This window comes from Triticum aestivum, chromosome 4B, assembly GCF_018294505.1.
Source record: "Triticum aestivum cultivar Chinese Spring chromosome 4B, IWGSC CS RefSeq v2.1, whole genome shotgun sequence".
Lineage (NCBI taxonomy): Eukaryota > Viridiplantae > Streptophyta > Magnoliopsida > Poales > Poaceae > Triticum > Triticum aestivum.
In genome coordinates, this window is record NC_057804.1 from 184,810,731 (window position 1) to 184,870,572 (window position 59,842).

General features: G+C 47.1%; 1 protein-coding gene across 3 annotated transcripts; it reads right to left on the reverse strand.

Moving 5' to 3' along the window:
- Positions 1-23,576: 23,576 nt before the first annotated feature.
- LOC123091720 (uncharacterized) lies at positions 23,577-30,104 on the reverse strand. 3 transcript variants are annotated; one of them, XM_044513326.1, is made up of 9 exons: positions 29,884-30,104; positions 29,658-29,736; positions 25,527-25,665; positions 25,225-25,426; positions 24,957-25,085; positions 24,817-24,866; positions 24,644-24,741; positions 24,281-24,568; positions 23,577-24,195 (listed from the first exon to the last, which is right to left on the reverse strand). In XM_044513326.1, the coding sequence occupies exons 2-9, from the start codon at positions 29,697-29,699 to the stop codon at positions 23,713-23,715; spliced, it is 1,431 nt and encodes a 476-aa protein (XP_044369261.1). In that variant the 5' UTR covers positions 29,700-29,736; positions 29,884-30,104; the 3' UTR covers positions 23,577-23,712. The 3 variants fall into 3 exon arrangements, with proteins under 3 accessions (XP_044369261.1, XP_044369262.1, XP_044369260.1); XM_044513327.1 differs by having other exon boundaries at positions 29,658-29,744; positions 29,884-30,061; XM_044513325.1 differs by having other exon boundaries at positions 29,658-30,063.
- Positions 30,105-59,842: the final 29,738 nt, after the last annotated feature.

Below are 59,842 nucleotides of genomic sequence, written 5' to 3' on the forward strand. Positions count from 1 at the left end.
ACCGCAGCAAGTAACAAATGAATCGTTGTTGTCCTAATGCAGTAAAAGAGAGCAGGAGCGAGAGAGTAGGATTGTATCGGAATGAACAAGGGGGTTTTGCTTGCCTGGCACTTCTGAAGATAGTATAGCCCTTCATCGGTGTCATCGAACTCATCGTCGGTACGTCGTCTACTGAGAGGGGACAAACACCGGCAATGCAGAAGGAACACAATCAATGCAATGCAACAATATGATGCATGAGTGTGACATGGCAATATGCTGTGGTTTGAGCTAATGCAACTGGCAACCAGATTAAATGAAGTTGGTTTGAATCCAAGATTCAAATTCAAACTCCATATGTGGATATTTAAATGCCATTTATATGATTTGTGCTAAACAGCAGCTATAAGTTGTTCTAACATGCATGAAACCAGTACAGATGGATAGATTGGATTTTTCTGATCATTTTTCATATATAATTTATTTCATTTGGAGTTACGGTTGAATTTCTATGGATTTTAGAAGTTTTGGGCATTTTCTAGAATTTCCTGAATAACTTAAATCCAGAAAATGCTTTATTGCATCAGGGTGACGTCACCGTGATGTCAGCAGTCAACAAGGTTGACTCAGGTCAAACCTGACCAGTGGGACCCACTGGTCAGTGACTAACGGCTGGTTAGGGTCACTGACAGGTGGGCCTGGTCAACGCTGACTAGGCAAAAGTTAGAGCTGACACATGGGGTCCACGGGATTAGCGCTAAACTAGCAGGGAGATTAGGCTAACCTAAGCAGGTACATGGGCCCACTTGGCAGTGGCTCAAGGGGGTGATTAGCGCGGCCATTAGTAGCTAATGACGACGCCACGTTAGATACGCCGGCGATGAGTCGCCGGTGACCACAGTACACGGCGGCAAGCTTCGGAAATCGCCGTTCGGCGATGGTTTGGTGCGCGACTAGGCTCTACGGAGAGCTTGGAGTGCTCCGCCTCCAGCGGTGCGGGTGGTTGAGCGTGCGGTGGCCGGGAACGACGCCGGCGAGCGTTTGGGCGGCGGCCGGCGCTCGGGTGAGTTGCGGGTTTGGTGTTGCAGCGCGCAAACGAACCAACTAACGCGCTAGCCATGCTCTGTGTGCAGCCTCGAGTTCGTTGGACACTGGTGCGCGACCAAATGGTCACCGGAGTGACGCCGGCGTCGAGCTCGTGCGGCGGTGGGTTTCGGCCTTGATGGAATCGGCGGCCAGAGCGAGCAAAAGAGAACGGGGGTAGGGGTGAACGATGGTGGGGCTTACAGGGGGTCGATTGGAGGGCCCAGCGGCTCGAGGGAGACGTGGAGGTGGCGAGCGGGCGCCGGCGATCTCGGGCGGCCGGAGATGGGGAAGACGGCATGGGCGGCGATACAGGGCTCCCGGCATTGCGTAGCTCCATGGAGAGGTCGGGGGCGTCGAGGCGGAGCCTTTGGTCACTCTGGTGGGGTGGAACGACGGTGGTGGCTACGACTGCGACGAGCGGCGGCGACGGCGGTTCTCGGTCGCGTGAGTGAGAGAGCCAGAGAAGAGAGAAGAAGGAACGGGAGAGAGTGAGAGCGGTCCAGGGGGGTGCGTGGCATCCTCAGGGCGACGGGAGACAGGCAGAGAGGCAGGAGGTGGCCTGGGCGTGTGCCCGCGCACTCCGGCCACGCGCCTGCGTCCTACTGTCCGAGGAGGAAGACGACAGGGATGGCTGCGGTGGTGGGCTGGGCTGCTATAGTAGAAGGCCAGGTAAGTGGGCTGCCAGGTGAGCGCTAGGTAGTCCTTCTCTCTCTCTCTCTTTTATTTTTTTCTATTTTTCTGCAGATGTTTGGCTTTATTAAAAATACCAGAACCTATTCAAAAATCATGTAACTGCTTGAGAGCACTGTTTGGAATATTTCCAACAGCCATCATTTCAGTTCATGATTATTTGGACATTTAAAATAATTTATAGCATTTAAATGTCCAAGTACAAATACTGTATGATTTAATTCAGAGCCCAATATGTCCTGCAAAAATATAAACCATTTTTGGTAGATGCTTCCACCTCAAACCAGAAATGTTGAACATTTTTAAAGGGCATTTTGAGTTCAATGAAAAAGATTTTATTTTGACCCTAGTTGGATTCATTTGGTGCTAGGGTTTAAACAATCCCCATTTCAAGTTTCTTTAAATTTAAACATGATGCATGGATGCTTATGCAGACACAAGCAAGGCTTGAACTGGGGACGTGACAGACATCTTTTGTAATTGTGAGCACTCACTAAAATATGACATGTTAAAAAGTTGATGTTGGACAAGAAAGACAATTTGATGGGTTATGTTTTCTTATATCCGAATAGAAGTTATATTGTCATGGATCCTCCAACATGTTGAGCTTGCCTTTTCCTCTCATGCTAGCCAAATTCTTTGCACCAAGTAGAGATACTACTTGTGCTTCCAAACATCCCTTAAACCAGTTTTGCCATAAGAGTCCACCATACCTACCTATGGGTTGAGTAAGATCCTTCAAGTAAGTTGTCATCGGTGCAAACAATAAAAATTGCTCTCTAAATATGTATGATCTATTAGTGTGAAGAAAATAAGCTTTATACGAATTTGTGATATGGAAGAAGTAAAAGTGATGGACTGCATAATAAATGTCTTTATCACAAGCGGCAATATAAAGTACGTTCTTTTGCATTAAGATTTTGTGCATCCAACCATAAAAGCGCATGACAACTCTGCTTCCCTCTGCGAAGGGCCTATCTTTTACTTTTATCTTCTACCCTTATACAAGAGTCATGGTGATCATCACCTTTCCTTTTTACACTTTTTCCTTTGGCAAGCACTATGTGTTGGAAGGATCCGGATATATAATATATTCACTTGGATGTAGGTTTTCAAAAAGTATTATTGTTGACATTACCCTTGAGGTAAGAGGTTGGGAGGCGAAACCATAAGCTCTTATCTTTCTCTGTGTCCGATTGAAACTTTGAACCCATAAATATCACGTGAGTGTTAGCAATTGTGAAAGATTAAATGATAATTGAGTATGTGGAGTTTGCTAAATCAAAGCTCTTACATAGACCCTTCCTGAAAATAAGAAGAATTGCAGTTGTTTGATGACTAAGAACATAGTTTGTTAGTTTTCAAGAAAATTTATGATCTACACTTCAACGTGTGAATAGCTTGTTACTTGATCATGAGAAGTTTTATGAGTTGAGCTACTGTTATGTATAATGATGCTAGAAAAGGTGACTGAAATTATCATTGATCAAACATGTGCACTAGCTACCATTCACACTTCATAATTTCTTTTATCATTTACCTACTCGAGGAAGAGCAGGAATTAAGCTTGGGGATGCTGATACGCCTCTAACGTATCTATAATTTATGAAGTATTCATGCCATGTTTATAATATTTTTACATGATTTTGGTATGATTTGATTAGAACTAACCCAGACTGATGCTATTTTCAGCAGAACTACTGTGGTGTTGTTTTTGTGCAGAAATAAAAGTCCTCGGAATGCGCTGAAATCAACGAAGATTATTTTTGGAAAATATAAAAAAAAATACTGGAACAAAAAGCTACCGGAGGGGAGTCCCAAGCCACCACGAGGGTGGAGGGCGCCCCCCTAGGGTGTGCCCCCTACCTCGTGGACTCCCCATGGGCCCCCTTGACGTGAAACCGATGCCAACCCCTCCTATAAATCCAAAAAACTCCAGAACAGAAGAGAGACCAGAAGTTCCTCCGCCGCAAGCCTCTAGAACCATGAGAAATCAATCTAGGCCCTCTTCGGCACCCTGCCGGAGGGGTCCATCATCACCGGAGGCCATGGGGAACGATCTCGGAGGGTCCATCATCGCCATGAAGGCCAAGGACCAGAGGGAGAACCTCTCCCCATCCAGGGAGGAGGCCATGGAGGAGGAAGCATAAGGGGGAGAACCTCTCCTCCTCTCTCTCGGTGGCGCTGGAGTGCCATCGGGAGGGGAATCATCGCTGCAGTGATCGTCTTCATCAACATCACCATCCTCATCTCTTTACATGGTCCACTCTCCCGCACCCCGCTGTAATCACCTACTTGAACATGGTACTTTATGCCACATATTATGATCCAATGATGTGTTGCCATCCTATGATGTTTTGAGTAGATTTCCTTTGTCTTTGGGTTGATTGATGATCTAGATTGATTTGAGTTGCATGTTTTATTATTGGTGTTGTCCTATGGTGCCCTCCGTGTCGTGCAAGCGTGAGGGATCCCCACTGTAGGGTTTGCAGTATGTTCATGGTTTGCTTATTGTCTGTGTTGCGTGAGTGGCTGAAACACAAACACGGATAAGTGGGTCATGGCATATGGGAATAAAGAGGACTTGATACTTTAATGCTATGGTTAGGTTTTACCTTAATGATCTTTAGTAGTTGCGGATGCTTGCTAGAGTTCCAATCATAAGTGCATACGATCCAAGAAGAGAAAGTGTCGGTGTCAAAACCGGCGGATCTCGGGTAGGGGGTCCCAAACTGTGCGTCTAGGCGGATGGTAACAGGAGACGAGGGACACGATGTTTTTACCCAGGTTCGGGCCCTCTCGATGGAGGTAAAACCCTACTCCTACTTGATTAATATTGATGATATGGGTAGTACAAGAGTATATCTACCACGAGATCAGAGAGGCTAAACCCTAGAAGCTAGCCTATGGTATGATTATTGTTCGTCCTACGGACTAAAACCCTCCGGTTTATATAGACACCAGAGAGGGATAGGGTTACACAGAGTCGGTTACAATGGGAGGAGATCTACATATCCGTATCGCCAAGCTTGCCTTCCGCGCCAAGGAAAGTCCCATCCGGACATGGGACGAAGTCTTCAATCTTGTATCTTCATAGTCCAGGAGTCCGGCCAAAGGCTATAGTCCGGCCATCCGGACACCCCCTAATCCAGGACTCCCTCAGTAGCCCCTGAACTAGGCTTCAATGACGACGAGCCCGGCGCGCAGATTGTCTTCGGCATTGCAAGGCGGGTTCCTCCTCCGAATACTTCATAGAAGATTTTGAGCACAAGGACAGTGTCTAGCTCTGCAAAACAAGTCCCACATACCACCGTAGAGAGAATAATATTTGCACAAATCAAATCTGTTGACGTATTCCGCAGCGTGACATCACGCCACAGCCAAGCCTTTATTCGTTTTTACTGTTCCACCTCAGCGCGTTTAGCGAGGCGGTTTCCTTGGCACATCTTGTCGAAGCAGAGATCATGTCCCCTTATTCCAGGATTCTCATCAATACGGGCGTGGGTAACCCAACCGCACCATCAATTACGGTGCTTGGGAGATAAGCGAGTTTTACCAGGCTGGTGGGGGCACATAGTTTCGTCCGCCCATATAAGGGGATAAGGATCCACCTTTTCCACATACGCCTTCTTCCTCTTTCTCTTGTCCACTTCTGCGTACTTGAGCCCCAGCGCCCAAGTCCGCACACCTCACTTCGACCTTCTCCAGCCATGTCCGGAGCAGGAGGCAGCTAGATGGCCTCCTCCATCATGGAGGGACACATCAAAAAGCTGAGAGAGGCTGGATACTTGTCCAAAGACATCGCGCACCGGCTCCCAGAAGGGGGGCAACTCGTCCCCACCCCCAGGCCCCATGAGAGGGTGGTGTTCCTCACCCATTTCCTCCGCGGACTAGGTTTCCCACTTCACCCATTTGTCCGGGGGATCATGTTCTACTACGGCCTGGATTTCTACGATCTGGCCCCGAACTTCATCCTCAACATCTCGGCATTCATCGTCATGTGTGAGGCCTTCCTCTGCATCCAGCCCCACTTCGGCTTATGGCTGAAGACTTTCAATGTCAAGCCGAAGGTAGTGGGCGGCCGCCAAGCGGAGTGCGGAGGTGCCATGGTGGGAAAGATGCCCATGTCATATGGCTCGAGGGCTCCTTCGTAGAGACCATAAAGGGGTGGCAATCGGGGTGGTTCTACATCACCGAGCCGCGTGACCCTGAATGGGCAGCGACCCCCGAATTCCGATCTGGCATCCCCACACGGCTCGCCTCCTGGAAAGAGAAGGGCCAGCCATGGGGCAAAAAAGGGGAGCTGACCGAACTTCAAACATGCGTCCAACACCTGGTGAGCAAGAAGCTCAAACTCGTCAACGTAGTCTAGGTTATGCTCATCCGCCGGATCCTCCCGTGCCAACAGCGGGCCTTCGGCTTGTGGAAGTTTAATCCTGCACAACACCGAACCCTGAGCAGGCTCTTCGACACTACGTACGAAGATGCCTGGAAGGTGTTGTTCAAGGGCGCCGAGGCCCCCGCATCCACTACCGAGGATCGCGGACTCAACGCACAGCGTCAAGCCAGCGCGGTAAGCTATTTTTACCTCTTACAGGATATTTGTTTTTCATAGTTTGACTCTATGTGGGATCTAAGCCCCCATGCCTTTGACAGGACTGGCAGAGGACGGCCGAACAGGTCAACTGTCCGGCTCCTTTACCCGAAGATCCAGCCGACGCCCACTTGGCGAGGCTGCTGGTTCCGGTACCTTACGTGGTGCCGGAGAAGAAGGCCAAGAAGGAGGCCATGGGAACTCGAAAGAGTTTCCGGCGCCCGGTGGTATTGGATTCATCGTCCGATGGCTCCAAGACGCGCTCCTCTCACGAAGACGAGGAGGAGGAAAGAGAGGTTTCTTCTCCAGCAGGAGAAGAAAAGAAAAGGAAGGCCGGAGGGCCCAAGAAGGTAAGAACCCTTCCCCCAGACTATTCAACCATCATCGCCGACAGCGAGGAGGAGTTGCCGCCCAGGGCCAAGCCCCTGGCGAAGTCGTAAGTGTTCGGACACTAGAGTGATTCATAGTGTTCTTTGGTTGCATAGCTTTCCCTGATGCCGGATATAATCATGTAGTCCGCCCCAAGCCCAGATCGACTTGTCGTCGAGCGGCTCCTTAGGCTCGTCAGATGTGAATAGTACTTCACTTCCGGCCGCCTCCTCCCCTCGCCCCGTGGACGATGCCGAGGTATTGTCCCAAGAGGTTCCAAATCAAGGGGAGGCAGTCCTGGGGGTGCCTCAAAGCGACGTCCTGGACACCAGGCGCAAGGGGGGCAAGACCCCCAGGGGCTCCAAGTCCGGCCTTGGGCCGGACACTGCGCCAGAACCTTCAGCGGTTCCGGACTTCGGCTGGCAACCTCCTTCCAAGAGGAGCGAGCCTATCACGCCGGTGGCCTCCATCCAACCGGAGGCACTGGATAATTTGTTGGAGGTGCTTAACAGCGCCTCCATCGACAAGGAGCACCGTACTGTAATGAGTGTGGTGATCCAGAAGGTTCAGTCCGCCAAAAGCGGACTGACTGAAGCCTGTGCCAGCCTTCTAACAGGCTTTGAGGTATGTGAAAAATATGTGAAAATATTACCGCATAGACAGTAGCCCCTGATGCTATGTTTGGCATTCGGAAAGAAAAGCCGAATAGAGGATCTAATAATGTTCACAGGAGTCTAACATAAGTATGTCAATATGGGAATGCAGGCTGCGCTGCTGACCTCTGCCGCACTGACTGCGAAGGTCGATGCATTGAAGCAGATCCTCGAGCGGTCCGAGAACGAGCTCGGCCTTGCCAAGAAGTAGCTCGGGGACAAGGAAGGTAAGTAATACCTTATATAAGTATATAAAAAATATGTGGTTGCAAAAAATTACAGGACCATCATGAGTATTGCAGGGGCCACAACCGAGGTGGTGACCCTGAAGGAAGCGTTGTCCAAGGCCGAAGACAATGCGGCCGTGGACCGCATCGAGCGAGAAAAGTAGGAGGCGCGGGTGGAGGAGGTGCGGCAAGAGCTCCATGCTCTCGTGAAGAAACACGAGATTTTGGAGCTTGACTCAAAGACCCGAGAGTCCGAGCTCGCCTCGGCCCTTGAGAGCGCCAAATCTGCCAAGGCCGAAGCCCAAAAAGCCCTCCAAGAAATTGAGGCGATGAAGAAGATAGCAGCGGGTAAGGCATTCTTTATGCAAAGCAAGCATGTGAAAGTGAATTACTTGTTACTTACCCGAGTCCGGAGCTCTCCAGGAGCATTCGCAGATCTGCCACACAGTGTGTCCGACGCTGCCGCATTCTACCGAGCCGAGGAAGGGAGCTCGACGGAGAAGGTGTTCTGGTCCCAATATGCTGAGGCCGGGCACCCGGTGCCCTTGAGCGACCAGCTGAAGTAGCTGGTCGAGCTCCATAAGGTAGCTGAACAGGGCCTTATAGTCCGGCTATGGCCTGGGGAGGTCATGCCTGGGAGCTACTTTGGGCTGGTGAGGCAGCTGGCGGATGCCTGTCCACGGCTTGAAGTCATCAAGCGCTCTGTATGCGTCGAAGGCGCCCGTAGGGCCCTTGCCCGTGTTAAAGTACATTGGGGAAAGATGGATGCTGAGAAGCTGGTGACAGACGGGCCGCCGGAGGGCAAGGAGCATCGCAAGCCCGAGATGTATTACGAGGGCGTCCTGAAGGGTGCCCGCCTTGTGGCGGATGAATGTTCCAAGGATGTAATTTTTGAGTAAACTCGCTTGTGTTATCATGTGCGCTGAAGACTTGTTCATATGCGCTAAGCAACGCTGTTTGTATTTAAAATATTACCTTCTGTGCGGCCGTTTGTTAAATCTGAGAGATGGTGAGTCGTCGGCCTCTACCCCCATGCCACGAGTGCTGGGGTGTTCGGGATAAACCTGAGCGCTCTTGTTCCCATTCTTGGGTCCTTCGAGGGAGGCGTTCATCACAACGAACAAGGCAATCGGACTATAATGCTTTATCACTCTCACTTAGCCATAGAATTCTATAATTTTAAATTTCGGCGAAGCCCCTAGTATTCGGAAGACCGAGTTCGGGCGCTATCCATGCCTTGGTCGGACGAAGCCAGCTCCTTGCTCTAAGCGGAATAAGTCTTTAGGGACTCGAAACCTCTTGAACAGTGACTAGCTCTCGCCCTATCATGACGGTCAGTTTTAGCTTTCTCTACTGAGGTGCTTAACCCAGCTCAACCGGGGCACAATCGCAGTAGTTCTCCCAGCGCTACCTTAGCCGATATAGCGGAACGTAAGGTATCAAAACATGGGAGCTGGGCAAACCCAACTATTGACCCAAGACATGATTTGGAGCCGATGCATATAATGCTATAAGTTCGGGGTGCCGCACTCGTGGGAGTGTTCGGACTTCTCGCACCATATTCTGGGGTACTTAAGCCCCTGGTGCATTGGCCGTACCGGAGTGTACGGTTGCATAATGTCATAATTGAACATATTTACGTAAAAAATGAATGCAATAATAGACAAGAGCTATATATTGTTTATAAAAAGGGCTGCTGTGAAAGCAGAACGATACAAATTGTGCAATGAGCAAGAGATGGGATTATTTGACATGTCCCCCTCCAGGGGCAAGCTGCGAGATTTTATGTAAGACAGGTATTTAGCTCGTTATAGAGACCACCTGGGTATTCGACGTATCTTGCTGCCTCCCTGGCTGTTGCATCATGTGTTTGGCGATTGTATTGCCGGTCAGGCCTTCCAGAGAGTGGAGTCCTGAAAGGAAGAGAAAAAGAATTACAAAATCGGGAGCCCCTAGTGCGGTCGAGCCGCATTTTGGGCATGTCGTGGTTGTGCCCCTCCCCTTATGCCCATGGTATTTCCAAAGCGTAATTATGTACGCGTAGTACTGGTTTCGCAAGTTCGCGAGGGCTGGGGTTGGGGCCGCACTGCTATGCTTGCTCGGAACGTGCCAGGCGGTTTTGTTGTAGGTTACTCCAGGCGCGCTTGACGGTGTCTGGACGTTTAATAGCCGGACTGGAGAATTGTCTTGAGAGGCTACCTTGTACTTCCGCTGCAAGGGCTGCCGTATGCTCCTCCGTTCGGAGAGAGCGTTCGGTGTTTCCATTGACCGTAATGACTCCTCGAGGGCCTGGCATCTTGAGCTTGAGGTATGCGTAGTGCGGCACCGCATTGAACTTTGCGAATGCGGTTCATCCGAGCAGCGCGTGATATCCACTGCGGAACGGGACTATGTCGAAGATTAACTCCTCGCTTCGGAAATTATCCGGGGATCCGAAGACCACTTCGAGTGTAACTGAGCCTGTACAGTTGGCCTCTACACCTGGTATGACGCCTTTGAAGGTCGTCTTTGTGGGTTTAATCCTTGAGGATTCTATGCCCATTTTTTGCACTGTGTCCTGATAAAGCAGGTTCAGGCTGCTGCCGCCGTTAATAAGGACTCTAGTGAGGTGAAATCCGTCATTGATTGGGTCTAGAACCAATGCGACGAATCCGCCGTGGCGGATGCTTGTGCGGTGGTCCCTTCGATCAAAAGTGATCGGGCAGGAGGACCACGGGTTGAACTTTGGGGCGACAGGCTCCAACGCATATACGTCCCTGAGTGCATGCTTCCGCTCCCTTTTGGGGATATGTGTTTCATATATCATGTTCACCGTCCGCACTTGTGGGGGAAAGCCCTTCTGTACCCTATTGTTTGGCGGCCGGGGCTCCTCCTCGTCATCGCTATGCAGCCCCTTGTCTCTGTTTTCGGCACTTAACTTGACTGCCTTCTTGAACACCCAACAGTCCCTGTTGGTGTGATTGGCTGGTTTTTCAGGGGTGCCGTGTATCTGGCACGAGCGATCGAGTATTCGGTCCAAACTGGACGGGCCCGGAGTATTTCTTTTGAATGGCTTTTTCCGCTGACCGGGTTTAGAGCCTCTGAATCCGGCATTGACTGTCGTATCCTTAGTATTGTCGCCGTTAATGCAGTGCTTGTGCTTGTTGCGACGCGACCTGCCATTGTTGTCCTTGGTATCCGAATTACCAGGGCTCTTGGTCATGTTATTACTACAAGCTAGCCAGCTGTCTTCTCCCGTGCAAAAGCGGGTCATGAGTGTTGTGAGGGCTGCCATGGATTTCGGTGTTTCCTGTCCTAGGTGCCGGGCAAGCCACTCGTCATGGATGTTATGTTTGAAGGCTGCGAGGGCCTCTGCGTCTGGACAGTCAACTATTTGATTTGTCTTGGTTAGGAATCGTGTCCAGAATTCTCTGGCCGATTCCTCTGGCTGCTGAATTATGTGGCTTAGGTCATCGGCGTCTGGTGATCACACATAGGTGCCCTGGAAATTGTCGAGGAATGCGGCTTCCAGGTCCTCCCAGCAACCAATTGATTCTGCTGGCAAGCTATTAAGCCAATGCCGAGCTGGTCCTTTAAGCTTGAGTGGGAGGTATTTGATGGCGCGTAGATCATCACCGCGTGCCATGTGGATATGAAGGAGATAATCCTCGATCCATACCGCAGGATCTGTTGTGCCATCGTATGATTCGATGTTTACGGGTTTAAAACCCTCGGGTATTTGATGATCCATTACTTCATTTGTGAAGCATAGTGGGTGTGCGGCGCCTCTGTACTGGGCTATGTCACGACGTAGCTCAAATGAGCTTTGTCTACTGTGTTCGGCCCAGCCGGATTTTCCATATCCGGCATGACGGTTATCGTCACGTGTCGTGGGGCGCCCACGTGATCCGTAGATCGATCTTGTTTGCCTTGCCTTGTCCTCCAATATGTCCCGCAGGTCTGGCGCATTTCCCTGTGCCTTGGTATACTTTGAGCGACGCCGGGGTGCGGCTTGAGTGGATGGACGAGAGGCCTCTCTGTCGCGGCCACGAGGTGGCCGGTCGGCCGCGTCGTGCGCTGGTGATGTAGGTTTAGGTGCTTCCTCCTCTAATCGGGGTAGCAGCCTGTGCTTTGGGTAGCTCTTGGAGGGGCGTTCGAGTTCATACTCCTCGGCTACAAGGACCTCAGTCCATCTGTCGGCTAGCAGGTCTTGGTCTGCTCTAAGTTGTTGCTGTTTTTTCTTGAGGCTGCTTGCCGTGGCCATAAGCCTGCGTTTGAAACGCTCTTGTTCGACGGGATCCTCAGGCACGACAAATTCATCATCGTCGAGGCTTGCCTCGTCTTCGGAGGGGGGCATGTAATTATTGTCCTCTTCCTCCCTGTCTGTCATTCTCTTATGAGGGCTGGCTTCTCCATCCTCCTGTGTTGAATCCTGCTGGAGGGGGTTGTCTTCGGCACTGTCCGGGGTGTTATTATCTCCCATGCCGGAATCACCGTTTTTGCTTTGGCGGGATTTAGAGCGGCGCCGCTGACGCCGGCGCTTAGGCTGCTTCTTGGAGGAGTCATCCTCCATTGTTTCATCACCATTCCCCTCTTTTGGGGTATCCACCATGTATATGTCGTACGACGAGGTGGCCTTCCAGTGCCCTATAGGCGTTGGTTCTTGGTCGTCTCCTGCATCGGCGTCCATACCATCGATGTCTTCAGAGTCGAAGTCGAGCATGTCGGTTAAATCATCGACAGTGGCTACGAAGTGGGTGGTGGGTGGGCTTTGAATTTCTTCGTCGTCCGCATCCCAACCTTGTTGACCATAGTCCAGCCAGGGCTCTCCTAATAAAGAGAGAGACTTTAGTGAATTCAGAATGTCACTGAAGGGCGAGTGTTGAAAGATGTCCACGGCGGCGAACTCCATGACCGGCGCCCAATCGGGTTTGGTCGCCAGGGGCACGGAAGGTTCGGAGTCCGGAGAGGAGTCCGGCACCTTGGAGTCACAAGCTTCGCAAAGGACAAGGCTGGTGTTCGGCTCGATCGCCGTGGAGATTGCAGCCCCCAAGGCGGTGTCTAGCCACCCGTCCTCGATTGGCGCAGTCGGCTCTAAGCTAAAGGTCGGAGCGGACACTGGTGCGGCCTCCAGGGCACTGTTCGGCGGCAGAGCTAGATCATGCCCATCATGACAGTGCGACGCGCTTGGCTGTGGCTCGAACCCGTCGAAGATCAAGTCTCCGCGGACATCAGTCGTGTAGTTCAAGCTTCCAAATTTGACCTGATGGCCAGGGGCGTAGCTTTCGATCTTCTCCAGATGGCCAAGCGAATTGGCCTGCAGTGCAAAGCCACCGAATACGAAGATCTGTCCGAGGAGAAAAGTCTCACCCTGGACCGCGTCATTGTTGATGATCGGAGAAGCCATCGGGCCTAAAGGTGACGACACAAAGGAACTCTCAATGAAAGCACCAATGTCGGTGTCAAAACTGGCGGATCTCAGGTAGGGGGTCCCGAACTGTGCGTCTAGGCGGATGGTAACAGGAGACGAGGGACACGATGTTTTTACCCAGGTTCGGGCCCTCTCGATGGAGGTAAAACCCTACTCCTGCTTGATTAATATTGATGATATGGGTAGTACAAGAGTAGATCTACCAGGAGATCAGAGAGGCTAAACCCTAGAAGCTAGCCTATGGTATGATTGTTGTTCGTCCTACGGACTAAAACCCTCTGATTTATATAGACACCGGAGAGGGCGAGGGTTACACAGAGTCGGTTACAATGGGAGGAGATCTACATATCCATATCGCCAAGCTTGCCTTCCACGCCAAGGAAAGTCCCATCCGGACACGGGACGAAGTCTTCAATCTTGTATCTTCATAGTCCAGGAGTCCGGCCAAAGGCTATAGTCCGGCCATCCGGACACCCCCTAATCCAGGACTCCCTCAGAAAGTATGTTATCTTATGCATCTCCCTCATATGGAATCGCAATAGTGATTACCAATCTTGTTAACAATTGCCTAGGACAATTCCGCACATCGACCCATCATTATTCCACACTCGCTATTTATAATACTTAAGTCATATATTCTAACTTTATGATAATAGCACCTACTTTTATATTTTAGCTCTCTGATATCATGCAAAGTTATCCTCTTCATACCCACAACGTAGTTTTATTTCTCGTTTCTAGTTGGAAGCAAACGTTCGGTGTACGTAGAGTCGTATCAGTGGCAGACAAGACTTGAGAGAATATTGATCTTACCTTTAGCTCCTTGTGGGTTCGACACTCCATACTTATCACTTCCACCTTTGGAAATTGCTACGATGATTCCCTGCACTTGGGGATTATCAGATGATGAATCTGAACTACATCTACAAGACTACAACAATGTAGAGGCTGTGAGCATGCTTCGAATGCGACGAGCACCTTTTGCTAGGCTAGTGGAGACGTTTAGGACCAAAGGGTTGCTAGATGATAATATCCACACCTCTATGGAAGAGCAAGTAGCAATGTTCTTTCTTGTTGCAGGTCATAATCAGAGGTTCAAAGTTATTCACAACACATTCAGGAGCACCAACTAGACAAATTTCTAAGATTCGAACATGTCCTAGATGGTATCTGGAAGGACTACTACTGACCTAACCCTAATTACTAAAAAAGTATATCAAAACTACATGACAATATTCTTCTCTGCTTTATTGAGAGCGGTTGTCCCTCTATATAATAGACAAGACTTGTCCAACAAGCGGGTAAATCTATTCAAACTCTAAGACTATCTCTAAACTGACTAGACTCTTTCCTAACAAAAATGCTTAATCAACTAGGATTCTAATTAAGGGATAAGACTCCACGTTTGCTGGCCTGGTCCACATAACATCTCTTCCTTGAAAAACAACTTGTCCGCAAGCTGTAGGTTGTCAATTGCCTCCCAGGGGACCTTGCTCATAGTCATCAACCTCGACGAAGAAGAGTCACACACACCGGTGACCCGAACATAAATCAAATCGCAGTTGAAGCAAAGGCCTTGGCGATGTCGTCCTGCTAACTCTGCTGGAGTGAGGCGCTGAACCTGTCGTGGTGGGGTTGGTTGTAGAGTGGTTGATGGCAGAACAGGTGCTAGTGAAATTGGCGGGGAAGGTATTGTAGCTGTGTCAACGGTAGAAAGATCGGAGTGGCACAAGGGCCATGTAGGACCAGAAGGCTGGTGTGGCGTCGTTGTTGGAGGGAAATGTCACTACTCATAGGCCTTGACGTGTTAACAGGAAGACCATCAGGCAGACGTGTTGTGTACAACAAGCCTTGTTGGGACGATGTTAACGGCTCATTGTTGCGGCACATGGGCACTAGAAACCTGCTGGTGTAGTCGACAACTGAGGAAATGAATGGAAGACATGCCAACTCGCCCAAAGGGTTGGTGCGGAGTGACAACCCAAACTAAACATGGCAAGTTTCCTTGAACCGCTCCCATGTCATCATGCTGAAGTCACGCTCGAGCTGTAAGTACCAGAACTGAGTGTCATTCATGAGGTGGTACACTGCAGTCCAGATCTTGTCAGCGTCGACTGTGCGTTGTCCAAGGAAAAACTGCTCACACCTATGGAGCCAACCAACAGGATCGACCGAACCATCATACGTCAGGAAGTCGAGCTAGTGGAAGCAAAGCACACCTGAACCAAAACCTAAGCCGAGGTGATTTTTAGGCAGGGGCGGAAGGGAAGTGATGGGCGGGGTGGATATATAGACGGATTGTGTAGGGGGGCGCGACCATAGCAGCGTATGAAATCTTTTGGCAGGCGAGATGTGAAGGCAGTAGAGGCGGCTGCAAAATTCTGTTGCTGTTGATGGTAGGGTGGCTACTGTTGATGGTAGGGTTGTTGCTGGTATGTGGGTGGCAAAACTGGGGTAGGGTTTGGGGTGGGATTTGGGCTGTAGGGTGAGAGTGCCAAGTGGCCCGGATTGATATTAGGGGGTCGATGTGGTGAGTAAGGAGATGGCTGGAGGTGGTAAGAGGGTGTTGGCATCTAATGGTGGTTGGCAGCGAAAGTGAGGGGATGGTGGGGGTGGGCAATCTGCTTAGTGGGTTGAGGTCCGTCGGCGGTGGCGATTCCCTCGCTGGAAAAGGGGACACCAGGGGTGCTGTTGGAGAAGGGAAGTACGAGGGGTGAGTCATCGCTGGAGGGGGGAGGGCCTAGCCCATGGAGGTGCCGTCATGGGCGGCTGCTGCAGCCTTGGAATTTGAAGGCGGGGGCAGTGCGGGCAGCCGCTGCTCGAGCGCCATCAAGCGTTGCACCAGCCTGGCGAGGAGCGTCTGGTCCTCCTCTCGTTGGCATGCGAAGGCCTCCAATTGCTTCGTGATGATCTTCATCTGCTCCATAGCCTTGATCTCGATTTCCTTGTCCCCCATCATAGATGGATCTTATACCAAATTGAAGAACTACTACTAACCTAACCCTAATTACTCGAAAGTAGATAAAAGTAAGAGACAATATTCTTCTCTGCTTTATTGGGAGGGGTCGACCCCTTTATAATGGGTTTTTATCATTTATGTCACTAGTTGTGTCCCACTACTCAATTTTGCCATTAGAAGTTACAACTGCTAAAAAATGCCATCGTTTCGTGAGATGCTTGCTAAAAAATGCCATTAGATATCTAAAAAATGGCATCGTTCTATTAGATGTTTGCTCAAAAATGCCATTAGACATCGTTATTGTCAGGTCAAACCCGTTGATCATGTTATATGGCAAAAAATACCCCTAAACCCACATGTCAGCTCTCTCTATCTCACAATGATAAGTGTTGGCCCCACTTGTCAGGAGTAAGCAAGAGAATAATTTTATAGGAAAATTATAACGCTTTTGGGATCAAGTGGGACCCACACTTAATTGTAGTGAGATAGAGGAAGGGTTGTCATGTTGGTCCATAGGTATTTATGTCACTATAAGATGACAGACGAGAGTTGAGCTAACAGTAGTGGTATCCAATGGCATTTTTTAGCATGCGCCTAAAGAAGCGATGACATTTTTTGAGCAGTTAAAATTTCTAGTGGCAAAACTGAGTAGCATCCCACAACTAGTGGCATAAATTGATAAAAACTGACCAGACTTGGCCAACAAGTCGGTAAATATATTCAAACTCTAATACTATCTCTAAACTGACTGGACTCTTTCCTAACAAAAATGCTTAATCAACTAGGACCCTAAATTGTTGGGCTAGTCCCAATAACAGTATCCATATTTTTAAGGTGAGCACTACTCGTAGTTCATGCAATGACATGCTTGTATTGTTGTAAGTGGGCCATTACAGTTTTTCATCCCATCACATGATTGTGTTGGGGTAATAGATGGTACTCATGTGACTTCTAGAGTGCTGAGTCACAAGCTGCAACCTGAAGGGAAAGAAAGCACCACACAAGCCAGAATGTGCTTGTTGTTGTTGATTTCGATCTGAAGTTCACATATGTGTTAGTTGACTGGGAAGGATCAACTCATGATGCTAACATTCTTGCTGAAATCATGGCTTGAACTGATGGGATCAATATCCCCGACGGTAAGTTCTACCTAGGAGATGCTGGATATGCATGTCCTTCTAGGTTCTTTTACCCTTCATGAAAACCAGGTACCATCTCGACTGCAGAGGAATTATTCAATTTCAGAAACTCTGCCTTAGAGTTACGGTTGAGAGAGCATTTGGTGCTTTGAAGAATAGATTTAAGGTCCTTGATCAGAAGGCATTCCACCATTTTTCCATCCAAGTTAGGTTTGTTCTTGCATGTTGCATTCTGCATAACTGAATATTAGAATGGGGTTACGACGAGCTTGTGTCGAAGGAGGAGGATGCGACGGTTGATGATGATCATGACTTCGACCAGGGTGTGGAGGGACATGACAATGAAGCTTAAAAGAGCAGAGGGTTGGAGTGGGCTGAGGCAATGTGGGACAACAAAGGCAACATAGGGATCAGAAAGCATTCCACCCTTTATTCACTTAGCCAGACCCAATAGAGCCACATATGCAAATAGCCCAAAAACGATGCAGGTAACTAAACACGCCCATCAAAATTGGATATAATTCATATAGAAAACTGTTTGGAGCAGAGAAATTTTGAAGGAAGGGTCTTACCACATGTTTCTTTTCTTTGACATCTCCGGTTCTTATATTATTCTTGGAGAAATTTGCAAAATAAACCGCCACGATTGTGCATGAGTTTGCTAAAATCCATTGAAACACTAACAGTCTGCAAAAACCATCAATTTTTTGCAATATTTTTTTGCAAGAAGCACTGCTCAGCTCACCACGTTTTGGTACCGAATATGACTGATGAGACCCATCGCCAGTGTTGATGTGGCACCAAGTCTTCACACAAGTTGATAGGAACGTTAAGTTGAGGAAGGTCCTACCTGTCATTGCACATTCGCATTTGCATTGTGTCAAGCACCTCATGTGGAGACTGCCGGCCGCCGACACCTACACCCCGTGCTTGCCGCTCACATCAGCACTAGCCACTGGGCCCCATCGGCCAGATTCAATGTCAATACACGGTCAGCCGAGCAGTTAGTGCTTCTGAGAAAAAAATACTCAAACATGGTGGTTTTTAGAAACTGTTAGCATTTCAGTGGTTTTCGGAGAACTCACGTGCAATTGTGGTGGTTTTATGCAATTTACTCCTTGTGTGATGTCCAAACAACAGTTTTTGAGTTTTTTTTGCAGTTTTAGTTCCTGTAGGATCCTTGATGCACGACATCTCAGTTCTTGCGTTTCTATTCATATGTTCCAAAGGAAGCGTCCCTAATTTCCTGTCCTGGCAGCAATGGTATGTTACAAACCACGCATATCCAAGAATTCAGTTACTTTTATCGCAAAAAAGATGGAATTCAGTTACTTGGACAAATCTATTGTGCAGATTGCACATGTTGCTGTGTACTGATTATCATAATTTCCTTTTTTCTGACACTTTATGAGCAATTGGGGCTTAAAGAAGGAAGCGCATAATGAGAGAAATCCGGGGCTTTCAGTCCATATTGGTCAGTCAGGAACTAACTAATATGTTAGGGTACATTAAAGATCGTATTTGGGAACACATTCAGGGGTGGATGGAAAAGCTGTTGTCAAAGATTAATAGCATGATTGGCGGATATTTCTGGGCTCAACAAGAAAATGAAAACAAGGTTCATTGGATTAGTTGGGAGAAGCTTACACTGTCAGAGGATACAGGAGGTTTAAGATATAAGGATCTTCATTCATTCAACTTGGCCATGCTAGCTAAACAGGGTTGGCTATTATTGACCACCCCTTTTTCCCTGTGTGCATTGGTGTTGCAGGCACAACCAAAGGAAGGAATCTCGTATACATGCAGAAGGATTTTGAAAGGTGTGGAATTGTTAAAGGAGTGATTAAGAGTAGGAGATGGATCCTCGATACAAATTTGGACATATCCATGGGTCCCTTGTAAGTGGGTCAAGACGACCAACCAATTATACCAAAGGGTCTTTCCATCCCGCGAAAGGTAGATGAATTGCTTGATCCATACACGGGCGTGCCGAGCCAATTCTTTTGTTGGCTTTTAGAATAGGCTGGGATGTCCCCCTACCCATTCTAGAAGCACAATCAAATTTATTTATTTTACAAGCCTGCTAATTAAGACTTGACTAATAGGCTTCTAAAAAATCATTTTTGGTTGGGCTTCTAGAAGCCTGAAATTGCCACCAAAAGAACTAGCCTATGCCATCATGTAGACCGACTTGGACCTGGCATCAGTGGGTCTTTTGTTTTGAGAAATACTAGTACAAATGCCCGTGCGTTGCAACGGGTAAAAAAAAGCAAAGCCTGCACCGTGTGTCATCATGTGCCATTCCTTATAGCAGTTATGATAAACATCGATAATAAGATTACACTCTTATTGTTGTTCGGAACATAAAGTGTAGATGTTAAGAAGCTAGCCTAACTTCCTTTGTCTATGGAATAGTACAGTGGTGCATGAAATAGTTTGTCTATCATTTTTTATGTTTTGTTATTAGAGTTGGAACATGTTTTGAAGCCCAACATTTTATGAACACATGGTTTTTTTAGTGATTTTGTTACAATTATAAATGTTTTCAAAACCAGAATATTTTTTGGAAATTTCAGGATTTCTTAAAAGGTGTGAACATATATAAAATATAAATATATTTTTTGAAACCTAGAGCAATTAGAAACGCTCATTATCTTAAAAAAATACACGCTTGGTGCCGGTAATTAATAAATGATTGTTGGTGTCCGGACCATGGAGTATAAAGTTAAGAAAGTCATAGTGGTCTAATTCGATGACGCCTCCTTGATAATAGCACTATCATAGGATGGAAAAATAGTGGTGTATTTATTTTTAATGGGACATACCTATGATTGAATGTTTCGTACTATTCAATTTAATAACTAATTATAAAGTTGTTTTAGAATTTTGAAAACATTTGAATGTGAATGATTTTTCATTATGTTGGATTTTTTAGAGATAATTGTTCGTTTAGTTTCAAAGAATTTTTTCATAGAAAATATGCACAAATGTCTTGTGTTAAAAAATGTTTGGTCATATCACCCTTGGGCTAAAATTTCTAATGGGCATAAGACACAATAGAGACCTATAAAGAGATCATTCTGAACGTTAGATATGTATAATATCGTACATCTGGAAAACACAGACTTTCAGTTACAAAAATGTAAGTGGCAAAAGTATTTATAATTTAAACCATCACAAATTCAAAATTATTATAAGTTTGACATTACCATCCAGTCCGGCCCCTCCCTGGCCTTCCTCCAGCCAGCCAGCAAGGCCGCACCCCCAAATCCGGCCCAAGGCCTAGCGAACCCCCCTTTAACCCTAGCGATCGGGAGCTCTTCCCATTGACCCGCTGGAAAGCCCCTCCGGACGGTGAACCCTCCTGCCTCCTCCGCAGCCCAAATCATCAAAATATAAACATGCATGAGGGCCCAAAGCCTGATGACTAGGACGTTTCTTAGGTTGGACGATTTAGGGCCCGCGGGAACGGAAGAATTGTACGGACAACTCGGAAACAATTGTCACCAGCAAAAGAAATGGTTTTAGTACCACCTCATGTATATGTTTTAAATTTAAATTGAAAGCATAAAATCATGAGGGAAAACGTATTGTGACGGTAAATCCGGGGACTCAATCTGTGCTTTATTATTAGGCAAAGATAAAGATAAAGAAAAGCTGTTCTTAATATACATTTTTCTGTCTTTAAGCTGACATTTTGTCCCAGGACTTGTAATAAGGTTGCGTATGCCTTAGCGGCGTTCGGTTCGAAGATGGACGTCGAGCCCCAAGCCGTATGGCCAGGTGGCGCTCCTACCTTTGTCCGAGACTTGGTGGCCAGCGACATTGCTGTGCAATTTGGTTAATGGAATAAAGACAATGAATGTCAAAAGAGGTAATATCAGCAGGAGTCACAGAACTTACATCACATGTTTAGTTTGATGCTAGAACTTTGAAAATACTGATTTGTTTTTTTAGAGAAAAGGCGAGAGCCCGACTTTATAAATAAAGCCACCAGGCAGAGTCACAACCAGCACAAGGCACGACATAAGTTTAACAGAAACGACTAAGAAGTATGGGTACAAGGCATCCAGCCTATCATGGCGCGCAGGCCAGCCAAACGAGAAGCCAAACCACTAAGAGACCGTCCTCCTAGAGCGCCTCAGCATAGCAGAAGCCGTAGATTTCATTTTAGATAGCATGTCGTCGAACGCCTCTAGGTCCCCATCCTCAGTTAATGATCTCCACTGTTGCAAAAAGACATTGGTTTTAAATAAGCAACTGACTGGGTTAGCCGGAAAAATATGTTCAATAGTGAACTTGTTCCTAGTAGTCCAAAGCGACCAACAGATCACAATATACGCATACTGATTTGTGGTCACCTAACTTACTCAGCCGTGCAAATACGGTCACAATACACGCATACGGTCACAAGACATTGGTTTTAAATAAGCAACTGACTGGGTTAGCCGGAAAAATATGTTCAATAGTAAACTTGTTTCTAGTAGTCCAAAGCGACCAACAGATCACAATACACGCATACTGATTTGTGGTCACCTAACTTACTCAGCCGTGCAAATACGGTCACAATACACGCATGCGGATGTATTCATGTGTATGGCCTCACTAGCCAGTGAGTGATGGCGCTGGGTGTGATGTATTTTTACGTAAAACATCCCCATATTTTTTATTTGCAGAAAAAGTCAACCACTACAACGCATCTTTACACAAAAACTTCTCATGTTTTTTTATTTATGGAAGAACCTGCCACGTTACTGCACGTATGTGCGAAAATTATAACACCAAAAAGCGATCCGTCAGGACACGAACCCACGAACAACTATTTAACAAGCGATGCTCAAGCCACTACACCACTTCGGATCACAATGTCTAATAAGGATAAGGAGTTTATATGTACTCACTCCGTCCCAAAATTTTTGTCTTAGATTTGTTTAGATATGGATGTATCTAATACTAAAACGTGACTTGATACATCTGTATTTAGATAAATTTAAGACAAGAATTTTGGGACAGAAGGAGTATTAAACGAGGATGCATGTGGACCTTAAAATGGGCTGCAAATACTGCAACACATTTTGCTCGCGCTAATTTTCTAATTTATTTGTAAAACTAAGTAATAAAGTTATAGGTTTCTCAAAAAAAGGTAATAAAGTTGTGTACAAATATTTGTACCGACAATGGTTAGTAAATAAAGACATTCAAATATAAACCTATGTATTATATATAAAATATTCAATAAACCATAAGTAATAATTATGTTCAAATATTTGTGTGTGGTAAAAATATTATACATTTAGACGATGAGTAGTAAATAAAGAGTTAAATATAAACTTGTATTTCTACATATTACATATTTAGTAAAAAATAATATAAATCAGAGTATTATATAAACATGTGTGCTATGTAAATGTGCGTATAACATATTTGGTTTTCAAGTAAACAATTTTAAAATTTATTTAATTATACAGAAATTTCAATAAATATACACAGATTTGTATAGTTCAATGTTTGTCTAATTGTAAATATCAAATTTAAAATTTAAAATGTTAATATGAATATTTAATCATGGCTAATATTTAAATTGTTTAATATTTTTGACAGGTCATGAGTAAAAATTATACACAACTAAATATTCATAAATATTTAGTAACTGTGTGTACTCATCGTTTTGTATAATTTAAATATAAGATGCAAGTGTATATAATTTTTGGATTCATTAAACATTTTTATTTAATAAACATTTCGAATGTCCCTTAACTTAATATTTTTTTGTATAATACACAAGTTTACATTTAAATGTTTCTATTTACTAATAATTGTTTGTATGTATAGTATTTTTAATACACAAATATTTGATACCTTAATTGTTTTCATTACTTATGTTTTACTAAATATTTTATATATGATACACAAATTTATATTTAAATGTTTTCACTTACTAATCATAATAATATTTTTAACACACAAATATTTGAACATAATATATTCCTTACATTTTACAATTATCTTACAAAATTGCGTGCAAAATGGGTTGCAATATCCGCATCCCATTCAAACTACACGTGAGTCCACATTCAGTAGACATAAGTTTGTTATCTGGCATCAGGACGTTATTGGTGTGTTTGCTAGACCGTCTCGTCTAAAGGTCGCAGGTTTGATTCCTGGCGGATCCTTTTTAGGTGTTAGTTTTCGAATATATGTGCAGTGTTATGGCCGGGGATTTATGTAAATAAAAAAATGTTAGTTTTTTTATTCTGAGTCGCAGTGGCGGTCTTTTTCCGCGAATAAACAATTTATGAGGGTCTCACTGACAGATGGGGCCATGCACATGGAACCGCCCACATACGCGTAATGTGACCGTATCTGCACGTTTAAGTCAAGTTAAATGACCACAAACCTGTATTTTTAAAGTTGTAGCACCAAACTAAACATACGACGCAAGTTCTATGATTCCTGATGATATTATCTCATGACAAAAAAAAAGCAGAAGTATATGCATAAAGATCAGCTTCGGCAAGGTTACCAGAAGCAGTTTCAACGTCGACCAACAACAACCTAGTCAATCTATAGTTACACAAATCTGTCAGCACAGCTCCAACGTTTTCCCTATTCGTCTTTCATGGCCGTCTGATGCCTCCTTTTCTGCGCAACCTCGACGAGCAGAGTCAGCAGAGCTTCGCATACCTGCGACGTGTTCGCCTGATCCCCGGGCTCCTCATTCATCGAGGAATACACCATCCACGCATGGTCCAGCTTCCGCTCTGGTCGGACCGCCACCGATCCGGGAACTTCAGCATCCTTCCTCGTCACAAGACCGTCACTCTTCTCACTATACCTCGCCACCAGCAGCTGCGAGCATGCTGCCAAGGCAGCTGAAAGTGGCATTACAACCGGAATCCTCGCAGGATTGCCGTCAGCGGCAACCGGGAGCTCCACATGCGCGACATGAGAGAGGGCTGTCAGCACACTTGGGGTGATGCTTGCCTCCGTGTGGAATGATACAATTGGCACCTCGGGGGGCAATGGGTGCTGCGCCACGAATTCTTTCCTCCTTTCATATGTCAGATCTTCTAGTGCCTGCAGATCACCCTGGAGAAACCCGAATGATTATGAAATTAAATTTGGTGTCGTCCACTGTGTAAGCTGACATGGTAATGATTGCAACAGAAAATACCTTAAGGACTTTTGAAACCAAAATCTCCATAAGCTTGCGTAGCATGACATAGTCACCAAGCTGCCCCTCTCTCAGGATATCAGAAGCAACTGGGCTTCCTCCATATGGGCTTTGAGCTAATACCAAACCTGCAACCTTGTCTTTCAGTTGTGGCCAGTAGAGTGACAGAGCTGCTGCCGCATCTACACCACCCTTGCTGTGACCGAGAAGTAGCACACGTTTCCTTGATCCCCAGTATATTTCTTCAATGTATTCCTTTATCTCCCTTGCGTTTTTACTTACTGAAGACTGAAGGACACCTTTAGTATCACTTGAAGAAAATAATATATCAAGAGAAAACCACAAACCAATATAGGTAAGTACCTCACTGTGAATCTTGGCAATGTGACAAACCAGACCCATTTTGGAGAAGTATGCTTTTGTCTTCACAAAGTAAAGTGGCCCATGGTTACTAAATAAACCTGTAAAAGCAGAAGAACATGTGTAACCACAAAAGTTCCATAAATTGTTTTCAACCGACGTAACATCAGACTAACCTGGAACTAACAAATACACCACCGCATCAGGTAGCTTGTGCTCATTTTTTCTGGAGAGTGAAATAAATACGTAAGATAGTTACGAAAAGCATTCTTTACATATTGTAAAAACTGAGATTCAGTGTTTTATTTTCACTAACCTCACGGAGTCAAGGATCTCCAAAAATCTGGTCGTCCCATCCTCAGCTGCAGGTAAGCCTTGAGTGCGCTGAAGCCATCCGATATCATCTGCTGAACCACGTACAGTTTTCCGAGCACGATCTACGAGACTGCATATAGACATATAAAGAATCCACCATTATATTCTAATTCCAATTAATCTAAAAATAATAAGAAAACACTGCTGGTTTAAATGACAAATAGATATACTTGAAAAGTATAATACACAAATGACAGAGCAATCTCTACCCTTGAAATAGTGAAGCTCCATTCTGAAAAACACGAAAAGGTGCCATCTGCCCTGAGATTTCCGAGGTTTCTTGAGAGGAACTTATTACACTGGGAGACAAGCTAGTGCCATCCAACTCTGCAGAGGAAGTCTGAAGAGCAGGCCTGCCAGAAGTTGAGACCGGTGGAAGTATTGCTAGTTCTTGGCCTTCCTCTGGTATTCCTGTAATAGAGAGTAAAGATAATGAAGGGGTTCAACCAGATTTATGACATGAATAAAAAAATCTTACGGCATAATCGTCAGTCAAAACAAGAAATCTAACCTGTGTAACCAGGCACCGGGAGGCACTGGGTAAAATACGAAGCTATTTGGGCAAGATTAGACGCAGCTTGGTTTAATGCTGGGACAGAGGGGAAGAGTTCTGAATCTTCAGCCCTATCGACTGATTGGCTATCGTCAACCTAGATTTGTGATTTATCAGTAACTATTTTGTTAGCAAAAGGGAGTGATAAAACAAAACAAAAAAAATGACCACAGGGGCCTTTAGGCAGCATACTGCAGGTAACGGATACGTACGTAACAACCCTGTCCTGGCACTAAGGTTAAGTAAGCGAAATCACTTGGCAACTTGGCTTGGTGCATTTTTGTGGATGTTAATAACACGACGTATCAAGCAAGTTGGGTTCAGTATGTTGCAGGAATTGCCATTCAATCATTCGCGTTGCATAAAATGGCTACAAGAGTAGCAGGCCAATTTCCTTGTGAAACGAATGTCAACTCCGGACTTGAAGCGGCCCAATTCAATTCCTTTCACCTAGTGACGGGCTGTTAGGAGCTAGGGTTCTGCCCGGTCTTGGCCGTAGGCAGTAGGGGAAGGAGGGGGCTGGGCGTGGCGATGAGCGGCCGCGCCGGCGGCTGGGCGCCGTCGTGGAAGAGGAAGATGGCGGCGGCAGCGCAGGAGGCAGGGGGCGGCTAGGGTTCCGGCTCCTTGGGAGCCAGGCAATAGAGATAATCTTCTTATTGCTTAATTCCAAACAGAGTCTTACAGCCTATATTTATAACCTAGATAACTTGCATAAGAATTAACCTAAGATAACTTGCATAAGAATTAACCTAAGATAACTTGTGGGCTAAGATTGCCCGGTGGGCCTCTACGGCCGTAACACTTCTCCCCGCCTGCACAAACAGCTCGTCCTCGAGCTGTAAAGTGGGGAAGCGCTTGCGGAACTCCTCGAGGCGATCAACCAGCGTCAAACACCTTCTCGACAGCTGGGGCGGCCAGGTCGGCGGCGACGGCGTTCTCCGGAATGTAGTCTGCAACCTCCAGGTAGAAGAGTCGCTGGCAGGCATGGCCGAGCGTGTAGGGCTCGTCGCAGTTGAAGCAGTTGAAGCACAACCCTTGGCGGCGACGCTCGAGGAGCTCGGCTGAGGTGAGCCGGCGGAACGGGCGTCCCGCGGTCGCGGCGAGGGGTGCCGCAGAAGCCTGCGCGGATCCGGCCCGGGTAGCGACCCAGCGGTCCGGGACGGTGATTCCGGCTGGATGGCCACCGCGCGGCGCTCGAACGTGCGGCGTAGTACATGGCCGACTGGAGATCCTGGGGTCTGCGAAGCTCCACGTCGACGCGAATGTGATCCGGAAGGCCGCCGATGAAGAGCTCAGCCCACTGCAGGGCCGTCAAACCTGGCGCGTGACACGCCAAGGCCTGGAAGCAGTCGGCAAAATCCTGCACCGTGGAGGTGAAAGGTAGGCGGCCTAACTCGGCCAATCGGCTCCCGCGTAATGGCGGTCCGAAGCGAAGAAGGCACAGCTCGCGGAAGCGCTCCCACGGGGGCATGCCGCCCTCGTCCTACTCGAGGGCGTAGTACCATGTCTGGGCGGCCCCGCGGAGATGGTAGGAAGCCAGCCAAGTGCGCTCCGACGTGGGTGTGCGCTGCCCGCGGAAGAACTGGTCACACTGGTTGAGCCAGTTAAGAGGGTCGTCCGAGCCATCATAAGTGGCGAACCGGGGCGGCTGCTGGTTTGGCGCGCCATGGCCCACTGCCTCGGCGGTGCGGAGAGCTGATGACGGTGCTTGGTCCATGGGAAGGCCGGCGTAGTTCTCCGTGGCGCCCGACGCCTCGGGCTGCAACTGGGAACCCGACGGCGGCCGGGCCTCCGTGTAAGCCGGCGGCGGCCCGTGGAGCCAGCCGGGAAGCGGAGACGGTGACGATGGGAAGCGGACCTCCTGGATCGGGAGTCCGCTCGGCGAGGACCGACCCAGGCTAGGGCTGGGCGGAGGCGGTGGTGGCAACTGAACGGTTGCCGCCGGGAGGGACAGCGCGGCGGGTGACGGCGCGGATGGCGCGGCCCAGGTTGGCCACTGCGGGCCCTGGGCGGCGGCTGGCGGCGCAGGTGGCGCCGCGAGTGTCGACATCGGCCACTGTGGCCAAGGCGGCGCCGAAGCCGCTGGTGAGGGAAGCGCCGGATAACCTCCGGTGATGGCCGTAGGTACGGAGTACCACGGAAGTGCCTGCTGGCCCGCGGCCATGGCCGGATGGAGCGGCCGGAACGGCCCGTACGGGCTAGCCAAGTATAGGCGGATGCCCTGGACCGCGACGACCAAGTCATTGAGCACACCGGCCATGGCCGCCGGTGTAAACTGCTGCGGCATGGGGGGAGGTGACGGCGGCTGTTGTTGGACGGGGGGGCGGCGGCTGGCCCTGGCCCGGCGTGGTGCCGGGTGCGGGGGAGATCGGCGCCGACAGCGAAGCCGTGGCACCCGGGGATGAAGCGGAGGCGGTGGAGGAGTTGGTGGCCGCTGCGGTGGTGGAGTTGGCGGGCAGCGGCGGTGGCGGTGGCGGCGGCGGGATTGGTGGCGGCGAAGACATGGTCGAAACCCGGGTACCTGATACCCAACCGCCGATGTCGCAGCCTTTGAGGTCGCTGCCCGTGGGGAAAACAGCATGACTGCCGACCGCGGGGAAAACCGCATGCCCAAGATCCCCGACGTAGCGGACGAGATCGAGGTCCTTTGCGCAGCGAAGGGCAACTTGGAGGAGCGGCAGCTGCAGACCACGCATCTCCCGCACCCGCCGACGCGCTAGGAGGCCGCGTGCAGCAGCCTACAGCCTCACCGCCGCCGACACGTGGTGGGTAGCGATCCAAAACGGAAGCGGTGACGGCGACGACGGGGACTTGATCTGCTGGATGTGGACGCCCTGGGATGGCGGCGGCGCTGATGGGAACGAGGTCGTCGCACTCCCTTCGTAGGGCATCCCATACTGGACGGCGGAGCTGACCGGCGGTGGCTGCTGCAGCTGCTGCGGTGCCGCGCCGGAGGCGGAGGCCGCCAGGAGCAGCGGCTACCACTGCAGCCAGGGCTGGGCGGTGGTGGCGATGGATGCCAGCTGCAGCGGCTGCTGCTGCGGCCTGGCGAGCACGGCGAAGGCCGCCTGGTGCGGCGGCTGCCACGGCAGCCACGGCGGCGCGGGGGCGGCGATGGGCGTCGCAGCCGGGTGCGGCCCGTAGGACCCGGCCAAGAACGGGTGGATCTCCTGGACCGCCTGGGTTAGGTCCCGCGGCACCCCGGACATCTCCTCCCAGGTGAGGACGGCGGGGGCGGGCGCGACGGAGGACCCCGGTGCGGGCAGGAGCGGGGCGACGACCGTGGTGGTCGCCGGAGGCGACAAGGTGACCGGCAGCGGAAGAGACGGGCTTGGCGGCGGTGAAGACATGATTGAACCAAAGCTAGCTGATACCAAATTGTTAGGAGCTAGGGTTCTGCCCGGTCTTGGTCGTAGGCAGTAGGGGAAGGAGGGGGCTGGGCGTGGCGATGAGCGGCCGCGCCGGCGGCTGGGCGCCGTCGCGGGAGAGGAAGATGGCGGCAGCAGCGCAAGAGGCAGGGGGCGGCTAGGGTTCCGGCTCCTCTGGGAGCCAGGCAATAGAGATAATCTTCTTATTGCTTAATTCCAAACAGAGTCTTACAGCCTATATTTATAACCTAGATAACTTGCATAAGAATTAACCTAAGATAACTTGCATAAGAATTAACCTAAGATAACTTGTGGGCTAAGATTGCCCGGTGGGCCTCTACGGCCGTAACACGGGCATGCTTATATTTCTGCAGATTGAATATAATAAAATTAAAAAAAAACATAGAAGTGTTGCTGCAATGTGGTAAAGTTGATGGCACCAAACCCTTCCTTCCCAATTAAACTTGAAAATGTATATGAAGAAGACCAGTAGTACGAGGGAAGGATAAGGATAAGGGGTTGGAAAGTTCAGGTTTATTATGGCACGCAACTAACAAGGCAAACAGACAACTGTGGCGGCTGCCTGCTTCATTGCTACCAAAGAAAAAAAAACTGTACCAGTACTAAATTCCTAAGGGACTCACATCGAAATCTTCAAGGCATAGGAAGGTGGGTAGTAAGAGCAAGAGGAAAACAAGCAGAGATCAACACGCATACGTACCGACGCGTAAGTAGAAGGCCCTCCCTGTGCTGAGGGCTCCATGCTGGACCGATGGATCCGCTAGTCCCAGTTATTAGTCCTAACGCGCTCGAAGAATACGGATTGAGAGGACCACAAACGATAAAAGTTAAGAGGAATGAATGAATTAGGAACGAAACAAAACAATTTCGATTCGATCGGGTGACAGACGGACTGGCCAAAGCAAACGGGAATCGGGACCACGAACCGGTGGATCCAGGAGGCGGCGGCTCGGCTGTCTTCTCCAGCGGGGGTGAGGTGGGGGTGTGGCGGCGGGAGAGGAGAAATTCCGTTTCGTAGGGAGGTAGGAGAGAGGTAAGAGGGGACGGGACGGTAGTCGGTTTCTGCGGCAAGAAGTTGGTGGGAGCCTGGGAGGGAGAAGACGACTCCCCCACGGACACGCGGCGCACCAGCAGCCCCAATTCACCCGTGACTTGCCACCTCGACTACAACACATAAATCCCCCTCCGACTAACTTTACTGTGTAGTAGGGACTAACTGATTTAGGGGGCTGTTTGGATTGGGACTAACATAAGGTTGAAGTTTGATCAATTTAGGTGGGCGTTTGATTCAAGTCACACCTTAGTCAAGCCACCCTATGACCCCATATTACATACACTTAAAAAATGTGACAAGATTCCCTTAGACCCGTCAACTTGTGGCTTTTATTTTGAAGAACTAACCTTAGCCAAGTCGTATGGCAAAGTATGGCATTGTTAGGTCTAGAACCAAACAACCCCTTAGTATAAATTAGCAAAAATGTCCGTGCATTGTAACGGAAAAAAGCATTCACAGTTTCACACTGGCGGAGCCAAAGGGGGGCGAGCAGGGGCGTGCCCCCCCCCCCTAACGATCGAACAAATATTTGTAAGTAGTGGTTAATTAGCGATATGATTTACACGTACAACGTGCTTGGCCCCCCTATCTTTACGTGATTCTGGAGAAAGGAAAAAAGGCCCACGTACAAGCCCATTAGTTAGTTGTTTTCTAAGTCCATACCCAGGCTTCCGCAAGTGTGTGTGCTAGCGCTATGCATGGATTAGCGATGCGCCGTTGCTGTCCTATGACTTCGCCGCTGGCCTGCCTCTTGCCTTCCCTCTTAATAAGATCTTATTCATATGCCACCGCCGCAGGCTGCTTCACTCGCAATTATTTCGGCTGCAGCTCGGACTTGTCAATGCTTCGCCTAGCATTCGTAAACGGTGATGGTCGTTGTAGCGTTCCTGCAAACGACGACTAACCGATCTACTTCAACCAGGTGGTATAGGGGATAAGGAGTGGCTGGATTTAATTCCCTAGGTATGTATTCTAGCTATTTTGATCAATTTTTGCTAACTAAACAATAAAGTTTCCTAGATGTGCTTTAGCAAAACTGAATTTCCTAATACAATCAGTGATGATTTGCCATTCAAGCATATATAAAGGCAAACTAAAAGCCAACTATTTGCTAGTACAAAATTATTCTAGTTCGTATATCTTAAATTTTCATATGACGATGTTTTGTAGCATTGGCATTTTATATCGTATTTCACAATAGCTTGATTATCAACTTCGTCTTCATGGTGTGTATGTGGAATTGTTCAATAATATTAGCCGTGCTCGCGAATGATACTTAAATATAAAACTATCGGGTAGTATGAGAGGCACAAAATATTGTCTGGCTTCATGGTCATCTGCCCCCCTATGCCTAAATCCTGACTCCATCCCTGTGATTGAGGACCTTAATGGGTCCACATGCATCTCATCTATGTTCCCGCTTATCCTCCTTTCCACGTTTGTTGACGATGGCCTCGGTGCTCACACAATCACAACACGTTTGGCCGTGGTCAATTCTAACGTGTCTTTCTTTCTCTTCACATAAGATGAGAAATCTAACTTTTTTTTCACCAGGAGGTTTTGCCGAGGGGTGCATGTGTGATTATAGAGCAAGGTGTTTTCCCAAAAGTAGTGGCGGACGGGCAAAAGCACTAATAAATTTATTAGTAGGTATAGATTTGTATTACAATATGGATGGAAAGGCATAATAAAGGACAACTCAAATGCCGTAGTCAAATCACCCGTAAACATCTGGACCCCACAATTTCAACATTTTGAGTCATCCAACGTTATCCATCAAATATTTGTGGACGCGTGTCTGAATTTTCACAAATTGGAAAATAAATATGGAGCAGCTTTGGGGTGTTCGAACCTCCGGCATGTACGTGCTTCACAACTCGGACCCACAAGAAACCATTTTTTCCATGCTCCAACCACCACTTTGTGCTCCGCACCGTATTCATGTCGGTCAAGAGCGAACGTGACCAGTCACTGACGCATGCCGGCCAAAGGGCGCGGCATTCACACCGGTGCAGGGGTTGAGGCACCTGCTCCGGCCCGCTACTCGCGTCGTGTTAATGCCAGCTCAGAGCAAATGCAGCGGAACGGGCCAGTGGACAGATTAATTCCTATTACATTGAAGTCAGGTGCTCGTTCGTCCGCCTGCCTGGCATTGAACAGGCGTGGCGACAGAGATACCCAATCCGGGTGTCCACATTCAAACCGGAGCCTAGTCTGGCTGGAGCCCGATATATGAAGCACGGTAGCGCACGACACAAACCTCTCCACATCCGCTTCCCTTTACTCCATCGTTCACGACTGCCAGTGCACCTTAGAATCAATTCGTCTACCGCTCACAACCGATGATGCAATGATCGAAGTGTGGTGGAAGCGGCTCTCGCAACGCCGTTGACATGAGACCGCGGGCATCGTCCATGACTCATAGGCCTAGCGCGTGAAACTCATAGAGGCGGGACTGCCTCGTAGCTCACTGAGGAGAGCTCCGAGGACAAGGTTCGTACGCTGGAGGAGGCGTTTGACAACGAGCCGAAGCAGGTGCCCACCCCCATGCCGATTGTGGGCTCCACCATGGCGTAGGAGCAAGCACACTTAGACATAGTCATGGCGGAGGACGAGCAACCGGAGCAGGCAATGCTGCCAGTCTTTGTGTTTCGGATGATGTAGGAGGAGCATCGATACAATCTAGAGCTCCTCAAGCAGCACTAGCTCACGGAGCCTAGATCTTCGGTGAACGAGTCGTCCCTGACATGGCCATGGACGATCAGAGCTTCGTCAACGAGTAGTGGGCGCTCTATGAGTTCATGCGCAATGCCTACACCATCCGCTGTGTGCATTGGCAGCTCCACGTCATGGAGGCGGGGTGCGACCCCCCCTCTTTGAGAAGATTGAGGTAGAGGCGGCGCAAACGATCGCGGATGGTGACGCTGCCTGATGGCCTTCAAGTGCATAGGATTTAGTTGTAGCATTTTTTACGTAAGAGTATCGATCCCACAGGGAGCAGCGGAATCGTAATTTTGCCTGTTGTAGTGAATTATGTACTTTTATGCTTGTAAATAATTGTAGACTCAAAGCAAAGCGAGGGCGGAAATAAACTGTAATTGAGTAATGAAACAAACTTTGAAGTAAATAGCATAAAAGTAAATAGAGAACAATGACTGGAATAACTGATGGAACAACAAACGAGCAAGGCGTTTTCAAGGAGTCTAGAATCCCCATTGGTATGTTTCTAGCGCACATATGCTTGGGCATAGTATGTTATGGATTCTTGAGCCACTCTTGACGATTATGCTGGGTGGAGCCGGGTACAGAACACAATCTACTCGAAGTAGACTTCGTGCCACACGCGCCACCATCATAGTCTCCCCCATAGGGTTACAACTCATGATAATTAAGAATTTACCATGGACGCGACCTCTCTAAGGGTTCTCCATAGTTGCCCCATCATTTGCAAAGGTTAGGAGTAAAGGCTTTGACTGTCACCTTGAATTACCTTCACACCCTAGCCCTTTACAATGACAATAATATGATTCATGGTCATAAGGCACAAATGATGAGTGGGGCCCTTTCACCACATTCGCAAAGTTATCTCTACTCCTAATGGAGCAGTTGGTAGTCTCGCTTCCAGGTTTTTTTTCGTCCCACCACTTTCGTCCGGTTTTTTTTCGTAGGTTAACCGTCGTAGATTTTTTTCGATGTTTGTTTCTTATTCACCGGTTTATTTACCCCTCAGCTCTTTCCTTGCAAATCAGCACTTTCCAAACGTGCACGCAATCACGGATCTAAATTTACTAACTTATCCAAATCAACCGATACCTTCCATTATTGCAAATTTCTTTAGGAAACAAATAATAGATTTTAAGGAAACAAATAAAAGATTTTAAAGACGCATCATACTTTACTAACAATCACTAAAAATCAAATCTAAATCAATTAACCTTACCTTAAATCACTCAATCACTTTAATTAGAAAACATTTTCTTTCCTAACTGCACCCCGCTTAGTGTGCACATAACAATCCGAAGTAATTAGAGTCACATGATTGAATCCATCTCTACTCCTAATGGAGCAGTTGGTAGTCTCGCTTCCAGGTTTTTTTCGTCCCACCTCACCCGGTTTTTTTGGTACTTCTTTGGTACTTCCTCCCACCTCCCACCCGTTTCATTTCGCTGGTTTTTGCGTCCCTCCCCTACCCCACCGGTTTAGTTTCGCGTCACCCTCTCACACAACGAAAAAAATCTTAACGGATCATAACTTTCCATGCGTCACCCTCCCATCAATGCAATTTGATTTAGGAAACATATAATAAATTTTAAGGAAACAAATAACAGACTTTAAAGAAAAATCCAATTTTAAGGAAACAAATCAATCGATTCATCTCATCAATGCAATTTGCTTTAGGAAACATATAATGGATGTGAAGGAAACAAATAATAGACTATCTAAATCAATCGATCCATCCCATCAATGCAATTTGATTTAGGAAACATATAATAAATTTTAAGGAAACAAATAACAGACTTTAAAAAAAATCCAATTTTAAGGAAACAAATCAATCGATCCATCCAAATCAAACGATCCATCTCATCAATGCAATTTGCTTTAGGAAACATATAATGGATGTGAAGGAAACAAATAATAGACTATCCAAATCAATCGATCCATCCCATCAATGCAATTTGATTTAGGAAACATATAATAAATTTTAAGAAAACAAATAAGAGACTTCAAAGAAAAATCCAATTAACTAATCTCTACTCTTAAAGGCCCCTCGATTGATTTTTGTCCCTCGCTTCCTTTCCCAGCACTTATACAATGGAAGGAATTATAATCCACCTATTTGTTCTCCTATATATCCGTGCAGGCAACACAACATAAACCGGTGAAAAAAACACTCACCTCGCACGTCCCCCTGCCTGCAATCCCGAAACGCCGCCATCGCTCCAGGCTCCAGCCTCCGCCGTCCTACATCTTGCCCCTCTCCAACCTCAGAGACCTCCGCCACCGCCGCCATCTCGGAACCCCAGTTCAGGGCAGGACTCAGAGAGGGTGTGGCTGTGGACGACGCTGCCGCCGTCGCAGAACCCTAGGGCAGGGCGTGGTCGCGTTGCGGGCAGCGCGAGCGGCCGTGCGTCTCCCCCGTCAGGCTGTCCTCGGCAGGAACTCGGGACCTCCTCCTGACAGAGCTAAGGCCCTCCGAGGTCCAAGTCGCTGTGCGGCGTGCACAGTAATCTCCCCGGCCTACTCTGTCTTCACGTCAATGCTCATGTGCTCCGACCCTCCCCGACCCCTCCCAGCAAGCAGCAGAGTCTCTCGGGTTCGAGCTCCACCGGGCCGCCGGCGGCGGCGTCCATGTTCGTTGGGCGGAGCACAACGCTAGGTTTGAAATTCACCATGATGCTACTGATGAGGCTCTCCTTCTCCTTTGTTTCGTCTGGGTTTTTTCGTCCCCCCTCCCACCACCCCATCTCGTCTGGGTTTGAAATCAATAAGAGCAGCACAAAGTCTAGGTCCCTGTCTCGGTGGCAGACGGAAGGAGAAGAAGGATTGATATGTATGAGAATATTAATATTGAACTCTTAAAGTTAATGTGGCCCGGTTGCAACGCACGGGCGTTCTTCTAGTTAAACTAAGCATTCAACAGAGGATCTCATATCTAAAATAACGGTTCAGATCCTACACATGCCAAGGTTCATCATATCCCCGAGAACTAGGGGTCTACTCACACATGGAGACAACAAACATCATGACAAGGGTGATGGCATACATGGATGGATGATTCGAATAACGCGGAGGGAGATAGCCCCGTTCTCCTTGTTAATCCCTCCTCCAGATGATCTCCGGAGGCTAGGGTTCTGCCTGCTGGACAAGTTTCTAGTCTCTCTGAGCGTCTGACCCTCGATTCAATTTCATAGGTGGAATTAGTCGATCTGGCGGCGGTATTGGCACTCCATACGACCGCCCATGCGAGAAGGCGCGGTCGCATGGGACACCATCTTTTGCTCTGGAAGCGCGGTGACGATTCATTCTTTGGCCTTCTTGCTTGATTCTTTTATGGTAGGTGATTATCACTTTAAATAGATGATTCCACTACCATTTCTGTAGATTTCTTCCATATTATGCTAAATGGTCCAAAATGCGTTACCTAAGAGAATATTAACAAAAAGAGGTGCGCAAACGCGGTAAAATTCCATAAAGCCTGCCATGTAGGCGCAAAATACTTAGTAAAATTATCACATTTGGACTTGTCACTGCCAACATTGGCAACTACGTGTCATTCACGTGCACCGCAACGACCATGAGGCCGAACCATCCACGTCGATCATCGACCTCACCTCCACCAGCGACATTAGCGACCAGGCGGCGGACTCTGACAAGAAAGAGTAGCACGTGTGACATGGAAGTGCCCACGTCCAACAAAGAGCGGGAGGTGGAGACTGACATGCCCACGACAAGGGAAGAGTAGACCAGGGTCAGCGACTTTTGCTATGTAAAAAATATCCTACTATTAAATGATGTGTCCACTTTTATTTGATGCACCAGGTTGGATGCCGAGCTTGGCTAGCGCTACCCATGGATAATTTGCATGTTTGTTTTGATGGATGGCATCGAATATGCCCTTATCAGAATCAAAACAAATAACACTCTGTGCATGGTTCCAGATACTCGATTTTTTAGTAACAAAGTATGCGTTATATACCAACAATTTCTTTTGCACGGGATATACAAACAAATTTGTATGTTTAGAAAGTTTATTCATATACGGATTCGATACTATGCCTTTGATGATATATTCAACACATTTGACCCACGCTGACCCATAAATATCCATAATTTCATGGAAAATCCACATGGTTCTTTCCTCCTCTTGAACAAAAGACCCCAAGCAATCAGGTTTCCTCTTCCTCCCATTGGTGCCCCGCCTTTGATGGCCTTTGGGTCGTGGAGGTGCGGCGGATCTCGGCCCCTATCGGCAGGAGGGAGCCCGCTCTCGTTCTTGTTAGGTTTAGCATCTTGGTTAGGGTTGTGAGGTGGTGACGATTTTCTTTACTAGGAATAATGTCTCCCACTTTCATCCTTGTACCGATGATGCATCTATCATTGTCGGAGGGCGAGTGGAGGTGTGTCTCCATTGGATCTCGCGGGGAATCGATCGATACTGGTCTTCGCTGGATCTGTTTGGATCCCCTCTTTGTTTGGCTGTTTACAAGTTTGATCCTTGCAGTCTACGACTCTCTTCATCGGTGGTGGTTAATGTTCAGGTGCAATGGGCCTGTTGGGTATTATCATGGCGACTTCCTGTGATGTTCTACTTCGAGGGGAAATGATCAATCGAGGATTTGGGTATATTGGAAGGAAAATATGAGAGGTAGATGAAGGGGGTGAGTAGAGAGACAGATGGGGAATTTCAATTTAATTCATTAAGAATGAGCGTTAGAGGGACAACACTTCGCTTCTCTTCCTTCTTACGGCTGGGATCTACGGTCCATACACCCATTCTTGCCACTCTCTTCTTCTTGACGCTTACTTCATCTTTATCTCACTCTGGATAGGGGCGATGTCTTCTTCAGATGTGTCATCGTTCGAGTCCACCAGATCGAGGTCCTTGTGGTCCGCCTCTACCACTCTCAAGGTCGCATTAACCTGTGGCACAGGTGTGATAGTCACCACGCCTTGAGAAGGAGCTTCATCCCAAATGGGTGCCCTGGGATAGCAATTCTTGAGTGTATAGTAATCCATCCATGTTGCACAATCCACGGGAAGGGGAGACCACTGCACTAGGATTTGAGGTGTAGCATGGTTGCCTTTTCTTGATGAGGCGACTTTGAAGGAACACCTTAAATGTATTCTAATGCCTAAAAGTGTTTGGACTCGTTACAAGGAAAACAAAAAAATTATATGCACACGCAATGATCTATCCATGGAGATGCATAGCAACGAGGGGGAGAGTGTGTCTACGTACCCTCATAGACCGTATGCGGAAGCGTTTATCAACGCGGTTGATGTAGTTGTACACCTTCACGATCCGTCCTGATCAAGTACCAAATGAACGATACCTCCGCGTTCAGCACATGTTCAGCTCGATGACGTCCTTGCCTTCTTGATCCAGTAAGAGGGGCGAAGTAGTAGATGAATTTCGGCAGCACGACGGCGTGGTGACAATTGGTGATGAAGAGCAATCTCCGCAGGGCTTCGCCAAGCACTAGAGAAACTAGACAGAGGATAAACTAGAGGGGACGGGGTTGCACACGGTTTGGTGAATCTTGATGTGTCTTGGGTGCTAGCCCTGCCCCTCTATTTATATGTTGAGCCTTGGGGTCAAAACTTGCAGTAAAAGCCTCCTCAAAGTCGGTTTTGCCCGCAAGGAAGAGTCCCTCTCGGACTTCCAGGACCAGACACCATAGTCCTTGGCATCTGGCCCGGATGTCATGGGCCTCGGTGTCTGGCCTAGGGCCAGACGCCAGGATCTCCGACGTTTGGCCCCCTAGCCTCCGCAAAACTCCTTTTGCACCGACTTAAAGCCCCGTGGGCCTTACCCCTTGGCCTAACCATATCATCCTATATATCACTCTTTACCTCCTGACCATTCCGGAGCTCCTCATCATGTTCGTGATCTCAGCCGGGACTCCGAACAACATTCGGTCACCAACATACATAACTCATATAATACTATATCGTCAATGAACGTTAAGCGTGCGGACCCTATGGGTTCGAGAACTATGTAGACATGACCGAGACACCTCTCTGGTCAATAACCAATAGGGGAACCTGGATGCCCATATTGGCTCCTACATATTTTATGAAGATCTTTATCGGTCGAACCTTTACGTAATTCCCTTTGTCTATCGGTATGTTACTTGCCCGAGATTCGATCGTCGGTATCTTCATACCTAGTTCAATCTCATTACCGGCAAGTCTCTTTACTCGTTCTGTAATACATCACCTCGTGACTAACTGCTTAGTCGTTTGCTTGTAAGCTTATGATGTGTATTACCGAGAGGGCCCAGAGATACCTCTTCGACACTCGGAATGAAAAATCCTAATCTCAATCTATGCCAACCCAACAAACACCTTTGGAGATACCTGTAGAGAATATTTATAATCACCCAGTTATGTTGTGCCATTTGATAGCACATAAGGCATTCCTCCTGTATCCGGGAGTTGCATAATCTCATAGTCAAAGGAATATGTATTTGACATGAAGAAAGCAATAGCAACAAAACTGAATGATCATTATGCCAAGCTAACGGGTGGGTCTTGTCCATCACATCATTCTCGTAATGATGTGATCCCGTTATCAAATGACAACTCATGTCAATGGTTAGGAAACCTTAACCATCGTTGATCAACGAGCTAGTCTAGTAGAGGCTCACTAGGGACATGGTGTTTGTTTATGTATTCCGGTACGTCTCCATCGTATCTACTTTTCCAAACCCTTTTGCCCTTGTTTTGGACTCTAATTTGCATGATTTGAATGGAACTAACCCGGACTGATGTTGTTTTCATCAGAATTGCCTTGGTGTTATTTTTGTGCAGAAATAAAAGTTCTCGGAATGACCTGAAACTTCACGGAGAATATTTTTGGAATAAATAAAAAATATTGGCGAAAGAATCAACAGAGGGGGACCCACCTGCTGTCCACAAGGGTGGAGGGTGCGCCCCCTGCCTTGTGGGTCCCCTGGACCTCCACCGACCACAACTCCAACTCCATATATTCACGTTCGGGGAGAAAAAAATCATAGAGAAGGATTCATCACGTTTTAGGATACGGAGCAGCCGCCACCTCTTGTTCTTCCTCGGGAGGGCAGACCTGGAGTCCGTTTTGGGCTCCAGAGAGGGAAAATCGTCGCCATCGTCATTATCAACCATCCTCCATCACCAATTTCATGATGCTCCCCGCCGTGCGTAATTCCATCGTAGGCTTGCTGGACGGTGATGGGTTCGCTACAAAAAAAAAAGACACATCCATGACATTTTGGGCCGATCGAAATGTTTTATGGCATGCTTATGACACTTCTATGACGATAATTGTGACAAAACCTGGTATCATCATAGATGTGGTGGGGTCCTACTTCTATGGCAAAAAATCATGACAGAAAATGGGCTTTTCATCCTGGGCGGGCCGGAGACGCCGCTGCATGACATTCTTTGGGTCGTCCATGACGGGAAAAACTGTGGTAGAAGCGAGGGCGAGGCAAATATCAGGGAGTTCCCGGTTACGGTGGGTGGTCGGGGCCGAGTGATGTGCGTTTCTCTCGTACACGTAACGCGCGTGGGTGCGAGGCGTTGGGCTCTAACTGAACCCGAGCAATGCGTTCGCCTACTGAACCCGAGCGATTGCACTACAGGCTGCGCGTTACTGAATCCGAGTGATTGCACTACAGGCTGCGCGTTACTGAACCCGAGTGATTGATCAATCTGGCTGTTAACTGAACCCGATCGAGCGATTCCTTCACTACTGCTACTAACTGAAGCCGATCGAACCTGCTACCTCTTGATGAATAGTGAGCGTTGTTGGGGGTTGGATGAACAATTCCTGGTGGGGGTTGGATGAACAGTACCCCGTGGTAGTAGAGGCCATTGCCGCTGGATGAACATGACCCCGATCAAGCCGATTGAGGGTGGATGAATAGGACCCCGTGAAGGGCTGGATGAACAGGACCCATTGGAGGGTTGGATGAACAGTAGCCCGTGGAGGGGTGATTGAACAGGACCCTATGGAGAGGGCTGGTTGAACATTAACCGGTGGAGGAGCGATGGAGGCTGGATGAATAGGAGCCCATGGATGAACAGTAGCTGGTGGAGGCAGGAGGGAGATGCCGTGGATGAACAGTCATAGGTGGAGGCTAGAGGAGGTCGATGGTGCATGAACAGTAGCCCGTGGAGGCTGGAGCGAGGCAGTAGACGGTGGATGAATAGTAGCCCGTGGAGTCCCATTTTGCGGTACGCCACACCCCTCCCGATGAACAGGACCCCCGTTTCGACCGTAGGAGGTCGAAGAGAAGTTCGTTTCCTCCGTTTTGCGGTATGCCACACCCTTCCCGATCAACAAGACCCCGTTTTGACCGTAGGCACTCGAACACAAGTTTGTTTCTCCATTTTGCGGTATGCCAGACCCCTCCCGGTGAACAGGATCCTATTTCGACCGTAGGCGGTCGAACACAAGGCCGTTTCCTCTATTCCGCGGTACGCCAGGCCTTGTTTCGGCTATTCCGACCAAGCCGGTTGGCTCCTGATGAACATGACGTATTCAATTGCCTCCCGGTGAACACGACGACGTAGATTCTCCGTTCCGACCCAGCCATGTACACGAGCCCTGGCCATACGTATGCGCGAGTAGGGTTCAAGACCCCGCCCGTATGTATGTACATGACTGTATTTACTTTCTTGCACCCTGGTTGTACGTACGTGTACACGATATTGACGGGACTGCGTGAAATGCTACGTGCACGCCTCTACTACAATACATGCCCTTCCTTACTCGGCCACGGTCCATCGCTGCAGCCTGTAGACAGACCGATCATATGTACGTACATGTTCGCGACCAGAATGACAATGCTACATACGCTTCGACCAGGTGGGTCCCGACTGTCAGGAAGGATAAGGAGGCACTTCCTTCCTTGCGAAGATGTAGCTGGTGGGTCCCAGCATTTAGGAAGGAAACGTTTTTTTCACGCAATACGGTGGTCTGTTCGGTGGGTCCCTGCTGTCAGGTGGAGGAATCCTTATTTTACGCGTAATAAGGTTGCACTTCCTTGCCGCGACCATGGACCCAGTTGTCAGCCTCTCCACGTACAGTATTCTTCCAGTGGAAGTCGTTCCTTGACCACATTGACCACACCACCCCGGAAGCACCAAGGCGGTGGACGATGGCGATGCCTAGGAAGGGGAAGACGCGGAGCCGGGGAAGACGAGACAGTGAATGCCCACGCCAAGAGGAGTACGAGGGTTCACTGGTTCAGCTGCGTGTGAGGCTTCCATCGCCGCAGAATAATAGGGGGTGTGGGTGAGTGGAGGGATGGCCTGGCTAGCGATGGGAGTAGTAGGGGGCGGTGAGGCCTCCGCGGCAGCACAGCCGGCCACGGGAGGCAGGAGCAGGCGGCATGACCGGCGCTGGTTTGGGCGGCTGGAGCAAGAAGACCAGAGGTTGAAGAAGCACTAGAGGCGTTGGATGGAAATCGTACGGTCACTGGAGCTAGAATCGTTCATACTGACTAAGTTGACAAAGCCCTCTGTCCGCGTCAACTTACTAGGCCCACAAGTCCTCCTCCCACTATGGTGGGTCCCAGCTAGCAGGGGGAGTATCCATTTTTTTGTGCGTAATAAGGAGGCACTTCTTTGCGTGCGAAGATATTGCTGGTGGGTCCGAGCTGTCAGCGGGGGGAAGGTTTTTTTGTCCGTAATAAGGATGCACTTCCTTGCGCGCGAAGATGTATCTAATGGGTCCCAGCTGTCAGGGGGAGAAAAATTTATTTTTCAGGGTAAAAAGGATGCAGTTGCATGCATGCGTCCATGGGCGTGGTGCATCCCCACTGTCAGCCTCTCACGTACAATCATCTTCCGATGACTCTCGTTTGTTGACCACGTTGACCACACCATGCCAAGTGCACCAAGGCCAGTGGACGATGGTGAGGCCCCAGACTGGAATGACCCAGAGATGGGGAAGACGCGGCAATGAAGTCGCAGATAGAGAGGAGTGGGAAACTTGACTGGTTTGGGTGCGCGGCAGCACTACCGCCCATGGGAGACAGGAGCAAGAACAGAGGTTGAAGAAGTAGCACGGCTGTTGGATTAACATCCAACGGTCTAGCTGCTAGAATCATTTGTTGATTAAGTTGACAAAGCCCTGCGTACACGTCGGCTTAGTAGGCCCACAAGTCAGCAACCAAATCAGCCGGGTCCCAACTGTCATTGGGAGAAATAGTTTTTTTCGCATAACAAGGAGGCACTTCCTTCTGTGCGAAGATACAGCCGGTGGGTCCCAGCTGTTAGGGGGAGGAAACATTTTTTAGCTTAATAAGGAGGAGATTTCCTTGCGTGCGACCATGGACCTCGTGGGTCCCAGCCGTCAGGCTCTCCATGTACAGTCCTCTTCCGATGACTCTCATTTGTTGACCACACCGCGCCGAGCGCATCGAGGCGATGGACGACCGCGAGGCCCCGGACGGGAACGACCCAAAGATGGGAAGACGCGACACTGAAGTCATAGATTGAGAGGAGTACAAGAGTTATAATTGGTTCTAGTGCGGCATGGGGCTATAGTCGATGGAGAATAACAGGAGGTGTGAAGGGGTGGAGGGATAGCCTGGCCGGCGGTGGGGTAGCGCTTCGCAGTGATGCGTGCTAAGCAAAGCCGCTAGCCGCCGGAGGCCGGAGCAGGCGGTCCCGGCAATGCTGGAGGAAGAAGACGAGAGATTGAAGGTGCATGTCGGCCGTTGGATATAAATCCAATGGTTGTGGATGTCATAATCATTTGTTGACCAAGTTGACAATGCCTTGCGTAGGCTTCGACCTATTGGCCCGCATGTCAGCCTGCAAAAATGTGACATATATTTAACCCTTGTTTTCTAGAATTTTGCAGTCCATTTGCCGGGCTGGGTGAATAAATAATTTCATGTCAATGCAGCCCATCTAATATTTTCTAAGAAATCCCAGCCCATTTGCACTTTTCTTGAAATACATGAATTAGCTGGGCTTGTTCTATATATAATGTTAGGTTAGAAGGAGCAATTAATATCAAAAAATAAACCAGAGCGACACATTTTTTTAATATAAAATTAAAAAATTAGCAAGTTATTGCTCAAAACAAAAATGAGCACATTATTATTACATTGGTCCTTAAAATCTTCGCAAGCTTTTGTACACAATCAATAGGATTTTCCTTACCTGTGAGTCAAAAACAATCAGGATTTTCCTTGCCAACTTCGGTTAAATTTTACTTATATAAGTTAATAAGACGTGTGATGTTTTTATAATGTATATATAAGTCTATTAAATATACGATAATAGTATATATATATATATATATATATATATATATATATATATATATATATATATATATATATATATATATATATATGGTCGCGCTATTCGTCACCCTGGGTGATGAATAGTTATTCTCCCCCGCTCTATTTTAACATCAATTAACCGTAATTTCACGTTCCGTAAATTTTGTCTTATTTCAAACGTGAAAAGAGAATGTAAGAAAATACATAATCACAGTAAAATATATTTTATGTTACATAAATTACAAAAATAAAAATATAGTGTAAAATATACACAAAATGTAATTTTTCTGGTCTTCTGACCTTGTTTTATGCCAAATTTTACACAGTGAATCAATATGACTGTAACTATTTGTATTTGAAACATAATTTATTTATGAAATGATCGTAAGATTACCTCGGGTGTAAGAATAACATATTCTGCACCCCGGGTAATGAATAGTAATATTATATATATATATATATATATATATATATATATATATATATATATATATATATATAGGTAAAATAGATCGGGCATCTATGTGCCTGGGCACCTTGTTAGTTTTGGAAATTGTGATACATTTAATTTGTTTTCTAATTATTCTTCATGCAAGACTTTCCATGCCTACGTTTCATTTTTGGGTCTAACTATTAAGCATGCAGCATTTGTCATACAATAAAATGTATTAATGTTGATTTTGTTCGAATTGTTGCAAGTATATAATAACATATTTTTGTTTTCTAACTATTTAATACAGGTATCTAATACCTACCAACGAAATTATATACATATGCATGTACGTATGTATATATTTAGTAATTTATTTTTTAAACTATTACATTTTGTATTTCCTAATTATCTAAAATGGGTATCATACTTACTAACGAAAGTATGTATGTACACGGGTATGTATAAACAATATTGTACATAACCAGTCGACGTGTGTTCCTAAAGTAAAATATGACTATGTATATGCCTGACTACGTGACGTATGGGTATCTAATACATACCCAACATATTTCGAATACAAAAGCATACCTAAGATATTTTGAGTTATCTATGTATATACCTAGTAATCTATTCAAGTTATTAGATACTCAGTAAAAAACAAAGGAGCGCACATAAAAAAATACGACCTCCATTATACACAAAAAATACCTAGCTACATGACGTAGGAGACATGCATGGGCTTAATTTGGGTGGGTATTAAGTGTCCATATCAAGCAATAATTAGCAATAATTCTTTCCTAATAAAAACCTAATGCATTTATGAATTAGTATTAATACTAATTACATGTGCACACATCTTAGTGTGATCCAGCGGTTCCTAGGCAAGGTGCCCAGGCACCTAGGTGTCCCATATGGGCGTCCTATATAATATATATATATATATATATATATATATATATATATATATATATGATTAGAAGGGAAAGCATAAATTGGACACAACACTATTATTTTTATATATAGATAAATAGAATAGAGTTCTGCCTTTTATTAAAAAAATACATTGGGTTGAATCTTTAAGAAAAAAGTAAAACCTACGTTGGGAGGCCCATAGGCCAATATGTACATGATGGACCTCAAAAAATAAGTTGAAATCACTATCTCGGTATGTCGTGGGCTACGCATGTTAAAAAACAAAACATAGGCCTATTTGATACTTGTTCGCCCTCTCGAAAAAAATGATACCAGCTAGATCCCCGATACCCCTTTCCCGCAAAAAAAAAGAAAGACCCTCGATACCCCTGAAAAAAAGCTCCCTGATGACAGTCATCTTTGGAAATTTATTTCGTTTATTGACTAAGATTGACAAACCCGTGGGCCCTAACCTCAGTATACAATTAGGAGGAAGCTTTTTTTTTCCAATGGGGCACTTGCTTGCATACGGCTTGGACCTGATGGGTCCCCACTGTCAGTCTCTCGGCGTATAGTCCTCTCCGAATTCCTCTCGTTTGTTGAGCATGTTGACAAAGGCATACGGCAGCGCCATGGCGAGCACACATGGACGGGAAAGAACCGGAGCCGGGGAAGACGCCTTCATTCTTTCAAACATACCGCACTAGCCCGGTGGCTGCAACCCTCTCACCCAAAAGCTATACTGCCCGGGTTCAATTCCAACTGGTGCAGTTGAAAAATATCTAACACTTGCCAAAAATTCATCCCTAGTTTAACCAATTTTTCGCATACTCAACATTGTCTTGCCATTTTAAAAATAACATATCTTTTTGACTTTGCATCATATGAAAATGTGCTATACATGAATATTGATCAGCATGATGTTAACTTGTTGCTAGTTTCATTTTTTACCATGAATAAAATTTCCAACATTCTGTTATCCATGTTTGAAAAGTGTCTGTTGATTTAAATGCTCTGCCTCTGAAACATGTAGTTTCTTATCTGGAAATCACTTGGACAAGCAGCCATCACCCGTGTTGGATTCGATGTCGCGCCTATTCAATCCCCCGGCAGGTGCGAGGGGGAAATAAACTTCCGTCTTGTGCTGCCGGTTGGGGAATGGAGGGAACTGGATTAAAGAGGGGGGCGGCTGCGCGACTGAAGAAGCACATCAGATGCGATTTTATTTTCAATAGATGGCTCTCGATGGTGTTTTTTTACTTGCCTCTGCACCATACAACTTGTATTTTTAGCCTCCCAGTCCGTGGTGGACCAGCAGCCCATTTGCTGGGCGGGCCAACCTACAGAAAGAAGCACTCAATTTTTCATCAAGCCCCCAAAACAACACAGTACTATGTTTGTTTTGAGGCCGAAAACATTACCGCGGGGGTTGAGCAGGGGAGGGGGGAAGACAGTGCAAAAAGATTAAAAAGAGCTGATGCGTTGTGCTACCCTAACAAGCACAAGTGCAATTATTCTCGGGAAGAAGGTGTGCTGTTGACACCCACACGTCACAGATCCCACAATAGACATACTAACAAGTTCACACACAAGTACAACAGAAAAGGTAAACATTCGTATCAAACTCAGGTTCACAGGACACGTTCATATTCATATCCAACATTCACTATCAACAACTCAAAAGATTCATATATACACAAGTTCAACATGTCTATGCATCCAAATGATTGATAGATCACAAGACAATATTCATAGATAATTCACAAAAAGATTCAGATATACACATGTTCAGTATGTTTATGCATCCAAATGATTGAGATTACAGCCAATATCATCCATGGATAAACTTTAATTACCTAGGGTACAAACTGGTAAATGGTGTTCAGTCGGAGGTACTTGTTGCTAAAATCAATGCGTGTACGAGTAAACTTTCGAGTACATAAGAGGCAACACAGACAATTTGAACTTTGCTTGTAGGTTTATCCTCGATATAGTGGCCTCGATGCCGAGGGAGGTTTGAGCAACTTGGCCACTACTTTTATCCAACTAGTTTACTGGCTCATCTTGGTCCTGTAGCTCGCCAAAATTCTACATTGCAGACAAGAAAGGAGGCAGTTGATAAAATGAACCACCCAAATTTTTTGTGCACTTCAACTGAAATGGAGCATCACTGGCGTGCAGACTGATTAAGTGCCAGATGAATATACACGTCAACCAACTTGTTTGGAATCTTTAGACTCCATGCCATATAGTTCGCTACCATATGTGTCGAACCAAAAGGCACAAGTTGGGGCCAAAGACTGGACTGCATTTTTCTGGGCTATGTGCCAAGCAATATTTTTGGCCTTCACTCTCCTAATATTTGGAGTTTGACAACTGGTTGATGCCGGTTGATACTCGAATGAATACATGCACTTGTTTTTGTCAACATCGATGCTTGTCTGAGTGAACTTTGGGGTACATAGCAGCAACATAAGTATCTGTCCATCTGATCTTTTTTTGTAGTTTTACTGAAATCGCCCAATGTAATGGTTTACTTGCGAGTTCAGGCTCCAAGTTACTCCTTTATGAAATCGAAAAACAGTAGAACAATACCAAATTACCAATACATATGACAAGCATAATAATCAGGATAAAGACCGGTACCAACCTGTGTGAGGTAGCATATCAATTACTATTTCCTTTGACTGGAAGCCGAGATAAGTGAAGTGACTGACGGGAAAGGAAGGAAGCAAGCCGAGATAAGCAACTGACCGGAAAGGAAGGAAGCAGTCGGGGCAATGAAGCACCCAAAGTTTTTGTGTAGTTCCACCAAAATCGAGCATCCCCGTTAGCACATATATTGAGAGAGTGAGATTACTGTAATAGTGGGACTAGTTGATGAAACATACACTGACAAATAGAAGCACCCTCATTATCTTAATGGGTAAAGTTAGCAGCATAGTAGTCTTGCTTAAAGAGAGGTATTAGTTTATTTAATCAGTGCCAATTATCTCAACACCCAAAGCATTGCCATGTATCATAGGTTGCAAAACTTTGACGTGCAAAGATAAAGGATTTTCTCATGACAGTAGCAACACAATAGCATGATACAAATAGAGATGGCAGCAAACTAATATGGATGAAGGCCTTAGGCCGGTACCAACTTGAGCAAAAAGCTTATTCATGTAGTCCCAGAAGAGATGATAAAGCACTCATCGGAATCACTCAATTGTATATATTTTTGCGCACTTCAAATGTATTGTTGAAATCACTCTTGTTTACCACTGGTGAGATTATATCGAAAAATTATCAAGAACTTCCTGCAAAGGTAAAGCACTGGCTGGGATACAGTTCATCGTATTCTCTTGTGCAGTTCCACTAAAATGTACGATTGGCACAACACGATCCCTGTTTGCACAAGTAGGAACAAGGTGAAACCTTCATTAGCTTAGTGAGAAAGGATAGAAAGACATTAGCATATTACTTTAACAATAGCATCAAATTTATGATGGATAATACGCAAAACATTGCCTCATTGAACCAATGGCAATAAATTGATATGCAAAACAATAGCACTATTATGTCATGACACACCTCCACAGACACACATACACACGTACATGGTTCAACATAGGGTGCTACTAAAGATTTGTTTAACTCTGACAGGAAAATTAGGCAGCAATAAATTAGTGCTAATTAAGTACTCCTAATTAGTTAAGTGACCTTGCAAGAGAGACAGCTGAAGTGGAAGGGCTCCCTGGAGGATCATCTCACATGTAAGGTAGACGTTGCCGGAGCCCTTGAATGGCCTCGACTGAGGCCTCGGCTTCAGCAAGATCACCTTGGCACTGTTGATCGTGTAGAGATGGGTCACACATGCATCCAGAATCCAGTTAATTAGTATGATGTGTCGTTAAACCAAGTACTACTCTGCTGCATTTCTCTATCTATCTCTACTCTTATAAAAAACAGAGTTGGTGATGATGGTGTGCCTGCCATCCTGCAATATAGGCCATCCGATTTATATCTGACGGATAGGAAGGAAACTATGGCAATTTTGCAAAAAGGTACTCACACCCCTCTCCACATTTGCAGATAAGGCCTTCCCTCGTTCATCCTTTTCTCTCACAAGATAAACTACTCATACAAATGCATCTTGATGCTACGTGCAACGCACGAGCATCTTGCTAATCTTCTAAGTAAATTAAGACTAGTAGCAACACAGCAATACAATACCACTAGCAAGATGTCAGGATAACATAGGACGGTACCATCGTGTGATCTTCTTCATTTCTTCCTTCTTCTTCTTCTTCTTCTTCTTCTTCTTCTTCTTCTTCTTCTTCTTCCTCTTCATGCTATGTTTCTCTTTCTCCTCACCAGTTGGTGAAACCAAGTACATGTCTGGCCTTCTATTTCAGAATTGCTTTTGTCAGTGAGGGAGTACAAGTGTACTAGTAAACAATAGCATTATTTTCTCATGGCAGTCGCAATATAGAGATGAACACATGCATTATATATCATTCTTACCTAAAGGAAGGTTATGGTGCCAATATGGATGATGAAGATTGGAGCACAGATCTCCCTTTGTGCAGTTCTGCTAAAATTAACCAATGGTTCCATTCTGACATTCCAGTTAAACAACACAAAATTCACTTCTTTTAAGAAGTGTTTTGTGCAGTGCACCAAAAGGTCGCAATAGCAACGAGGTGAAATGGATATCCCTTTTTGCACAAAAGCTACAGAGGAAACAGTCAGAGTCTCAAACGATTACTAGCAAAAACAATTGGCTAAACTTATCATGGCTTATAACAGTGACATGGCTTCATTTTACCAGGGGCATTAGATTAAGAACAACTAAATATTTGGTATAAGGGCATGGGACAGTGGGTGCACCAGTAGTCCAGCACCATGTACCTAAACCGGGGCATAAAGTGGTAATTCAGAGTTTGTTGCCCCGAGAAACAAACATCCAAGAAACATATGTGGGTTGGTCCCATTTTTGTTCACTCTAGCCACCTACTCCTATGTGTTGATAGCAAATCCAGTCCTGGCCATACCACTTTGTACAACGTTTCCCCTATATTTCCCTTTTCGACCAAGAGACCGGTTGGATGACCAGTCTGTACTACCCCCCTTTCCTTCTTGTTTGTACCAAGTCCGATGTACACATTAAATTTCCCCCCTTTATTTCTTGTTTTAACCAAGTACAAGATTCGACTCCATGAAGTAGCTTTGCCTCTAACAATAGAAAAATAAAATAGGTGACGTTGAACATCCGTTTCGAGAGGGGCTGAGAGGTAGAAAATGATGCACATGCAGTGACGTAGCGAGCTGGGGAAGTAGAGCTAGGCCGGTTTCGAAGGAAGATATACCTGGAGGTTGTCGGGATGTGGATAGGTGGGCGGCGGGAGGCCGGATCCGCCCACACTAGGGCAGCGACGAAGGGATTGATGGACCTCCCGGGCCGGCGCTCGTCCAGAGATAACGGTGCGGCGGCAGTGGGTCTCCTCCCTCACTGTCGACGACGGCCTAAATGCTGCCCCTCCTTCCCTTCACCGATGGAGGGGGATACTTCCGGATCTGTAACCAGAGGTGAGGATAGAAAGCAGTGTTACCACCGCTATCTTGTTTAGATCCGGAGAGGATGAGAGTGTGTGAATAGAGAAACCCTAGCAAGCAAGCACGGAGGCTCCGGCCTATATATATACGTATAGTGGGGTAGTTTTCTTTTTTCACTCCATCAAAACAATCGTTTAAAATTGTGTACGTGCCATGTCACTATTGTTTTGAGTTGTTGATTATTTTTTGAGATAGCTACCCGCTTATTCCAAGTGGTGTTACGGTGTGCCAGGTTGCACTTTGTATCATTCAAGTCTGGTACTAGACCCTCCATTAAATGAACAACCACCACCTCATAAAATTTGTGAACAAGCCCACGGCTAAAATTATCGGAAACGTGGGCTGCCCCAACATGCATTATTATTTATATTTTCTGTGTGGGAGTATCCTCAAAACAAAATGTGAGGGTACAATATTTATTGGGCCCCTTTGTAATTTGCGCTAAATTTTGACCAAAGATTTAACTGACAAAATGTTAGTGCATGTTAACAAAAATTATATCCTTTGATTCGTATTTGAACATAGTTTTCAATGATGTAATTTTTTGTGACATGCATAAACATTTGGTTAGTTAAATTTATAGTCATAATTTGGCACAGATTATCATAGGGACCAATAAACTAGGATGGAGCTCCTCGTCTGTCGTCCAAACTACTATTGTACAGTATATGACTAGCCACTCTATCTACATGTGGGACATCAAAGCATCCGGGTGTGGGAGTCCTGGACTAGGGGGGGTCCTCGGGCATCCGGTCTATTAGATATGGGCCGGACTGATGAGCCGTCAAGCTATAAGACAGAAGATCACCTCTCGTGTCCGGTAGGGACTCCCGTATGCGTGGATGGCAAGTATAGGTGTCCGGATATGTTATTTCCTTTCTGTTAAACCGACTTTGTACAACACTAAGCCCCTCCGGTGTCTATATAAACCGGAGGGTTAGATCGGAGGCAGGAACAGAACATTGCTAGGCTAGCTAATCTAGGGTTAGCCAACATGATCTCATGGTAGATCAACTCTTGTAACCCCTATACCCACGAATATAATCAAGCAGGAGTAGGGTTTTACCTCCATTAAGAGGGCCCGAACCTGGGTAAACACTATGTCAGGGATATACCCCGCGGTGTAACCCGGTCGGAAGTATAACCCGGCCGAACTTGGCGACTCACTAATGACCCACCCTGACTGGACGACACACTAAGTGACCCGCCCGATCCTGGCGACTTATGGGTGACCTGGCAAGCGGATCAGAGGAGTGACAAGACCCGGGGGCCCAAGAGGCTCAAGGCCCAGAAGGTCGGCTTACGTTATGGTAGGCCGGCTTAAGAGGAAAGGCGTGAGGAATATCTCCCTCACAAGGAATCAAGACCCGGACTTGTATCTGGCTTGTAGTAGAAGATAGGCTAGTCCTAATCCTATTTGGACTCCACATGTAACCCGCCCCTCTAACTTATATAAGGAGGGACAGGGCTCCCCAAAGAGGAGGGGACAAGAAACAATATCTAGGGCTAGACAGAAAGGGGAGAGCCGGCTTACGGCGACTCCCTCATGAGCATAATGAGACCTAGCCTCAAACAGCATGTAGGGCTATTCTGGATGATGTTTCCCGGGGCCCGAAGCTGTCTAAATCCTCGCCTTGTGTGATGATCGCCTCGCGTCTCTCGATTCCGCCCAACCCCTCTCAAGCTACCACATAGATGCGTTGGCCTCGCGATTAAGTCCACACACTAAGGACACCTGCCGTGACAATTCCACGACAGTTGGCGCCCACCGTGGGGCCTGCGCACGGTGGTGTTGAGTTCTTGGAGGGATCTCTCTTAGGGATCCAGAAATTCACGATTGACAGGGAGAAGAAGAGACAACATTGGAAGGAATTAGCAAGTTCATCATCAAGAAATTAGGGTTGCTATTGAGCCGCCTCCGCCGGTTGTGTAATATGTCAAATTGCAATCAAACCAAAAGCAACACGGACGGCGATTACATGGCAAGTTTGCATCTGATGGAAACCTACTCCCGTTGGAAACCAAGAATCTAAAAAAAAGGGCATCAGGAACCCAATACGGTGAAACTACTAGGTGAGAGCCGCCGGCTGGGTCTCGTGTGTCATCACCATCTTTGAGTCGGAACAAGGGGGCAGCAGTCGTCCTAGAACCGCCTCCTCCACTGAACATTGCTGAGCCGACCCGAAGCCGTTCTTCCACTAGGAGCCGCCCCTCCGCGGGATGCCTTCGCACGACGTCTTTCCAGCCTGCCGCCGGTTCAGCCGTGCCTCACCACTAAGTCGCCGTGGCCTATCCATTGCCTCCGAGCCGATCTGCGCTTCCGTTAAATCGCCACGTTTTGTGATGTTGTTCCCTGCACAGATGCATATAGAAGAAGAGCAGGCAACGATTGAAAGGAATATCTGCTCCATACTCATGGAAAGAATCGCCACGAGAGAAGTTATAAAATCCTGAAGACTATTCAATTGACCATAGTAGTATTAGTACTAGTACTACTTGATAAGCACAGGAGTCAAGGCTGTGTAATTAAAAAAGAAGTACTGTCTTGTTCGGATTAGGATTGCTACTCACGTGAAGCCCTTTGCATCAAACGGGACCGGCTGCTATTTTTCTTTAATGACCGGCCGCGCTCAGATACAGGCAAGAGCTCAGTACGTCAGTCGAATCTACTGGAGACGGAAATAGGAAATATGACAAGAAGACTTTTTCGTCAGAGTCCATCATGTGTGGTGCTTGATAGCCCACCTGACCCGCCGGTCTCCGGCTCGTCTCGTTGCTCACCACCATCACCTCGAACAACTCACGGTTCTAGAGTTCAGGAGGCTATTTGACCCGCCTCCGTCATTGACCCCCCGATACCGTGGCCCTCGTCTCCATCAACGGGCTACCCTGCTGTCTTGTGCCGTCCTCGAGCTGCTGCGGTGCCGCCAGTGAGCCGCTAGCCGAGAGCAGCTATTGAGCCGCCTGCGTTGCCTCCTCGCTGCAGCTCCGCCTCGCCTTCGACGTGTTGAGCCATTTTTGCCGCGGCTCCGCCTCGCCTTCGGCACGCCGAACCGCCCGGCCGTCAGTCGCCTCTGCCGCGGTCGCCGTCACACCAAGTCTTGAGCCGGCCGCACTGCCCTTGAACCGCCGCGCCTCGAGTCACCTTCACTGCATGGCCTCGCCACCGTGGGATGTTGCCACCACTTGTTTCCATGGCAAGTCGCCCGGTTGTCGAACTGGTTTCATTTATGGCTGAACTACTGCTGCTATGGACTCCGCTTCTTCTGCCAAGAGCCGCCCAGAGCGGTCACCTCCGATGTCACGGTCCTTCATCAAGTCGGTCGCACAGTAACTATGGCGCTGGTGTCACCTGGGTCGTGTTGGCGTTGGACATGCGATGGGCTAAAACGATGGCCATGATGAGCTCCCGCAATCTTGAGACTGATGTTGGAAACGAACAAAAGTTCAAAGAAAAATACCATACTATTGTGGTGGTCAAATCAGCCAAAAAAAGTGCTATGCACTGCCATGTCCACTTTCTCACAAGAAGACAGAAGCAAAAGCAACTAGTACTTACAGTACAACCCGCGATCATACCATCATTTGTCGTTCGCAAACATCAGGTGATATTCATCCAAGTTTGTTTTATTGACACATATTGTTTTTGCCAAAAAAACAAGTTTATCTTTGCCTTGGTCTTCAATGTTGTTTATGCAGGGCAATAATTTATCACAAAAAGTGATATTATACCGCAAAGATGAAGGCACGCCAACATCTTTTGGTACAGGTGGTCGTCGTTACTCAACGGACTCCCGCATCGGCTTACAACGCCGTGGCCGTCTCTCGCGACCGCGCCAGCTTACAATGCCGTGGCCGTCTCTCGCGACCACGCCGACTTACTACAAGGAGGACAACTTGCCCGTCCGCACCGGCTTACAACGCCACGGCCGGTTCATCTGTCTGTGCCACCTCAGTTGTGGTCGTCTTTACCGTCTGTCTCTCGCGGCCTGGTCTACATCAACACATCGAGCCGCACTTGTCTGCATGAGTTGTTTATTCAGTATGAGCAAGTCACTACTTGGGAAGCCCAGTTTTCTTCCAACAAAATTGGAGGCAAATTATCATGTATTATCAGCCGCCGTCTGCACTGGATGGCTCAATGGACAGGCGCACAAGTCGCCGCCACTACGGTTTGGTTAACTTCAAACAGGGAGTTGGAAGGAACCAATGGCCGAGTTGCTGACACGGTTCATACGGGATCATTTATAACCCGCCCCAGTCACCTCAACCTTTTGTGGATTCACATCGCGTTATCAACGCCAATGATATACACCTTCTGCTATGATCAAATATGGAGAATCTCAAGCCAACTCTTCGAGTCATCTTGAGACTCGGGGGCTACAATGGTATGGCTCGGCAAAATTAGTCGGTTTCAATGAATTCAAGAACTCCGGGTCATTGAAGGGAAGATAACCCGGCCCTGGAGGCTACTGCTTTATTGGCAAATATTTATAAGCTGTCAGAAAAATTTCCGGTTCAAAATGAAGATTCCGGTTTAAAATACAGCTCAAGAGACATCTCTCTCCCGCAAAGCTTTGAAGCTCTCAAAACCAGTTCAACATTCGGATCAAGGTAAATTTGTCCCTTACAAAGCTTTGAGGATCTCAATATCCGTTTTAAGAATTTCTGATTCAAAAAGAATTAATCTCTTGCAAAGTTCGAGATTTCAGACAAATTAATGGTTACCAAAGAGAACTTGTTGCCATGATGCACGGTTCAAAACATGAGTATCCTGCCTTACGGCTTATCTTATTATGGTCACTTGGGGGCTTCTTGCTCATTGGGCATAGCTATCAGTACCCTCTTGATCGGCGCAATGCCAAAACTTATATGGTCACTTGGGGGCTTCCTGTTCAAACATAGGTCATATTCGAACCAAAGAGAACATAGCTGTCGATGCCCTTTTGATTAGCAAACTGCTGAACCTACTTGGGGGCTTCTTGATCGTATCCGAATCATAGCTCAACCCCTTTGGGAATCGACGTGGATCGTATTCGAATCAGCATCGTTAAAAAACTTTAAGGTTATTTGGGGGCTTCCTGTTCAAACATGGGTCGTATTCGAACCAAAGAGAACATAGTTGTCGATACCCACTTTGATCGGCAACACCAACGCCACTGGGGGCTATATGATCGTATTCGAATCTTAGCTTAACCCCTTTGGAACGGTTTACTGATCGTATTCGAATCAGAAGCCTCAAAGATTTTTTTTTTATACAATCGCAAGTATTTGAGTTGTCACAAATATCATATGTGTCGGCTCTTACAGAGTTGAGTTATTAACTTTACTGTCCGGGTCACATAAACCGGCGGTATCATTCAAAGGATCATAGGGATCTTGTGATCTACTTGTGTGCAGGATAAGACTATATTTGGGTGGTTACCCGCCCTGGATTTTGACGTTAAGTCGCGAGGGCGTATGTTGTTTAAACTCTGTGCAGGATTTGCAGAACTATGACTTATATAAATGCTTCAGTCCAAGCTCATCACTGAAATTGGTGTCTCAAAAGGGTTATCAATTATTGATTTTCTCAAGGGCTATAGGCCTCCGGGTTACAAAAATTCCGGCTTACAATGAATGCGCATTAAGTCGTCATCGGCCAAGAGCCGCCAGGTATTTAAACTCCGGATTTACTTGTCAACCGATGAGGTATTCAAATCTTTAATAGCCAAAACTAGCTGGATGTTCATGATGATATTGAATGATTGAGGTTTTCATACCGGATTATATTATTCAAATCTTGAATAGCCAACATGGCTGGATTTCTATTGTGATTATCAATAACCAGTGTTATGATTGAGGTTTTCAAAGTCGCTTTAGCGCAACGGCTATTATTTTTATCAATGGGCATGATTTATTTTACAATGGAGGAAATAGTCCCGAGTCGCTGCAGGCTTACGACCCAGCACTTGGGGGATACATTGTTCAAATTGAGATTACATCAAATATACAAGTCTCATATCGCTACAAGCATGCACCATGACACTTGGGGGTTAATGCAAAGTCATTTTTATTAGTCTTATTGAAGACCCGACTCATCACATTATAATGAGCCGGCCCTTGGGGGCTACCAATTGCTCCTGTCAACAATTCAAGGTACACAATTTTTCATCTATTATTGAAGGATCCACTGCTCAGTTGGTAAAGCACAAAGCTCTCAACCTTGTGGACGTGGGTTCACGCCCCATGATGGGGTTTACATTATATGATGTTCTTTGCAAGGAAGTATATATAAAGTACCAGCTCAATATTATCTTACTGAGCCGGCCCTTGGGGGCTACACGTTGCTGTTCAAATCTACATGATCATATTTATAAAGTCCCTGCTCATTATTGCATAATGACCCGGCCCTTGGAGGCTACACTGGTTGAAGTTTTTATGAGCATAAGGCAATTACAAGTCCCAGGTTGCTTCAAGCATGTCAACCCGGCACTTGGGGGCTACCTATGTGGAATATTCAGTTTATGACTAATGATTGAGATGAACAAACCGGATTTCTTCAAAGGTTGCAACACTTATATTGGAGCAAGTCTTAAGCTATCACTATGTTCTCCTCTTAAGACTTGGGGGCTAGAGGTATTATGCATATATAAGGAGGAACATCTTCAAATTATCAGTTTTGAGCAAATCAGGAAGATCAATTGCATGACCCGATGTCAACAACAATTATGACCCGGCATCGTCTGTTATATAACTCGGCAATTTTGGTAATATTAAACCGGCAAGTTTTACATCTTCAAACCGGCTGAATATCAGATGAGTATTTCAAGACCAATATTTCTTAAGCCGGCACTTTGGAAGCCGGCTCAAGTGGATTATTCTTCACAATATTTCTCGGTGTGAAACCAATGTCAGCAAATTGAGTATGAAACTGGCTTATTAACCTGGATTTTCTAGAAGAAGGAAATGACAAAGACTTAAGGATGTTCAGGTGCCGGTTTACAAGAATTCTTAACCCGGAGCACAACCTGTCAAATTTGTTCTTGTGTTTATTTTGCAGCATAAGTTTACCATGGACAAATCCAAGCTAAACTTGGGGGCTAATGTCAGGGATATACCCCGCGGTGTAACCCGGCCGGAAGTATAACCCGGCCAGACTTGGCGACTCACTAATGACCCGCCTTGACTGGACGACACACTAAGTGACCCGCCCGATCCTGGCGACTTATGGGTGACCTGGCAAGTGGATCAGAGGAGCGACAAGACCCGAGGGCCCAGGAGGCTCAAGGCCCAGAAGGCCGGCTTACGTTATGGTAGGCCGGCTTAAGAGGAAAGGCGTGAGGAATATCTCCCTCACAAGGAATCAAGACCCGGACTTGTATCTGGCTTGTAGTAGAAGATAGGCTAGTCCTAATCCTATTTGGACTCCACATGTAACCCGCCCCTCTAACTTATATAAGGAGGGGCAGGGCTCCCCAAAGAGGAGGGGACAAGAAACAATATCTAGGGCTAGACAGAAAGGGGAGAGCCAGCTTACGACGACTCCCTCATGAGCATAATGAGACCTAGACTCAAACAACATGTAGGGCTATTCTGGATGATGTTTCCCGGGGCCCGAAGCTGTCTAAATCATCGCCTTGTGTGATGATCGCCTCGCGTCTCTCTATTCTGCCCAACCCCTCTCAAGCTACCACATAGATGCGTTGGCCTCGCGATTAAGTCCACACACTAAGGACATCTGCCGTGACAATTCCACGACACACTGCGTCCTTTGTCCATAGTTACCATCGGCCCTCAGACATACAGGTTGGGCCCCCTACCTGAGATCTGCCAGTTTTGACACCGACACCGGGCCTACGTGCCATCCACCAAATCACAACAAGGTGCTACAGTCGAGACTCACTGGTCACCCCGGTGTGGCCGTCATGACCCGTCATATCACAAAACCCACACCTTTACCAGTAGTGGTAAAGTGGCCTCGGAGTTGGACTAGACGAAGCAACCATCATTTGACTGGAACGCTCGTGGAAGCCCTTTCACTACAAAAAAAGACACATTCGTGACATTTTGGGCCGAACGAATTTTTTCTGCCATACATATGACACTTCTATGACGATAATTGTGACAAAACCCGGTATCATCATAGATGTGGTGGGCTCCTACTTCTATGACAAAAAATCATGACAGAAAATGGGCTTTTCGTCCTGGGCGGGCCGGAGACGCAGCTGCATGACATTCTTTGGGCCGTCCATGATGGAAAAAACCGTGGTAGAAGCGAGGGGGAGGAAAATTTTGGGGAGTTGCCGGTTATGGTGTGAGGTCGGGGGCCGAGCGATGCGCGTTTCTCTCGTACGTACGTGCGTGTGTGTGCGAGGCGTTGGCTCTAACTGAAGCCGAGCGAGGCGTTGGGCTCTAACTGAACCCGAGCGATTGCACTGTAGGCTACACGTTACTAAACCCGAGCGATCGATTGATGGCTGTTAACTGAACCCGATGGAGCGATTCCTTCGCTACTGCTGCTAACTGAAGCCGATCGATGCTGCCTCTGGGATGAATAGTGAGTGTTGTGGGGGGGTTTGGATGAACAGTGAGCGGTGGCGTTGCCTCTGGATGAACAGGAACCCGTGGTGTGGAGGGCTGGATGAACAGTAGATGGTGGAGGGGTGACCGTGGAGGGGTGGTTGAACATGACCCCGTGGTGTGGAGGGCTGGATGAACAGTAGACGGTGGAGGGGTGCCCGTGGAGGGGCGGTTGAACAGTAGCCGGTGGAGTAGCACGCGGTGGAGGCTGGATGAGCAGGACCCCGTGGAGGCTGGAGGAGGTCGACGGTAGCCCATGGAGGCTGGAGGAGGTCGACGGTGGAGATGAACAGTATCCCGTGGAGTCCCATTTT

Excerpts from the sequence above, each read along its gene's own strand:
- LOC123091720 (XM_044513326.1), bottom strand. The coding sequence starts at position 29,699 with ATGGAGCCCTCAGCACAGGGAGGGCCTTCTACTTACGCGTCG. Across the intron at positions 25,427-25,526 it reads CCCGGTGCCTGGTTACACAG|GAATACCAGAGGAAGGCCAA; the intron begins GTTAGATTTCTT and ends TCTCTATTACAG. Across the intron at positions 25,086-25,224 it reads GGAGCTTCACTATTTCAAGG|TCTCGTAGATCGTGCTCGGA; the intron begins GTAGAGATTGCT and ends GTCTATATGCAG.